Source organism: Arvicanthis niloticus, chromosome 3 (genome assembly GCF_011762505.2).
Source record: "Arvicanthis niloticus isolate mArvNil1 chromosome 3, mArvNil1.pat.X, whole genome shotgun sequence".
Classification (NCBI taxonomy): Eukaryota; Metazoa; Chordata; class Mammalia; order Rodentia; family Muridae; genus Arvicanthis; species Arvicanthis niloticus.
This window is the reverse complement of record NC_047660.1, coordinates 107,388,387-107,460,475: the sequence shown is the minus strand read 5'-3', so window position 1 is coordinate 107,460,475 and position 72,089 is coordinate 107,388,387.

The window sequence follows — 72,089 nt, the reverse complement described above, 5'->3', positions numbered from 1 at the left end:
AGATGTTGGTCAAGGAAGAGAGAATAGAGAATCTCTTTCAATGGAGGAAATGTACACAATACTGGATAAATTTCTAATAGGGAAAATTGACCAAGTGGTTCAGATAAGGAAGTATATGCTGAGGAATAATGGCAGGACGGGAAACCAGGAAAGGTAGAGAGGAGAGATGAAAGAAGAATAAACAGAAAAAAAGGAATAGGAAAGTTGGAGCTTTATAGACAACAAAGTTAAACCAAAATGCTTGAACTTCTCAGATGAAAACAAACTATATTCTATAACTTTCTAGTAAATTCTAGTCATGTAGTTTTTATGTTTTCTATATTGTTCATAGATTACAAGCACTTAACAAGATAATCTTTATTACCTGATTGAAATGTTCAAACTCTGTGTACTATTATATATATATATATATATATATATATATATATATATATATATAAAATTATGTCATAACTTGATCATCACCCGCATAACTGAATGAGGAGATGGTGACTAGGAGTTAGAAAATGGACTTCTCCTAAATGTCTACAATGCATGAGAGAGAGAGAGAGAGAGAGAGAGAGAGAGAGAGAGAGAGAGAGAGTCAAAAAAAGTGCTAATGCTTAAAAACATTGTAACTCAACGGCTAAAATGTGTTTGGTAAAACTTGACCCCAGTGGATGTCCATAGGCTGGACATTCATGTTGTGCAGAAAATAGATAATCATATTTGCTTTGGTGGCGGTTATGAGGTTGTCATAAAACATAAAGATTGTTATATATTACCTTTCTAAAATCCTAAAAGTTTCATTCTGAAATTATCTACAGCCTGGAATTTCAGAGAATGTATCTTTTCCTTTTGTTCTTAAGGGTTTTTTTTTTTTTTTTTTCATTTTTTCTTCTGTATATCTTATATGCACTTATCCATGTTTGTGTTTGGGCGAAAGAATAGTCTAGTCACTGCTGTGAACCAGATACTGCCTAACAGTATCTGGGATTTGATCCTATTGGAGAAAGCTTGACTCTTCATGATGTATTTGTAAATAGACTTCCCACTCTATTCTTTAGATGTGGGTTATTGGGAGAGATGTTTGATTGCTTTTGTTCCTCTTTAAAAGAATTTCATTTTGAATTGGTATGTAATATTTGTATATATGAGGTAAAATGTGATGGGTTTGATTGGTGCATATACTAGGTTATATCAATACAAAATAGTTAATTACATTTTTCACTTTAGACTGTTATCATTTTCTTATTGTCAGAACCTCAATAAACCTCTAACTGTTTGTAGATACACAATGCATTGTGGCTAATTATAGTCTCCCTACTGTGTCACAAAACACCGAAACCTACCCCACCTTACTAACAATAATGGGGACCAGCTCTCTGTGTCCTAAGTCCCTCTCTGCCCCATTTCTGATATCCACTATACTGCTCTCAACTTCTTTGAAATCTTACATGTGAATGGGATTGTGTATTGCTTTCCTTTCTGGATATGAATTACTTCAGTCTGCATAATGACTTTCAAGTGTTTGCATTTTGTTGCAAATCACAAAATTTCGTTCTATTTATAGCTGAATAATATTTTATAGCATATTCACCCATTATACTTTTTTCTACCTATTTATGCACTGTGAACATTTAGGATAATTCCATTTTCTGGATATTTTTGTATACAAAATAAGACTAGAAGTACAGACATCTTGATATGCTGAGTTCATTTTCTTTTATATATTCCCAGTGATAGAATTGTTGGTTCATGTGATAGCTTTGATCTTATGTGTTTGTTTGCTTGTTTGAGAAAGTTTGCTTTGGAATAGCTGTAGAGGGCTCTTCTCCAAGAGTCAAAGACCACTTAAAACAAGCACCAACACCAGACATGAGAAGCCATATATTTGGGAAAGGGATAGGAAGGATATATGGAAGGTTTTGGAGGGTGGGAAGGAAAGGGAGAAACACTGTAATTATAATATAGTCTAAAAAATAAACTTAATAGAAGAGAAAATTTGAGTTCCTTTTTTTTTTTTTTCCTTTTTACAGACTTACCATGGAATGCTCCTCAGTTAGTTACTTAATTGGTATATGTATGCTATGCATGTAAGTGTGTATGGTACGTGTGCTGTGTGTATGGTATGTGTGGGCATGTGAGTGTGTATGCATACAGAGGCTCAAGGTCATGTGAAGTGTTGTCCTCAAGCTCTCTCCTACCTCTCTGAATCTGGGGCTTCTGACTTAGTTGGAGTGCCTAGCTAGTGAGTCCAGGGACTGTCCTATTGTTACCTCCTGAGTAGTTGAACAGCTGCATCCGACTTTAAATTTTTTCTTCAAAAATTTCAATTTAATGTACTTTTATTGTACTTTTATTTATTTAGTGCTTTTTGTTGTTACATCTGGCTTCTTAAGTGCTTTCTGGGGTTTTGAATTCTTGTCCTTGTGGTTGTGTGTCAAGCATTTTACTGATGAAGCAACCTCTCAAGGACCTACTCCCCCCTTTCTATCATAGCCATCTTAACTAGACTGAGATAGAAGCTCATCATAATTTTTATCTTCATTTTTATATTATTCAAAATGATGTTGAGCATTTTTTAAATTTATATCTGTTGTTATTTGACCTCTTTTAAAAAATGTTTATTCAGACCTTTTGGCTGTTTTTAAGTAGGACAATTTGGGGAGTTTACTATGTTAAATTTAAGTTCCTTATAGAATATATATATATATATATATATATATATATATTATATAATGTATATATGTATATATAATGTTTTATATATATATCGTGTGTGCTCATGCCATAGTATGGGTATGGAGGTTGAAAGACAAACTGCATCAGTCAATTCTCTCTTCCACCTTGTTGATCCCAGGAATTGAACTCAGGTCTTTAGTGTGAAGACAAGCACCTATCTCATCGCAGCTAATTCTTCAACACTGATCCCCTTGTCATAAGGATAGTATTGTGATAGTTTCCTTCACGTGAAGTCTGTTGCCTTCACTCTGTTTATATTTCCATTGCTGTATAGAAGTGTTTTGGTGTTACAGAATTCTAATTGTTAACTTTTGTGTTTGTTCCAGTGCTTTGGGGCTCATATAAAAATCAGTCTGAAGTACTTCTTTCATGTTTCCTTACAGGAGTTTCACAGTTTGGTCCTTAGTAAACTTTGAGTTGGTGTTTGGAACTGGTGGAGCACTGAGGTCTAATTCTAAGTTAGTGTCCTAAAAAGACAGTCTTCTTCCTCCTGTGTAGTCTCTGCCTTTTGATAAAAAAATATATAGTCATCTCTAAATAAATGTGGTTTGGGGATTTGTAATGTGTTTCACAAGTCTCTCACCTTCTGTGAGTGTGTGTGCATGTGTGTGTGCATGTTGTGTGAGTGTCTGTGTAGGTGATGATGCCAATATTGAGCTGCTTTATCCACTACAGCTTTGTCATGTATTTGGAATTCAGAGACAGCCATTTTGAGCTTTGCTTTTTTTGTTGTTGTTCAGATTTTCTTTCGTTATTTGAAATCTTTTGCAGTTACTTTAAATTTTAAGATTGAATTTTAAAATTCTGTGAAGTATAACACTGAACCTTTTTTTTTCTGGAGATTGCATTGAACAAGTATGTTCATTTGGGCCATACAGTTTTTTTTTTTTTTTTTTTTTTTTTTTTTTTTTTTTTTTTTTAGAAATATCAATTTTTCTCATCTATAAATAGAGACTATCTTTCCATTTACTTGTATCCTCATTGGTTTCTCTTATCAGTATGTGAAGTTATCATTGTAAATATTTTTGCTTCCACAGTTAAGTGTATTCCTATATATTTTATTTATTTATATATTATATTGGGAAACTAGTAATTTTTTTTTCCAAGACTTTCACTATATGTATATAGAGATACTACTGACTTGTGAGTTGATTTTGTAGACTGTGGTTTTACTGAAGATTTTATTACTTCTGAGAGAGTTTTGTTGGAACCTTTAGGGTTTTGCCTATATCAGATCATATCCTATTGTGCATAAACAAACTTAAGCCAAACTTATAACAATAAAGACAAAAGCTTATAGTAGAAATAAACAAAATAGCAGTTTAAAATACAATAATGGCACAATAGTTGTGAGAATAACCAAGCATTTTACAATTGGATCTAAGGCTCACTCCATGAGATAGAACCCATACCTGGTTAGAGGTCAATGCTGGATTTTTTTTCCACAGGAGCTTTTAACCTTATTTTATGAGACAGAATCTCTCACTGAACCCAAAGCTCAGATTCAACTGGACTAATGTATCCCTGGAACTTGCTCTTCAGAGCTGGGATTGTGGCCCACAGTCAGCTTTTCTGTATGTATTCCAGATCAAACTCCAGAAGCTTGTACTCCAGAGCTTGTACAAAAAGCTCTTTAACGGTTTAGTCATTTTTCAGCCCCTCCTTGATCAAATTTTATATTATATCACTCGAGTTTCCAAGGGATGTGTAGTATCTGATATTCTATAATGATAACCTGGATTCGTACTTCTTCTATGGTCACCAAGATGAATGGAGATTATAAAGGTTACTGAGAAACAAACATGGTGCTCTTAAGAGGGTCAGTAATACAGAAACTCAGACACTCAGCACTGCAAGTACAACTTCGTAAGAAAGACCTCCCCATGCTGGAAGTAGGATGGAATAGATATCTGAGGGAAAGATTTACAGCCTAGAGACTAGGCCTAATTTCCTATAGACTATGCAAGTGATTTCCTTGGTTGTAATTTATAATTTCCAATAAGGAACCACATGTCAGTATAGAACCCTCTTGAAGACCAGAAGGGATCTTCATGTTCATCAGTTCATGGACATCTTCCTCAATATCAGGGATTCCTTTGAAAATCCGAACAAAATATTGATTTCTATGACAACAGTACGATACGACTACTATACACATGCCATGTTAAAAGAACGAGACAGCTGAAAAATAAAAAAGAAAAGAAATAAAAAGGAAAAGGAAAAAAAGGAGTTCTTAGACACAAGAAAGGACCTGGCTATAGTCTACTCTATGTGCTCAATTTTACATTAGGGAATATCAAGACCTCTTCAAGTGACAATATATCTTCAAGACTACTTTGTTGGTCAGCCTTATGTCAATATAAGGTAGAGTTATCTAAAAGAAGGGAATCTCAACTGAGAAAATGGCCCCCAATAAGATCCAGCTGTAGGGCATTTTCTTAATTAGTGACCAATGAGAATGGGCCCAGTCCATTGTGGGTAGTGCTATTCCTAGGATGGTGGTTTGGGGTTCTATATAAAAGCAGGCTGAAAAAGATCTGGAAATCAAGACAATAAGCAGCATCCCCTCCATGGCCTCTGCATCAGCTCCTGCTTCCAGGTTTTGCCTCTGTTTGAGGTCCTGTCCTGATTTCCTCTGATGATGAACAGCAATATGAAAGTGTAAGCCAAATAAACCCTTTCCTTCCCAATATGCTTTTGTTTTGTTTTGTTTTTTGAAGCAGGGTTTCTCTGTGTAGCTTTGGCTGTCCTAAAACTCACTCTGTAGATCAGGCTAACCTTGAACTTATAGAGATATGCTCCTGCCTCAGAAGTGCTGGGATTAAAGGCATGTACCACCACCACCTGGCCCCAATATGATTTTTGGTTGTGGTGTTTTATCACAGCAATAGAAATCCTAATTAAGGCAAATAACTTACAAGTTTACATTAGACCTTGGCTTGCATGATCCAGACTGAATCCCTTATGCCTCAGTGCTCTTGGGATGATGGGTACCCATTGCCTTCATATATTTATGGGGAAATGGTAGGGAAAGAAAAGCCTTAGTATCCCTTAGCATTTTTAAATCTTCGGAAGGTATTGGACAGGAAAGCCCAGAGGTATGGATCGCCCCCTAATTTTCATTGATCCAGTTCATCTTTATCTCTCAGATTCTATTTTAGTTTCTTCTAAAATCGCTCCAGGCAACCTTTCTTTTCTCATGCCCAGCGCTTGCCTAAGATATGACATTCACTGCATGCTGTCCCTTTTCCAGTCAGTACTTCACACTGTTGAATCTCTCCATTGAACCCAAGAGCCTTGATCAGCTTGGGAAGGAACACTTGGAGCAAGTGTCCTTTGTTCTTCTCTTGGCTCCTGGCTCTGCCCATGTGTTCTAGGCAGGACTTCCAATTAGGATGCCTGAAAGGAAAGAGCAGATTGGAGCTGCTATGTCTTCCTTTGGTGCCAGCAGGTCTGGGGGTGGCATTATGAGCTTCCCAAAAATTCACTGGGAAAGACTTGCTTCCAAAGCAAGAAAATAAGGCTTATTAGCTTAGAGGTACAGAATAGCAAAGGCAATATGGCAAGACCTGAGGTGGGTTTCCAACTAGATTGATCCATGCCTATTCTGATAGAGATTAGCCCACCCTAAAGCAGAACAAGATCCTCTCTTCTCTTTACTGCATGCATTCAGGTTCTGTCTCTCTAAGTAAGATGTCAGGAGCTTATGCCCGATTTTGCTGTTGGTATACTCAGCATCCATATTACAGCTTTCATATGTGTGTCTATTGGCCAAAGTGGAAGTGTCATGGATGTAGGATCTGAGTTTCAATGTATTGCTATAGTCTCTATCTCAGAGAGGAACTCAGTATGCATCACAATGGCTTTAAGAGTATTTGACTATCTGTGTCATTTATCTTTTATACAACTGCAGACTTTCCTTGTGATGCTGGGAGAAAATAATAAATATAAAATATCTGATAATAGCTTTTATAGAAGTCTTCACCCCATCCATGGAAAAGAGCATGAGCTTTGGGCCTGGCCAGATCTCAGCTCATGCTCTTTGTCCTTGCTGTGTGATCCAGGACAGAACAAACAGATGTAAGTTGCTGTTTTTATGCACGGAATAGCTCCTGTCTTACGGGACCATGTGGTGCAAGATCTATGCTGATATATAGAATGGGCTTTGTCTATGTCTCAGCACATGATAGACCCATAGTCACTGGCAATTTATTGCTGCTTTTGGGGTAATTTCCCATTTTAATTTGAAAGCTGTGAAGTTGGTGCTTTTCTGTCTAAGATCGCTGTGTCTAGATTAGAAACATGTCACTTAGGAGAGGCACTATTCTGATGGGCAGCAGCCGTGAGACAACACACTGAGAAAGGACTTCAGAGTTAGGAAAAGGAATCAATTCTTAGAACATGTAAGGAACTAGTTTGAAGACTGGAATTTCTGTCCTGAGTTTAAAGCATGTGGAATAGATATCATCTACATGGAGTAAGTTGAAGCTGGAGGGAAATACCCACCTCTTAATGCACATTTACATAGACACATAGTACTCAGCTTAGACAAGTAGTTGGTAAAGCAAGACTTGATTTGTGTGTCATAGCTCTCTTAAAACTAAAATAACTGACAAATGCATGCATATACACTTAGACTTCTGTTCTGAATGTATACCTGGGGAGGGGATGGGAATAGGAGAAGGAAGGGTAGGAAGAAGGGGTGAGGGAGAGAGAGGGAGAGAGAGAGAGCAAGAGAGCAAGGACAAGTGCATGACAAAGGAGGTTTTACACTCATGGCCTTCTGTCTGCCGTTTGTCACATCACTTAGTTAGCATCCTAGGAAATCAAAGTGATATTCCAAGAGCAATTCTCAGAGACTAAAAGTAGAACCCATGAGAAGAGCAGACCTTCAGGAGTTGCCTTGAGGGTGTGAACTTGAAGTTGAAAATTTAAAGGTGTCTGGTATGAGGGAAGAGAAAGGAAAGACCTTGGCTACCCTCTGTTTCCTGCCTATTCCCATGTTACTTCTTACACCTCAGATCCAACTGTATACAAACCATGGCAGGAGGACAAAAAGAGATATGGTGTCTGTGTAATTCTCCCAGATTTTACTGTTTTCCACTTACATACAGTCAAGCTAATGAACAAAACTAAATTATAAAATTGTGAACATCTCTTAGCAAAGATTAATGCTAAGATATAGGCAAGAATGTTGTGCTGATTACAGCAACTTGTCATAGTTAATATAACTTTTTAAAGTTGTGTCTGTAAGAGTAAATTAATATCAATGGCTGACAATGTTCAGGTGTGGTAAATTTAGTTTTGTATTTAACCTTTCTCTGGCAAGCACCTGCTTTTAATCTATTCCTAAGGCATTATTATTATTAAAATATAAGAAGCATTTGTGGAAATGGATACTGGGTTTGGGTGTTCTCATAGGCTTCCTTTTTACATTTTTGTCTTCTGAAAAAATACTGGATAATAATTAATCTTTAGTACCAATGAGAATAAAATTCTTAGAAAGGGCTTATACACACTTGTGTTAGCATTCAGTATTCTTATAGGCATAAACTAATTGGGGAAAATATGGTTGTACCCTAAAAAAACTAAAGTAAATTCTAAATTTTGTTTTACCAGACTTTTTTTTTTTTTTTTTTTGGTACAAATAGACCTGGATCTCAATAGTACTGATTCGTAGCTAAGCCCAATAGCTACCAAATTTCTTTAAAGCCTCTTTCTTTGTCCATGATGGTTTGGGCTTCTCCCCCAAACTGACATGTGTCATTTTTTAGGCAGTCTACTTCTATGATTATGACTAGAGCCCTGTCCCCCACAGATGAATTATTCCTTCCCTCCAAATAAACTTGCTCTGGAGGAATATGGGATGGCAAATCACAGATCTTGACTTCAAGTTTCCTGTCTGCCACTTGGCAGCTCTGTTGCCATTATAATCTATTTGTTTTGAACCTAGACCTCTCACATTAATGCACTACTTACTGTACCTGTTCATAATATACATGCATTGTAATAATCGGATCAGAGGATTATTATGGGTAAAAATTGAGATGACATCAAAACTCTAGAGCCTTACATAATTTAAATTCTGATTATGATTTGGTAAAGATTAGCCATTTGCATAGATTGAACTGTTAACGTGATCAATGATGTAGCTAATTGAATTAATGCAGATAGCAAATCATATAATAAAGTCCTTAAGGGATTTCTCAGAATAGGGTAATTCAAATTCTTCCTGGGTAAAACACATTTTACTTTTCTAGATCCCAGATTTTCACATTTGAGGAAGACTTGGTGTCTGAAGTCATGAAGATTGGGTGCTGTAAGGACAAAGATTATTATTTTTAAGTTATGCTCTAAATTTAAGATACTTTTCGTATCTTTCACAGCTTTATTCTCCTCATTTAGACCTTTGTGCAATTGAATCTGCTACTGAGGTCTGTTAGGTTGGCGTCACAGCTTCCAAAGATTCTCAGTAAAGATAAACAGAGAAGGAAAATAGAAAGCTCAGGTCATCCTGGGGAAGCTGACATATAACACAGTGCCAAACAGTCTCATCTTGCATGCTAGAATGGAGGTTCAGAAGCAGTTGGCTTCACTCTGCTTGTTGGGAGACTGGTACACATCCCAGTTTCCTAACATGGGCCCCCCTGTCTTTGGGGGCTCAATGCCTACCCCTGAATTGGCAAGCCAGCTTCATCAGCTCTGGAGTATAATTGGATTCCCAATCTCCAAAATAACTTCATGTATAACAGGGTCTCACTAGGTAACTTAGATTTTCCCTCTGCTATAAAAGGGTAATGCAAGGTGGGCCTGTACCAGGTCAGGAAAATATGTCCAATGAATGCTTCTACAGATGGACTGGGGCTCGGAGCAATCTGTCTCCACAGATATCCTGATAAAATGGCACAATCAGGAGAGAAGACAAAACTGCGCCATAAAATAGTGAGCTGCAGTGTTAGTAAGACACACTGAACACTCTCTTGCCTCCCACATGGTCCATTTGATGCCATCTTCTTAACATGAGCTTGGCACCATGCTCTCCATTTTCATCAATGCATGATGCAGTTGAGCAAGACTGATGTTAAATTACTTGCCCACAACTTTTGAACATCAGGAAATTTTTCTCTAGCTACAGATGCAAAAAACAAAGGGTGAGTTGGCTGAGCAGTGTGAAGAGGATTCTCACCAGTGGCACTGCACCTGTGTGGGTCATAAGTAAGTTTGATATCACCAAGCCTCTGCCCGGAGGAGATCTAGCTCCACAGCAGACAGCCAGTATTCTAGATTTCACATGTTTACATTTACGTATTTTCTTTTTCAGGCAGCAAAATATATAAGAGTGACCATTTCAAGTTAGAGTCATACTGAAGAGGAAGGAGGGTAAAGGCTAATAGTTGTGGTGGTTGAGTTCAAATGAAGTAAACAAATATTGATTATAACATACTTTGACAATCCAAGCAATTTATGTGAGAGATACAGAGGGAGAGAGAGAGAGAGGGAGAGAGAAGAAGAAGAAGAAGAAGAAGAAGAAGAAGAAGAAGAAGAAGAAGAAGAAGAAGAAGAAGAAGAAGAAGAGGAGGAGGAGGAGGAGGAGGAGGAGGAGGAGGAGGAGGAGGAGGAGGAGGAGGAGGAGGAGGAGGAGGAGGAGGAGGAGGAAGTGGTGGTGGTCATGGTTGTGGTAGAGGAAGAGGAGCAGAAGGAAGAGTAGGAGATTTGGTATAGGTATTAGCATGTTCCAAGGACTATGAGGTTATTTAAGGAGAAAGTCTACTCAAAGGGGGAAAAAAAGAAGACCCGGTTGAAAAAATAGCTTTCCTAGAATGTCTCAGAATTTCCCAGTTATATTCAGATAGCTATTTATTGCAGAAAAGTGGGGCAGCCTGGCATTATGTTCTACACTTCTATGTAAAGTAGGAGCTGACTGACACTAAGACTTCATCCTAGCAGTTATTTTATGCTGTGGAAAATGATGTCAATGTGGCTTAAAGCAGATATGGCTGAGTGCGATTCCATCCTCAAGGCAGCGACAGTTGAGACGTGGCTCGAGTGGCAAGTTAAACAAGTTGAATATAGAACATATTTCAACTCTAGTATTATTTCAAGCTTTACCTAAAAATAAAAGATTCATGAGAAGTCCCTTTAAGTATATTCATGCCAAAGTCATTTTCATCTTGGTAGGAATTAGATTCTTATGTTTAGAATAGAAAAACTCACCAGAAACCCTCTAATGTCAATACCAAAGGTGGATTCTCTCTGTAATTGAGAACTGTCATCACTCGACAGTAGGGGGCGCCTCACACATGGAGTATATCTACCACTGCAGAGTGTGGCAGCTTGGGCAAGGTAGGGAGTAGAGGCTGGTTGAAAAACCATAGCAAGATGGAACACCACCATGATTATATTTAAAATGTTTTAAAGATGGCATTGGATCTTCTGGAACTGGAGTTACAATCAGTCTGTTATGAGGTGCCATGTGGGTACTTGGGATCAAACCCTAGTCTCTGTAAGAACAATAAGCGCTTTTAACCTCTGACCTAGCTCTGACACCCCATGATGGTGTTTCAAATTAAACATATATTAGAAAATTCTACCAGTGGAATTGTGGCCACAATGTAGAAGTTACTAGAAACTGCTCTACAATGGAAATTATAGACATGATTCAATGTCAGTATTTTGGGTAAATTTGTCTTGGATTTATCTTCTTATATTAATAGTTTTATTTAAGCAATTATTATGTAATTGTCATCAAATTATTACAGCCCACAAATGACTCTGTACACATGTAGTGAAATATTTTGTACTCAATATTTTCTACTTAATTTCTACTTAATATTTTCTACTCAAATAAAATCATGTCAAACTCTAGTCATTTAACACCAGAGGAAGTGAGGTCCAAAAGCTTGGGCAACGTGGTTGTGGTTAGGTCCACTTCTGTGGTGGTTTGAATAAGAATGGCCATTATAAATGCATATATTTGAAGGCCTGGTCCTTGTGGAGTGGGACTATTTGAGAAGGATTAGAAGGATTAGGAGGTATGGCCTTGCTGGAGGAAGTGTGTCACTGTGGCTGGCTTTGAGGTTTCAAAAGCTCACAACAGTCCGGTGTCTCTCTCTCTTTCTTTCAGCCTGTGGATTATGATGTATCTCTCAGTTACTGTCCCAGCAATATGAGTAACACCATGCTCCCCACCATGGTGATACTGGAGTAAACCCCACCGTAACAGTAAACAAGCCCTCAGTTGAATGCTTTCTTTTATAAGAGTTATTTTGGTCATGATGTGTCTTCCCAGCAATACAACAGTGACTAAGACAACTCATGCAGCATCAAGCAGGGTTTGAATTGCTTCTCCACTAAGATTTCTGTCTGCCATCTCTCACCCTGGGCAATGATTGTCCCTCTTTATCAATCTTTCATATTCTGATGACTCCTATAGTAGGTAGAATAATGGGCAAACAAATTTATTCGGCCCTAATCCTGGGACTCTGATGCCTAACTTAGAAGTCTCAATAGATGTAGTTAAATAAGGATGTTGAGATGGCCTGGAAGCATTTTCAAAGTGAGCTTATAGTGAGAGATAGACGAAGATTTAATACACACGTATTCCTGGAGGTGAGGAGGAGAGGGAACCAAAGACTGCAGTGAAGGGATCCACAGCCAAGAATTGCCAAGCAATGGTGAAGAGCCAGAAGCCAAAAGAGGCAGCGGATGAATTCTATGCAGAGCCTTTTGACAGAGGGTAGTTGTGCTGACAATTTGATTTCTAGATATTATTGAGTTTCTGTAGCAGTACAAGAGTACATTTTTATGGTTATAGATTACCCAGCTAGTGCTAACTTGTTTTGGCTGTCCCAGAAAGCAATGCCAGTTCTCAAATGTATTTTCTTGACACCCATCTCCCCTATCTGTCTTACCCCTTTCCCTCGAGATGCTTCTTAGTTCACTTACTATGTTCACTTTGCATTACCTTCTCCTCTGATCCTCAGGATCTGAATAGTTACAGATTATGGTTGTGTTGACATGCTTTGAATCATCAACTGTTTTCCTTTGTAGAGACTACTATCCTAGGCTGGGTTTTTCTCATCCATGTCTTCACTGAGCTGCCTGCAGAGCCCTGCACTCCCATTGTCTAATTTTTACTTTTATCCTCCAAACAAACTTACTTTTCTAAAATGACAAAGTTAAGCTGTAGCTATGAACTTGGAGATTCTTGCAGAGTCAAGTGCAATATCCTGAAGCAGTGAGAGGATGAAAGCCTGGAGGTGTGATTGTCTGGGTCCACTCAGTGTCCTGCTGGTTACTAGCTATGCCTCTCTAGGCAAGCTACTCGTCCATGCCTCAATCCTGTTTCTGCAATTTGAGGATAACAGTAGCACCTGCTGTGTAAAGGGGCATCAGGATAAATTAACTGCATTCAGGTTCAAGTCTTAGAACTCAAGAAATAAGCGGGAAACAGATAGCTTCTTCATCACAACCATCATAATGTTGGAAGAGATGTTGTTCTTAATATTTGGAAATGACCTTCAGGATCTACTGACTGGTCCTGTCTGCTGTTATATAACCATCTCTTAAGCCAACCTGTCTGTGTTAGTCGGGATGGTCCCACAGTTATAGAACAATAACACTATGTAAACACACAAAGAATAACTATGAAGAACTGGCTCTCAGAAGAGTGGAACCTGTCAAGGTCTAAGATCTGCCTCTGGCAAGCTTTAGGCCCAGTATAAAGATTAACAACCAATACCTCATCTCAAAAGCAATCAGGCGTGATCAGTAGAGGTGATCCCTGCTACTGGAGAGGACAGCTAGCTCTTTTTCTTTACTGCATCTTTAACTTTGGAAGAGGCCTGTATATATCATGAGGACAATTTAACTTTCTCAGCCTACCAAATCAAATGGAATCTTATTTAAAACACCTTCACAGACACACTTAACATAAATGGGCACCCTATAGCTCATCAGATTTTTCCCTATTCCTTCTATAGCAGTTCGATAAAGTCTTAGAATTTTCCAGAACAGGGTTAGATTTATCACATATTCCTGTCATAGCTCAGATGTTTGTCATTGGGTTTGGATTTTTAAATAAAGGGGTGTCTTTTATTTATTCATCAACAATTCTATACATGTATCTTGGTCATACCCAGCCCCAATTACAACCTGTCACTTCCTCTAGGACCCCCAACAGGTCTCCCACCCATTGATATTCTCTCATTTGGGGGGGGGGTTCAAGTGCCACTTGCTTCTCTATGTGGCAACTCAGGTATCTCTTTCCATCCACATAATTTTGCCTTTGGTACCTGCTAACATTCCATTCATAGATATAACCATGCTGTGCTAAAACTGGATATATAACCATCGGCTCAAACTCCAACTCCACAGAGGACTAGACACAGCCGCAGATCCTGTTTTTCATAGCATTTCTCAAGGCTGGCCTAATGCCTGGACCATCATAGGTGCTCAGTAAATATTTGTTGAATAACTCTTGCAGCTTTAGGGAAGCAGATGAAAAAAGCATTTCTAGTGAACAAACTGGGGTTCTATCCACAAGCAATTCTGCCATTCCCTAAGTGTAGAGTTCCCAGAAGGCATCATGCTTGCCATTCATCCCCTAGAGAGGGAATTTGAGGAGAACCAGCAGGAATGCTGTGGTGAAGTTGAATCACTGTGGATGGTGCCTAGAGAGACAGGCAATCTTTGAGGCACCCAGGCGGTAACCTTTATTTAATTGGCAAGATGGAAATCAATGGCACATATGGTACTAACAATTTTAGATTTTGGATTAGAGTTTGGATTAGTTTGCAATGATATCTGCTGATCAAAATAAAAAATATTCAATTAATTTTCAAACCATTTGTGTGTGTGTGTGTGTGTGTGTGTGTGTGTGTGTGTGTGTGTGTGTGTGTCTAGGAAAATGTCAACACATTTGTTATACTCTAAAAAGAAAATCAGATGTTGAAATTTGTGTGAAGGAGAAAAACAGAAGACCTCTAAAGTGGCATATACAGTTATCTAAAAGGACATGTACATTCAATAAAATCTCTAAGCTGAAAAGCTGATATTGTGTGTACTACCCCTGATTTGGTGCCAAGAAGAGGTGAGTACTGGTTAAGAGATTTGTCCATTATTATTTCTGTTTGCTTTTAGCTTTTTTTTTTTTTTTGGATATTTTATTTACATTTCAGATGCAATCCTTTTTTCCTATTTCCCCTCCCTAGAAAACCCCTATCCCATGCCCCCTTTCCCTTTTTGCTTTCATACAATTTTTTAAATGTTAATTAAAGGCTTTGTAAGATTGGTAATGCTCAATCAGAAGTGTAACCTAATACCCAACCTAGATATATCAACTATCTTTGACTGGTGGAGACACGTGAACATCTGCCTCCATGTCCCCACTTCTCTTTCTCTTTCTTATCACCTAGCTTCTCCTTTCCTTCATCTCCTTCCCTCCTTACTCCTTCTCTTCCTCTCAGTACTCATCTCACCTTAGCTCCTCCTACATATCACCCTTCCTGTTAAAATAAAACTTTTCTCTCAAAATACAATTAGAGCATAATTATACCGATTTGTACCAGTGAAGTATAAGATAGTCCTAATACCCAGTCCATCATTTTGTTGACTAACTAGAACCTCTGTCATCTCCCCTAACTAAAATACTTAGTTCTGAACATGGCTTTTTTCTTGGCTTTAGAATGAATGTCAGCTGAAAACCATCTACTCAAATCTTTTCTCTCAAAGTAAATAGCCAGGATTGGCTATGAGACTATAAGTTTTCAACCCCGTCAGAAATCCAGAATGACTGAGTTAACTGAAATTATGGGAAGCACAAAGCATAGCTTCTAAAACTTAGCCAATTTATAGATACTGCTGGACATCTGGACAGTCCCTATACTACAGAATGTTGGAGCATCTGATCTTCAGCCTTCTGGCCCAGGATCATCTGACAGACCTAGTGATGCAGAATTATTAAGGGCTGATTACTCTGTCTAGGCAGGTATAATCAGTCAACTATTCTGTAAGTGTGTCCTTTTCTGGACAGTAATTTGTATTTCTCTGCTTCATTTTTGCAGCATAGAATGTGAGCTCTTGGCATCCATTTCTCCTTCCATGCTTGGCACATGCTATCACAGCTACTGACTATGATGGACTCTTATCCTTCTGTACCCATAAGCCCAAATAAACCTTTCCTTCTGTATGTTGCCTTGTCCATGGTATTTTATCACAGCAACAGAAAGGTAACTAATACACAGAAAGGCAACTAATACACACAGGCAAATCAGGATGTTGATAGAATTTTCTTCTCAGTGGAATAAAATAAGTGTCTTAATAATTACCTACTTCATTTGAAGATTGGTACTAGGAAAAAACACATTATTTTAGGTATTTTGAACAGAAAAACACTTATTCCAAGGCATAAGGGGCTTAGAAAAATGTTGGGAATGCTAGAGATATGAATGTCAAGAGACAGCAGTAGGATATGGGGAAAGCAGCCTAGTGACCAAAGGCATAATGTTATCACAAAGGCTTCAACGGTCAGCACCCCACTCCTGATACTAGAAGCTGGTGATGCAATATGAGAATGTGTCCCTGGTCATTCACACCAATATGACTTCACCAAACAGTAGCACTGCAGCCTGATGAAAAGCTTATATGATGCCCCCACATGGCAGATCCAACCTAACCTACAGCCTTTGTGTATTTTGTAATTCTAACTAAAGTTTTAATTTACTGCTGATGCAAAGAAAACTGCCTTCCATTTTTATATCTTTATTGGTGTTCTTTTTGTATCAATTTTTATTTTTTTTCTATACTGTAGACTTTTAATTTTTTTCTTCAGTTATAATTAGACCCTGGATCAGTTTACCAAGGATGCCATAACACAATATGACAGGCCTCAAGATCAGACTTTCAACATCTTATCTTGATAAAGTAGTAGTTCTCAACCTGTGGGCCATGACCCCTTTGTGGGCTTAAACAACCCTTTCATAGAAGTTTCCTAAGACCATCAGAAAACAGATATTTACATTATGATTCATAATAGTAGCAAAATTAGTTATAATGTAGCAACAAAAATAATTTTATGTTGATCACTGCAACATGAGGGTCTGTATTAAATGGTTGTAGCTTTAGGAAGGTTAAGAAGCACTGTGTTAGAGGCTAAAATTTGGAGACCAAGAGATCATTGGTGTTGGTTTCACTGTGGACTGTGGGGAAAGCTCTAGTCTAAGCCTCTCTCTGAATTTTTAATGGAAGCCTTGAGCATTCTCTGGTGTATGGAAACATTATTTCATTTTGTCTACATGACATTCTTCCGACCTGTGCTTATGCTAAATTTTCTTTTCTTTCTTTTTTCTTTTTTTTTTCTTTCTAAAATGAAGCACAGCTGTATTGGAGGAATTTGTCTGACCACATAGAACCTAACCTTTATGTATTCACACACAGTGCCCCCCGCCTTTCCACATTAAATCACCATCTATAGGGCTTGAATTAGGAGTTATATGTAAATTTTGAGGATGACACAAGTGAGCCATGATAAACTCTTACACTCACCTTTTAGCCAACATGTGAGCTACAGGTTTATAATAGACTTATTTATTTAAAGTTTGATTGACAATTCCTTGCATGGAAACATTCTTAAACTTATGTAGATCTTTTCATTAAAAAGCAAGTTCCACTAAGATTTTCTTCACCCTCAGAATGAGGTAGTTGCTAATTAGATTCCATTCATTTTCAGGCAACAGGCATCATTTCATGAAACAGCATTTACAGTTGTACCAAAGCCCTGAGATAAACGGTAGGCAGATAACAGTTCTCAGGGTCTTTTGGAGAGAATTTCTCCCTGATTTATCAGATCCCCCACGTAGTCACTGTGACATGACCACCCATATTGATATCATACACACTGGGTCATCCCAATGTAAATAAGATGTCTTTTTATTTCCCAAAGAGTTCCTACATCTTTCTGATTCTGTGATTCATTGTCCATGGCTGGACCATATTTATCCTGAGGCAGTCGCTCCAGTTGTCATATTAACAGTACTCTAGGACTACAGCGTACAGTGAGGGTACATTTTACCTGTAGGAAAAGTAAATGCTTTTTTTTAAACAGGAAAATAATAGATCCCAAGAAGACAAAACAAACAGCTCACCATATGTTGTCTATAGCTGCTGCTTATACTTCTTTTATATTTTGATTGGCACATTCAATAAATGAAAATATGTGCATCTGTACAAATATTGAGTATCGTCATATCTGCGGCAACTGTGGTGACTGTCTAGAACATGCAGTGGCAATAATTTTTCAGATATCAATTCAGAGAGTTTTCAGAAAATGTGTCTCCATGGAGAAGTGTTACAGGCTTTTGTCTTGCAGGAATAATGTGTAAACTATCCTACATATTACATATAAAACTATAATGTGAGTGCATCTTTTAATTATGCTTCTGCAAACGCTACCCATGCCCACAGCCAATGAGGAATAACATCAGGTGTCAGAAATAAAATTTGACATGCTAGACTAAAACCAATCATGTTGGGACCAATCATGTTGGAGATAGAAGAATGAGGAAGATTCTTTTCTCTTGGATACAAAACCAAATCTAAATAGGAGTTGAACCGACTAAAATATAAATCACGTCCACTTTCTTCTCTAGTTTCTTTATTTATTACAAAAATGACCTTTAAACCACCTTGAGAGATAGCAGCTGACTAGAAAATTATAGTTATTAGCAGGATAACCAGAGATTAAAGTATTTAGAATATTGTAAAAAAAATACTAAGAGACAGATGTTAACAATTTGCAACCTCAAAAGACAGCTACAATAAAACCCTATATTGTAGTGTTTCTGAAGGATGATTGGGGGATTTGGAATAATGCAGCATACCTAGAAATCTGAATGTGAATAGGTAAAATTACCTTTTTGAGAAACTGTTCATGGAAGTTTGATTTCCTTAAATCATGGCAAATGACTAATTATATTTATCAAGCATTCACCTCTGCCCCCAAGGTTTTTAAGTGTAATGCTTTTCTTTCTTCCAAATAACTAAAATGTACATTTACACATTTGAAAGACGTCTTTAATGTAACAGCTATATAATGGTTATAGTCTGTTCAGTGCTAACCCTTCAGGAAAGAAGGCAAGGGAACTACTGGCTAAAATCCTAACACTAGTGTTAGAGATTATGGGGTAGAAGAATCAGTATTAACTTCCATTTCATCCTGGACAGACCATTCATCATTTAATTGTCATTTTGCTTCTTGCATGGGGTGGGGAGTCCCAGAGTCAGATGACAAAGATGCTTGGGAACACAGCTCCACCCTGCTGCCATCTGAGTCCTGCCTCTTGCCTTTGCTCTTATTTGACCTCAGTCTAGTTACTTAAATTTGTATTCCAAAGTCTCCTCACACCTCTCATAGAGCAACTGATTGCTATTGGAGTGATGGGAAATAACAGTTTCAAGGTTTTAAAGGATCTGAAGACTTGTCTGGGTAGGATTTGCTGCTACCTGCTCTCTGAAGGCCCTTAGGTGTTGAAAGCTCATGTTATCCTTTAAGTAAAATAGAGTTGAGAATAATAGAGTGGCTTAGTTTATGAAATATTTAAGCAATTACTGACCATAGCCACCCAGTGTATGGTGGGTGATTTCTAAATGATGAAACTTTTACATGGTGAGGAAGCAGGGCAACAGCATAATTATGTCCTCTGACGATAGCTTCCAATCTTAAGGATGCCCCTAGAATATTCTAGAACGTGTCTTTACTGCAGTCCCCATATACCTTTGATGTTTGTTATGGGTGTATGCAATTTAGAAACCATTTGTTAACTGTGTGCAATTCTGATGGGCGCTGGACCTGAAGACAAATTCAAATATCAAAACATTAACTTGATATTTCTCCTTTGAATTTTTTTGTTCTGCCTATCTATATAACTTTCATATATATGTCCACTGCATAAGCCAAGCTCAAGACTGTCCACTGGGCTCTTCTTTGCCTTTCATGTGCAGCCAACAGTCAAGTTTAGTTGAGCCTCTTTGTAGGCATTCTACTGCTTCTGTCTCAGGCTTGGACTGTCTCATTTCTTGCTCTAACACAAATACATCTAATATATCCAACATCCCCCTCTACTGTACCCTTTCACTGGGGTACATATAATTGGCAGGACTCTGGCTATCTCAGAATAACACTGATTTCTAAGCTACGATTTCAACATTCTTTACATCTATTCATGGATTTCTTGACTCAACTAAGTTGGCACTCTTCCTCCTGTTTATCTGTTTATCTCATTGAGGGAATTCTACCATACATACAGTTCCCATCCATCCTTACGAGACAGTTTCAAAACTTGTGCTGTAATGTAATATCCTCTTTCCCCCACTCCCTAGGCTTAAGCCCTTGTGCCACCCTGACTGAGAGAACTATCTTTGTCTTTGTCATTTTAGAACTTCCTAAACATTTCATCTTTACCTCTATAACATTATTTATACTTGCTCTGAATTATATTTATTTTCCTGGATGAATTTTGTTCCCTTTACTCTAATTTTTCACAGAATAAAATAGAGCTGTATCTACTTTTATGTCTCTATAATGCTGAGCATGGTTAATATGGACTATTAAAAATACTCATTTAATGATTGATGGAGTAAAGGAGGAAAGTGATGATGTTTATCTTCCATCAGCATCTAGTAGAGATTCTACACACACACACACACATGTGCACACACACACACACACATACACACACATGTGCGTGCACACATACACACAAGAAAGAGAGAGGGAGACAGAGAGACAGAAAGAGAGGCAGAGATTGAGAGAGAGAATATCATGTGAATATAATCTGAAAAGACAGAAAAATGTATACAAATATCTTAAGCAAATACAAGAAAATGACTAATGGGAGAATCTGATGGTGCAGGGCTCTAAGGAAGGATAAAACGTAGAATTTTAGCTGAATATTGTAAACAAAAAGTTTGAGGTTGAGGTAAAACATTCAGCCAAGACCTAGACATGTAGGAGGCTATTGCTATATTCAGGACACAGCATCCAGATAGATTCTATTACCTGCGTGACTTGTGAATTTATATAGGTTTCCTTAACTACAAAATATCCTGGGTAGATTTCCATATTGAAAGTTTTTCTCAACAGTATAGTTTAACCTGACTCAAGTGATAAAACCATTTCCTTAAAATCATGGGGGGGGGGGGCAACTCTGCATTAGATAATAGTTATTTTGTGAAGTGCAACCCTCTCCCCTTACTAAATGTAATTGATGGTTAGTAAAAATCATGGGAAGAGAAGTGTTCATTTCCACATTTTTATAACTCGACATTTTGTTTTATGATTGCAGAGAATGCTGCAGATCAAATTTAATATGCTGTAAGTGTGTTTTTCAGTGGTATACCAAGTTTAAAAAGAGTTGACTCATTTAAGTGTTGTGATGAAGCATGAAGATTGGCAAGCATGAAAATTTGAGTGGTGTAATGTCTTGTACATAAAAAAGTGATTAATAAATATTGGCTGAAATAGACTGGTATAGTAGCCACCCATTAAGTTTTCTGTGGAGTATTCTACCCTGAGCCATCTATACAACAGCACCAAGACCTGCTGTGCTAAGTCTCTGTCTCTCTTTCTCTGTGTGTCTCTCTCCTTCTTTCTCTGTCTCTCTGTCCTTTATATACAATTTATCTCGAAGTCCATAAAACAATCCATTATCTTTAAAAGTTAATTGCCTATTTCCTATGTTTGAGTTCATTTTTTTCAATAGCGCTTTTATCTTTACTCAAATAAACAGAGCAAATAAAATTATCACAGCTTCTTCTTTATATATTATCATTTTTATTTTTAAAACATTTTCATATATCTTTAAAAAGTATAAATTAAGGGCTGGGGAGAGGGTTTAATTGGTAAAGTGCTTGCAAGGCAAATACTAGGACCTTAGTTTTACCCCCAGAATCCAAATTAAGAAAAGCTGGGCATGGTCATGTATGAGTTCAATCTCATAACTTGAAGAGGCAGAAACAGATGGATCCTGGGGGCTTACTGGCCAGCCAGCCTAACCTAGTCAGGGAATTCAAAGCCAGTGAAAGATCTTGATTTAAAAGAAGAGAATACAACAGAAAAGAAAAGAAGAAAAAGTAAATAAAAAGACAGTAAATAGTGTTTGCAAAATCAACACCTAAGGTTGTTCTCTTTCCTCCAGGTACTTGCATTCACTCCTGTATGCATATGTACATGTAAATTAAGTGTACCCTCCATGCACATCTACACACACACACACACACACACACACACACATTCACAAAGCTGTATTTTTTCAGTTTGAATGTATTATGTTTATGATTCTCTTTAAATATGAATAGAAATTTCCAACTCATTGACCTTTTGGTCATGTCTGTAAAATCATGTCTTTTATGCTCTTAAGTAAAACACAAACACCCAAATCTGAATTTAAAAATTTACTTATAATAATTTTCAAGTTGTGATAGGCATCACAGAATCCATATATGCCATGTATAAAGTGAAAGTTAACAGCAAGCATGGTAGTCCATGCATGTAACTGTCTACTTGGGAGGCTGAGGCAAGAAGATTGCTAATGAACCTGACACTTGCCTGGGCCACATTGTGAGTCCATTTCTCAAAGACAACAAACCCTATAAAAGTTTTAAAGTATCCTTTTATGAACCTCATGTTAGGAGGTGGAGACTGGAAGAAATTTTCAGCTGGTTATGTGCCCCCCCCCATATGATTATAATTAGATTCCTTAGAATTCTTAGTAGGAATAAATTACAAACATCAATGTTCTAATGCTACTGTGGGAAGAAAAAGTACACATGGTAATTGTTTTCAAAGGTCCTTTCCCCATGGAAATGCATCCTTCCCATACAATTGAAACCTAAAGTTGATATGAAATCTAGCCACATTGGTATATCATTTCACAAAGAGATTTGTTCATTTTTGTCGTTATTATTTATTTATATAGGATCTCACGGTGCCATCTAAGTTGATTCGGAACTCATGAGCTCAATAATATTTCCAACTCAGCTTCTCAAGTGTCTGGGATTTCTGATGCCTGACATGACATTTTTTGGCTTTGTGAGGATTTCTGAACTTGGATCTGCAGAGTTGAAATATGTCTTGTTTAGTGGTTAGACCCTTAAAAATAAAGCTTAGGTGTTATGTCTGCCACAGTCCCCACACAATACCAAAAGGTGGGGAGAATGGGACCATGGCCTTTAGAATAGAAAATTGTACAATGGGAAGAGATAGAGTTCAAATACCATGGTGGCTGTTGATCCCGTGTCCTTATACAGTTCGTTTCCTTTAGTGTTTTGATATTCTAGTTTCCATCCTAGTAGGTAATGCATTTTCCTTTTTGTTTGAACTTGTTAAAAGTAAGCATTTCTCATCAATAGCCAAACTCTGCTACAGTCTCTGACTTTTTCTATGCAGAGGAAGCTAAAGTAAGATTGCCATTTGGTACGGATGCTTACAATGTAGGTCTAGTGGAGCAACGGGCAGACATGGCCAACACCTAAGCTCGAGCTCAGGAAAGGCAAAATAAAACCCAACTACCTGACTCGAAGTAAAAGGTAATAAATGGAATTGTCTATGTGACCCAGAGGGCACAGAGGAGGAAAGAACTCTGTGGGAGTGGGAGACAGTCTATTTTCAAATAACTATAGAACTTATTTGTGGGTGAAGGGGTGGTGTTTACAGATTTTGAGCTAGGCATAATGCAGGGTTTTCCTTACAGGGGTGTACAAATAGCACAAATAAGAAGCTAAATTTAGGGTTTTCCTTGAGAATAAATGCAATAGAAAACAACAATGGCTCCTTTCCTTCTTCCAGAAGCATCTTAGCCTGTTTGGGCTGCAGTGACAAACAATCCTGACTATGCAGGTTACCAACAACAACATACCTTATTTTTCATATCCTTTACCTGGGAAGTCAAACACTGAAGCATGATAGGTTTGATTTTTTGTGTAGGTTCACTTCCTGGCCCACAGAGAACAACTCTGTCATTGTGTCCTCCTCTTGCAGAAGGCAAAAGTGAGCTTTCATGGGGAGAGGTGTCTCCTTTAGAAGGTCACACATTCCTTCATAAGGCTCCATCTTCATGATCTAATCACCTCCCAGAGACCTACCTTGGGGATTTGATTTCTGCATATGAGTTTTGGAAAACACAACCTTGCTGTCTGTGGCACCTGGGAAATGAATCACCACCATGCACTCTCATTAGATTCCATATGGCCCTGAACGTAATGAGCAAATGCATAGCTGAAAGACAGCCAAGTACTCTCTGTGCCATTCTAGTGATAGAATTGGTTCTTCCTTAAATAGTTGCTTCATCAGAATGTATTGAGATGAAAGAAAGGACAGAGACAGTGATGTGTTAGACAGAATATTAGAATCACATAATCTTTTATGCTTGGCTCAAGTTCTTCTCTGATAAGTCCAAACACAGTTATTTGAGGTCCTGGGGTCCATCTGAACACTTGGTTCTGAATGCCTCTGCAAAGCAAGACAGACAGGACAGAGGGCAGAGCTAGGTGCTTTATGTGCTTCATGGAAGTAAAAGTTTCTCAATCGCACTGTTGATGGATACAGAATTATGAAACACCTTCTGATTTAGTTCACTGGGGATGCCAGAAATCTCTTTCTGAATCTCCTTAACTTTGGAGATGAGACAACACAGCTTTTCAAGACGAAGAGCCTTAACTCTCTAAATTAGTTTACCACAAGTCTATAAATCAAGGTCATTTTTCATTCTTCACTCTGGTGGTCATCCCTCTGCTTGGCTACATCCTGAGGTGGAAGACCTTTCCCCTTCCCCAGATGTGTTTGGAATGTGGCCACACTCCCACCTTCCCTTTATCGCTAATTGCCTCCTCTCTAAAGCAGGCAAGTGCAAGCTGAGTGCATGGGAGGAAGCATGTATGGGACCTTATTAAATCAAGGGCAGTCAGGTTAGAAGCTGCAGCATAACTTATGGCCACTCCTCTGACAGTCAATGTACTCATCCGGATTCCTGACCCTGAACTTGCTTTGTGGCCCATCGCATTAATTATGATGATATGAAAATTACAAACAAAAACAAGAAACCCCCTTTGTCTTTTGGAGCGGAGGAAGTGTTTGAGGATTGTGCTGGGTTTCCTGAGTGTGGTGAGCTCTCTCTGGTGATGCACATATTGTGTTTATTCTTTCCTGCCACACTATTGCTCATTTAGGGAGAAACATCACTGCTCCACAGCCCTTAACTCTGCCCTCTTGTTATATGCTGAGGTTAAGAACATGTGAATTTAACATAAGTGGCCACTTAAATTATTTAACATTTATGTATGATCAGGACACAAAACTCTATACACACAGATCTCACAAGCGCGTAGGGTGGTAAGAATGAACTTGTCAAGGTAAACCAGCTTGCTTTGTCATGGTGGCCTAGACAGGAATTATTGGGGCCATATCTATCTTAAATTCTCTTCTAGAGGGGAATGTGGTAGGGCTTTAAACATGTTTAAATAAATGTGAAGTGAGTTTGAAACCCATAAGCCTTGTTTCTAAACAGGGGGCTCTATACATCGTAGGCAATGGGATTATATTTCTGCTTTTATTAATCACAAAGGAAGTGCATGCTCAACCAGCCAAAACTGGTTTTATTAGTGAATGGACTTTCCTTGCACCTTCGTTTATAGTCTGCATTCTGAGAGGGCTTTATAGTCTTCCTTCTGCTTATTGCTATTCAGAGTAATTGAGCTCAGACTTAATCCTTGTGAATTCACCAAATAACTCAGCTCACTGGAGAGGAGAGCAATGCTAGCCTTTCTGTCTGGGTCTTTAAGATACCACATGCTTCCTGGCAAGGAGCAAAAGTCCAAGAGGACATGCTTTGTGAGATGCTTGAGGTTTGTAGGTTTTCACTCTTCAGCTCGGTGTTCTGGCTTGCCCCACTGGTGTGCAAAGTTGCAGAGCTATATTTGTGAAGCTGGAAACTGCTCACGCTTCCCCAGGACTCACTGCAGGGACACATGATGAATGATTGGATCTCTGGCCTGTCATCAATCTCAGTGAATGAAGAGGGAGCAACCAAGCTGACACATCACCTCTGAGGACTGGGTTACGGGTTCCTAACTGATTTATCTGCCCATTTCTCCTCATTATGAAGAAAGGAAATGGTTTAGTGCAAATATTTTATAGAGACGTTTGGTTAAGGCGAACAAATCAGGGAAAACAGATTTTCACCCTAGCATTATTATTGCTCTCCAAAAGCCACTGTTCTTGAATCTATATACAGCTATAAGGCCTTCAAAACAGATTTTTCCTCCTGAGCAATGAAAGGTTAAGCCTGGAACTTGCTGAGTCCTTCTCTATTTAGGAGATAATAGATTAAGAATAACTTAGGATCTGTGAAGCCCATGGGTTCTTTATTCCAAGTGATGGTTACAGAGAACAATATGAAGAATCAGAAAGATAGATTCCACAATCATGACAGCTCTGTGACTCCATGCATTGGGTCCTCTTGTCCTCTTGATAAAATAGAGTCCACATAGCCATGATCTCATAGCAGCTATGATTACTTTCTCTGGACCTGCACAGTATATATCCTCTCAACAGTCATGGATAAGGCAAGGTTCATGGGACCCTCTCACTTACAGCTGAGTTACGGGCTACTAATGAATGCTGGGAAAAGGGGAGCCACTGTCTCCAGGTGAACCTAGTCTCAGGCTTTCATGCATTCATCACAGTGCCTTTAGGGTTAAGTGAGTTAATACTTGACTTACATAAGTGCTAGATAAATCTACAAGTATCTTCACTCCCATCAGCCCATGGCACAAACACCCACAGGAGGAAGTAACTAGCAGTGAATGTGAAGAAGACAGTTCAATGCTATAAGGTTTATGGAGCCTGAGTTTCAGGACCTGGGAGTCTAGAGATTGTGTGCCTTATTTGACCTCTGTGTGCTTAATCTTGCATTAACTCTCTCTCTCTTTCTCTGTGCACATCTGGAAAGACTTCCTGTCCCCTCAGCCTCATGTACTCATGAACCCTTTCCTGTGACCCAACTTCTGTCTCTTTCTTTATCCATAACACACTTCCTGTCTGAAATTTTATTCATTAAAATGGAAAACAGTCTGCAGGCTCCAGCCCAGTCTCACTTTCATGGCTTTTTATGTACTGTTCTTTGTCACAAACATGATTTCAAGTCACCTTTAATGAATCCTTATTTCCCTTTGAGAAAATCTGATGTATTAGTTTAGACATGCCATCATCCCCAATTCTCAAGTTGATGTAAGTGACACCCCGGTGCACTTTTTCCAACAATCTGTAATTTCTCTCAATATTTGGCTCAGATGTGGACTCTACCCCCAGCAACTCATTTATATTACTGCTTCTAAGACTCACACAACACTGAGAAAATGAAGGGGGAAAATGTAAGAGTTGATAGAGAGGAGGGCATCCAAAATGTATCCTCTTGCTATCATAGAGTCAGTATAGTCAAGGACTCATAGCAGCTAGGATGACTTGCTCTGGACCTGCACAGGATACCCTCTAAACAGTCCTGGATGATGGAAAGGGTCTCACAAGCCTCTCTATGCAGAGTTTGTCATTTCAAAACCTAGACAGAGAGTTTCTTTAACTGTGATCTTAGGGTACCATAAACTTAGTATGGAAGGCCTTATAAAGTTTCATCTCTTTCTTTATATAGATAAAGGAGAAGCAAATGAATAATATAGGTACAGATGGCTATGAAGAAGTATATACATATATATGTATATATACACAGAGAAATCAATATACAAGCCTATATCTCTTTGAGCAATTACCCTAGAAGGCACACAGAAAGTATGACCAAGTATTGATGAACATAGACAGTATTAAGGTGTTCATCTCTAACATCCTTCTCCAATCAAAGAATTCAGGCCTCTTTTAGAAAATGGCCTTGTATGAAGCAAGAAACACAGAAGCTTCTCTTGGAGCAGTCTTAGTGCTAGAAGCTAAGAAAATGCTAACAAACACACACACCTAACCAACACAGGATGGGAGTATGTCAAAGCAAAAGAAGAACCAACCAAGTGAGTGACCAATGGTCAAAACTAGAAACAATGACAATATAGAAAAAATATTGGGTTATAACTCTAAATATAAAGTTTGTGGATATGTATGATACAAATAATTGTTAAGTAAATTAATGAAGAGAGCCACAAATGTCCTGAGCATGATAATTTAAGGAGATACTCTGAACTAAAGGGAAAGGCAGCAATAACAACTGTCAGTCTTTAATGCTGGGATGCGTATGGGGACCCACTTCCAGAGCAGGTTGTGTAAAGGACAAACACAAGACATTTCCATTAGGGCATGATTCTCAACCTTCCTAATGCTACAATCATTTAACTCAGATCCTCATGTTGTGGTGACTCCCCTAAGCATAAATTTGTTTTTGTTGCTACTTTATAACTGTAATTTTGTTACTGTTACAGGTTATAATGTAAACGATTTTGGAGATTGAGGTTTGCCAAAGGGGTCACAATCCAGAGGTTGAGAACCACTGCTTCAGCCAGATCATTAGAGTTAGCTTCAGCTGGGATGTACTTCGCTGGATGTGGTGGAATAGCTCTGTCCTTCCTCCTCCAAACTTATAATTCCATTTTAATGATGGAAAAAAAAATCTCAGTTGAGGGGTTTCCAAAATATGCCTGATCAGTTGTCCTCAAAACTGCCAAGGTCACCACAAAGAAAAAAGTCCCATTAACTGTTGTAGACAAAAGACACTTAAGAAGACAAGATACCCTGTGTAGTACTGTGAATGAGATCCTGGAATAGAAAAAGGAGGTTCACAAAAAAAAAAGTAGAAAAAGGCATGACTTTCAATAGTAGTGGATCTATAGAGAACCTCATCCAATAACAATTGGCACCATGAAAGCTAAGATGGGAATGACAGTGACAGCCATGGCCAGGGAGACTATGAGAATGCTGAGCTAACTCTTCCAGTTTTCTATAATCTGACGTGAATCTAAAATAGAAACTCCGACAAAAAATGATTAAGGAAAAAAAAGGCAAACAGGAACATTAAAAACACGAGTTTATAATAACATCAAGGAGATAGTCTGTCTCAATAGAGATGCACTTTTTCTTGCGCTATCTGGGTAGCTCAGGCAAATGAGTTTATGTCACAAATTAACTCAAGAATTGCCTTGATTTTCTGCTCCATTATGTGCCTGTAACAGAAAGGGAGGGAAAACACTGCACACACAGTGGTAGTGTGCTCTGCCTACAGTTAGAAATTTACTGGTAATATCAATGGTTTCATGCCTTAACTATACATCTGTCTAGGTTAGTGTTTGCTTAAGTCTGGCTGGTTTTCTGGTCTTATGAAAGGAACGTTCCAGTTATCTCTAAGGTTGAGTTCATAGTGACTGGATTTCTTTTCTTGTTAGGATGCTATGTGATTTCTCCCTTTGATGTTTTGGCAAATGAAGGTGAGTCAAAGAGAAAGAATGGTGGGTTCAGTCAGACAGAGTTTTTGGTCTTCTCATGCTGTCAAGGAGATGTATGGATGCTATGACCCAGAACCTGCAGCATGGCCAGACTGCCCTGTTGCTGAGTCCACCTGCTAGAGATTTCTTTCTAAGACAATAGACATTTTAGTTAAAGTAGGAACCGATGGGGTTAGCATTCTATACTGGCTAGATTTATGTCAACTTGGTACAAACTATAATCATCTGAAAGGAGGAAACCTTGATTGAGAAAATACCTCCATAAGATTGGGCTGTGGCTATTTTCTTAATTAGTGATTGATGGGGGAGTGGCTAGCCCATTGAGGGCAGATGATCATGGGTTCTATAAAAAAGTAGGCTGAGTAAGCCATAATGAGGATAGAAGAGAATGGGAAAGAGTGGGGTCTGAGCAGCCCCAGGTATATAAACTCTGAGACCTTGTACAAATTGAAAAGAGGGGCTTTTAATTGTAAACTTTTCTAAATCATTTCAAGACCATAAAAGCAGAGCATTGATTTAGGAAAGCTCCTGGGACTGTCTAAGCCACAAGCCCATGGAGCCAGCCCTGGCCTTGGAACACAAAACAAAACAAAACAAAACAAAACAAAACAAAACATTAATCAAAGTGGAATTAAATCCTGTTTCTGCCTTTTACCAATCACGTAATTTTGGGAGACTTTCTCACCTTCTTGGATTCAAGTGTCTTTGCTTACAGTATGAATACCCCAGTTTAGAACATTAAATATGATGATTAATGTAGCTAGATAGTAAGCACTTGATAAATTAACAAGTGTCATCATATTAATAACAATAGTCTGGACAGGAATTAGAGGTGACATCAAGCAACTTCTGCCCCAGCTTTCCAGATACAGTTTGGCTAGGAGAATCTCCTATCTCATCTCTTCTGGTTGTCAGTTGGTTCCCATCAGTGGCTCTCAGAAAAGGCTACCTATAGCCCTGTTTGACACTGCTCTCAGTCGAGACTGGAAAGAGAGGCCAGGAGACTGCTTTTCAGTGGTCACCTCCTTGACAAGGGCACATGTTTCCATTTACTATAGATGTTGCCTTCCAGAATTCCAGTCCCTCACTGGGGTCTGAAATTTCCTGGGGCTCTATGCTTGACCTCTACACCTGGGGCTGCTGAGTTGGCTTCCTGCTGGTACTGCCTGCCTATCCACCCACTTGTTGACCTCCTGCAAGCCAGATCACATAGCGTGTGTGCCCTGTGGCCTTCTAGTCTCTATACTCTCTTTGACCCAACACCATGACGTCTGTATTTGCCCTTGGGCTGCCTGCTGATTCTGTTTGTAGCCCTTTGCAGCAGTTGATTGTCCTCCTCTGAATTTGGCTTTTTGCCCAGAACTAGTGACCCTGAAGCTGCCTGAGCCTTGTGCTCCAATGCCCCATAACACACTGGTAAAATAAAGTCTCTGTCTACCCTTGAATTCTCCATGGTTTCCTAAGCTAACACAGAAACAATGTCTAGAAACTTCTCCACTTGCACTGAGTTGGGTGTTACCCAACTATGTGATGCATTTTTTTTTTTTTTCTACCCGTGAACTGTATTAGTCACTCGGTTTTAATTAGCACCACTGGGGTGGGCTGCTCTCCTCCACATACTCCCCTCCCTTTACTGATTCTAAAAGGGCAGAAAGATTGGGCGCTCTTTCCTTTGAGGTCAGCAAGAGTTCTCCATGAACACGCCTCTTTGTTCTTTATGACTTGATTATATTCATTAAAATTTTTCAAGTAGACCCAGTGCAGAATTACCCCTTTGGGATTATATATACTAGTTGACAATCCTTAATCCTAAGCCATTTGTTTTTCACTTGGTAGGTATTGTGGCAGCTAGCCAAATTGCACTGCAAAGATTAATAGCTAATCTGCTCCTGCGCTCCTGAGCTTAACATGGTGCAGTGTAAGTTGCCTTACCTCACCACCAGGTTCCTGCAGTCTATCCGAGGAGGCACTCTGGGCTTCAAAATGAGTGAGTCTAGACAAGGGTTTCTCTCTTGGATGGGCAGTTCTCAAAGGGAGTTTTGTTGCTCAATTGAGTCCCTAAAATAGGTGACTTTGAAAACCACTTCTCTTAGCCTATGAGCAGCCTTTATAAGGTCACCCTCTCCTTGGACCACTGCCATTACTCCCCCTGGACATTTCTTTCTGGATTCTCCATGTGATACACAGGTGCCTCGTCTTTTGTTTCTTTAAAGTTTCCCATCACATCTACACCTCTAAAGCTACAATTATCCTCAGGTTTGTACTGGGAAAAAACCATTTCCTTTGTCCTAGTCTACTTCTCTCCCCCCTTACCTGTTTACTGACTAGTTTGTGCCCTGGGAGGGAAGCTGAGTGGATTGTATCACAGACTCAGTGATTGCTATGGGTTGATGTGTGCTCTCCCAGCATTTGTGCGCTGAAGTGCTAATTCCAGTTCCACTTCAACAATAAAGCCTTATTGGGTTATTGTAGATGCACTTAGCTAACACAGCGTCACACCCAGGTGAGGCGGACTCCAACCAAAACTGGAGAATGTCTATGGACATGTATCTATCATGGGAATATGAAGGAAGATGATGATACATTTATAATCTGGGGGTCCCAGCATTGTTCCCATTTTTCTCATATACCCAATGTCTCTTGTGGCTGCCTTCCCATACCATGGACATTCTTTACAAATAACTTTACTTTTTATAATTTATTTTAATTAAACTCACCTGCATCCTTGGTTGAATTAACTAATCAGAGCCCTCTCCTTTAAAGATGATTTATTTTATGCCTATTAGTGTTTTACCTTCATATATGACTGTGCATCTTATATGGGCAATGCCCACAGAGATCAGAAGAGGGCACTGGATTCTATAACCTGGGACTGGAGTTACAGAGGGTTGTGAACTACCACTTGGGAACTGGCAGTCAAATCCCAGTTGGGGGTTGAGCAGCCACTGTTCTTACGACTGAGCATCAGTTAATTTTTTTCTTATACTTACTTATTTTTTGGACATCTCTTCAAGATTCAAAAACTATCTCTAAATATTGTCTGTTCTAGACTTCTCCATTCAGTTTCAGACTCTCCTGCTTACATGTTTATTATTTCCGATGAGTTATTTAATAGGCATTGTTATTTCTCTTACAGACAACATTCACCTTCTGACATGCTGGTTCCCACCATAGTCTAGCTACATCACCTCATTCTTCCAAATAGCCCAATCTGAAAACCTTGGTGTAGCATAGCTTTTTGCTATCCCAAAGCTGTGTCTCTAAAATCTCAGTTCAACTCTTCAACAATTCCTGTTGAACCCACATTAAAAGAAGAGAAAGAGGATGTCTCATTTACTGCAGACAGGGGTGGGTGTAAAATGATAGGGCTACTATAGAAAACAATTTACTCTTTTCTCAAAAGTTAAGCACAGACCTGGGATGAGGCTCATCAATTTGACACAGGTATAAATCTGAACGATCTGAAAGTAAAGACAGGATCAGATGTTTGTGTACCAGTGTTCACAGCAGTGTTCTCAACAAAGCTCAAGTGCCCGTCAACAAATAACTGGATAAGCAAATATGGCATTTATTCCCAGTGGAATATAATTCAGCCATGAAAAGAAATTAAACTTTTATGCATGCTGCTTCATGGATGGGTCTTGAAAACATTTTGCTTAGTGAAATAAACCAGATACAGGAGAACAAGAGAGGTTTCACTTGTAAGAAGTATCTAGAGTATACAAATTCATTGAGACAGAAAGCAAATGGTGATGACCAGGAAGGAGCAAGGGGGAGAGAGAGAATTGCCTTTTATTAGATCTAGAGTGTGTATTAGCAATTATGATGGTTGCTTTTCTTGTTGCTATGATAAAATACCTACTTAAAGCAATACGGGGAAGAAAAGATTTATTATGGATGACAGCTTAAGGAAATATAGTCCATGACAGCTTAAGGAAATATAGTCCATGTAGCAGCAGATTGTGTGTGTGTGTGTTATTACATTTTCCCAAAGATTAATAAAAAACAGAAGGTTGAATGCAAGACCAACTCTAAACCTCAAGACCTGCCTCTTCCTCTTGGGAACCTACTTTCCCTAGCTAGGCTACACCTCCAAAAGGTTCTGCATCCTTCCTGAACAGCACTACCAGCTTGGAAACAAATGCTCAAACGCATGACCCTGTAGGGGAAATCTCACATTCTAACCATAACAAGGGTGATGAAAAAAAGTGGGAGTGAATGGTTGTCATGGTTACACAACACTCATTATATTGAATGCTACTCTGTTGTAGATGTATGAATGATTAAAGTGATACATATCATAGAATATATATCTTACTACTACCTCAAAAATAGACACATATACATCTTAGCACTTTCTTCAACCCCATCAGTGTCTCTGCTAGCATTATGTCTCATGTAGACAACTACAACAGGTCTCCCAGCTTAAAAGGACTTTATGTTCCTATACCATTTATCCTTCACATCAGCAACATGGTCCTATCAGCCACAATACATCAAAAATAGTATCGCTGCGTTTGATGCTCTGTAGGAGTGTCCGTGTATTTTGGAGTAAGGTGCAAATCTTTTTTCTAGCCTACAAAGCCATAAATATTGGAGCTTAGTTACCTTAGGCCTAGTCTCTTTAACTTTTCTTTAGGGTTTTTGTTTGTTTATTTTATTTTATTTTGTTTTTCAAGACAGGGTTTCTCTGTGTGTCTCTGGCTGTACTGGAACTTACTCTGTAGACCAGGCTGGCCTTGAACTCAGAAATCCACCTGCCTCTGCCTCCCAAGTGCTGGGATTAAAGGCGTGCGCCACCACTGCCCGGCTTCTTTAGCTTTTCTTAGCCTCATTATTGTTTGAAAACACCCAATATATATATATATATTGCAAGGAGACTGTGCTTGTTAGGCCTCAAAGGATTTCTTACTTCCTTCTGTCCCTCTATAGCTCTTTTCCCACCAGTAATGATGTCCTGATACTGTTTAAGAAATGTTTAGCAATACTCATTCCCAAACTTTATCTGTTGCCTTGTTTTTCTCTGCAGAAGTTCTCTCCACCTGGCATATCAAACACAGTACTGTTTATTTGGTTATTTTCTAGATTTCTCTCCCAACCACAAGCCTTAGAAACAGAGATTTTTGTCCCCTGATATCTCCCATAAGAACCTAAGAAACTGCTTGGCTCACAATATACATTTGATAAAGATTTGTTGAACAAGTGTTCAAAGATAATGTCAGTAAATCTCCTGCTGACCCAAATGAATAATTAATTAAATTAATAAAACTCTAGACAATTCCTCATTGTGATCTGTTTCTGACATTTAGCATATCATTTTGATGATATTTTACATTTTAGGTTTTGTGTTTTTCTTTTCTTGGAAAGAAAAAATATATGCAAGATGTGAACCATAGAACTTTGAGGCAACTTGCATATAATTCTATCCATTCTGCTCTGCTTTGGTCTACAGGATCATTCACTAACTTTCTAGTGCTGTGCATCTGAATTTCTTCCAGTTCCTTGACTCTGACCCTTCATGTAATATGTTAGGAATTTTCAGAAAAAAAGAACCACAAACCTGTTGAGGAGATACATAATATATATGTATGTATATTTATTACATGTATATGAATATTTACTACATGTACATGCATGTATATATGTGTATAGATGAATGTGTATATGTATCTCTATGTGTAAATACATATGTATGACATAGATTGTAAAGGATCTATTTTTTGCAAAGAGTTGGCACGTGTAATCATGGAGGCTGAGGAGCCCAGGGAGCCACTGTATGAAAGATCTAGGAGAGTCCATAGTATAGTGCATATGTGACAGCAAACTCTGTCATTGCTATACATTTTAGTCTGAAAGCTAGGAAAGCCCTGAGAAGAGCTGATGTTTCTACCTGAGTTTCAAAGCAAGAGATCGGTGTTCTAGCTCAAGCAGAATTGCTCCCCTCTATCTCTGACTCACAAAACAGACAGATAGACAGACAGACAGACCCTTTTTTCTACTCAGGCTGTTTGAATGAAGTATACCCATATTAAGGAGGGTTTATAATTTATTCAGTCCAATGATTCAATTGTGAGTTCCACCCCCAACCACACTATACACATGCCTAAATATTGTTTGAATGCATATTTGGGTACCCAGAAACCAGTCGAGTTGTCATGGAAACCTAACCACCATTCTTTCCTTCCAGGTGTCAGCTTGGATGCTTTTGGGGGGGGGGGGGGGGATGGACTACAATACTGTGTCAGGTTTCTCTTGGAGAAAACTCTGTCTTTTATTATGTTTCTCCACTTTCAGAGGACAGTTTGTTTTGGTCCATAGGGCAGCTCTTTCTGACTTTGACTGTATCCTAGGGTCCAGCACAAAATCTGTAACAGAGGTTGACTTTCAGTTCTTTCTTTCAATGCTGCAAATGAACATTTGTCCATAGAGGGCCTGACATACCGATTCGCTGCTTGCAGGAAACGTGGGCAAAGGAGGCTAAAGAATGAGTGAACGGGAAGATGATGACAGTGGGGGCAACACAGTGCATTGTGGCACCCTGGGATTAAACAGAAAGTTTTAAAAGGAATGCCTTTATTGTCTTCACAGTTTGGAGTGGTTGAAAAACCACAAGCCACCTAGTCTGTGATGTTATAGATGTCCAGGCCCCTTGTACTGAAGTTCTGTCTCCACATGTCTGTTGTGGATGAAGGCCAGGAGAAAACAATAGGACATTAGATGCACTGAAATTAAATCTGCAGGGGTGTGTGTGTGTGTGTGTGTGTGTGTGTGTGTGTGTGTGTGTCTGTGTGTGTGTGTCTGTGTGTGTGTGTGTGTGTCAGTGTCTGTGTGTGTGTGTGTCTGTGAAGAACCCAGGTAATTGGAGAAACTCAGCTCTGCCACTTGCTGGTTGAAGCCTGCATACATTGGGAAAAGTTTAGACTAAAATCTCCTCTGATGCCAGTGAAACCCAAGGTTGCACTAACTCAGTGACATCATTCCTCCCTGCATCTTTCCTTTGGGAGGTCCTGGGAATAGAAGCTCATAGGTTTTAATTTTCCTTTTATTATGGAAGCTACAGTTGAACAGTAGTAGGCAGAATGACTGGCTTATATTAATATCAGACTGACATATTTAGGCCTCTATGTTTGCTTTTGTTATATTTCCAGCAAATTTTATGCATATGTTATACTTACATAGAATCATATAGTTTGCACATATCAGTCATAGAGTTTGTTGCTTTTTGATTTATTTTTCTTCTGGGTATCTGTTTGTTTCTGGATTCCACTTTGGAAGTCTTCTTTGACATCTATTAATATTCAGCAAGTACAAATTATATGCCAAGCCCTTATCTATGTGCAGTTGTAGGCTCAGAAGATAAAGAAGGCCGAGGTTCATTCTAGACCAAAGCCATGGTCTATCATAAGGTCATCAACAAGCTTGAAATATCGCAGAAGTTGAGAGGCAGTAGCCAAAGGTGCCAAGAAACTTAGAGAATAGCAGTACTCTTCTTATAACTTATTTTATTTTCTCTGGTAGCTCTTGTCTGAATATATTTGTAATTATTGAAATAAATATTTAATAGAAGATATCGAGGCTCGCCCTACAGAATTAATGTTCGCTTTTTACCGTGCTCTTGTCTTGAGCAAGATGAACTCTCATCTATATTTTTAAAATTGGAATTAATATGGTCTTTCTGAACAGTTCAATTTAATTACTACTTTAAAATTCAAAGAGAAACATCATTAAATATTAACAAGGCAATCTGCGAAAACAAATTTCACTGGAACTTTGGCTTAGGTAAATGAGGATTTGAGAAAGTATGGCGGAGCTTAAACAATAATGGAAGCAAGGAACAGTGCCTACTTTCTAAGCTTTCTTTTTCGTTACTTATTAAAGTTGGTTTTAGAACTACGTTCATGCTTATGTTCAAAGAGGCACGAGAATAATGGAGATGAGAGAAGAGACCCTTTATGCTCTGCAAAAGAGAGTGATAGGACTGGACCAAAAGAAGACACATCACCAAGGTCTAGCCAGCATATCCAGAACTGTCTTCTAGGAGGGGCCATAAATCTATATTTCAATGTGATATATCTGAATTTTACTTTTGATATTTAAACATCAGTTCTGTGTGAAGTACATAATACAAGCTCTACAGAGTATGCTTTATCATAAATCAAGCAACCCAGCTTCATGCTTGAAATTCTCACCTAATAGGTTCCATAGGTACCCAGTCACCAATCATAGTTTAAGCACTGGAAACAAACCTGCAAATAGCAATTCTCAGGCTAGCCAGAACCCTGGTAGGACTCTCTTACAATAAGCAGGGCCGCCCAAGAGCAGAAATTCAGATACAGTTGCTTTTTTGTTCTATTTTGAGTTGGGTCTTGGCATGAATAGCTTTCAAAAACCAAAATTCATGCTAATATGGAGGTAGTCTTGAGAATTGTTGCCTGAAACATATGTGTCTACCCCAACCCTGGATGTCATACCTCCCTTAGCTTTTCTGACTCTGGAGGACCCCAGGACAACCCCAAACCTTTCTCCAGCAGCCTTTGTCATTATGACAGAACCTCTTGGTGAGCAAGGACAAAGATGTCACTAGATATTCCTTTCAGCAGAATATTGTGATCTGTGCTCATGTGTGATTCATGGCACTAGCATGTCGCCCTTCATTGTTTCCAGTTCCTGCCTTTCTATGTGCTGCAGACTAGGAAGGAAATAACCAGGACAGATACCACCTTGCTATTTTTCAATTTTATGCTGCCTAAGCAATATTCATAACAAGCACTGTGGTAAATCTCTCATAGGCTGTCACGGTTTTTCTGCTGTTTGGGTGTATTTTTATATTTTTGCTCCCTCTAAGTATTGAAAACAAATTAAATCCAGCAAAATAGAAGAACCAGGGAAATACAGCAAATAATTATTCCTGCCAAGCGTGAGTATTTAACACCTGCGTGCTTGGGAAACATTCAAATTGGTTTGCTTTGTATATTCTGTGAAAGTGCTCCCGGGAGCTGAGGGAAAAATCTTCTGGGCTTGTTATTTATGTATTTATTTTAGTTTTGAGAATGTTGGTAATCGGCAAGTTAGGTTGAGTTGCAAAATCTCAGGATACAGCCATGAGATTCTGGAATATTGGCTCTGGTCTGGATATCATATTAGAGTCAGGTTTGGGTTATTAATCTGTGAACTTGGGGCCGGATGGATTCCATTAAAGTAAGACTTTGTACACTCCCATATAACTCAAGTTTGTCACACCGCTTATATTTCTCAGTGGCTAAAGGTTCACAAATGGGTCATAAATAATTTCATGAATGAAGGCTTGGGGATGAGAGTTTGTCATAGCCAAAATGAATGAGGGGCAGGAGGGAAAAGGAAAGGAAAGTGAGTTCTAGAGTTTTTGTTGCACACCTCCCACCCCAGTATCTTGAGGGAACTGGGATTTAGAGACCTGTGTAGTTTCCCCTTAATTACCTTAGAGATGGTTTGGAAAACACAACTCAAAATGGAGCTTGTTCTGATTTATGGCAGTATTTTATGAGATGGAATTAAACATTCAAGCCAGGGTAACTGTGGAGACAAGGAGCTACCCATTAAGTGGCAGCAAAGGCTGCCTTTCATTTGACTGCACCTGTTTGGGAGGAACACGCTAGTACTTGCCCCTGGGTGCAACTCTGACAAGATGTTCCCAGATCGGACACAGGGAAGCTCTTTGTGTAGAATTGAGCCAATTTTCCAAAATTCTGAAATGAGATCAGTTTGTCGCCTATACCATGTTGCTTATTTCAGAGATTCAGTGCCGTTTAGCAACCAAAGACATGGCAAAACTTCCTTACACTAGTTTGTCTTATTTCTCTACATGCGTGAATGCACATGTGTGTGCAAGGTCATGTGCACGCATGCTTTGTAGAGGCTGGAACTGACATCTCCCTTGATTTCTCTCCACCTTTGTGAGACATGGGGTCTCACACTGACTTTGGAGCCTGCTGATTTCTTTGACTGAATGCCAGCAAGCTCCAGATCTTCCTATGTCAGCCTCTCCAGCTCTGGAATCCTTGCTAGTTTTGACATGGGTACTGGTATCCTAACTCAGTTGTTCACGCATGTCTGGCAAGCACTTTATAGACTGAGCCATCTCTCCAACCTCTCAGCTTTCTTTCTTTATTAAACAGGATTTCTAACATCCATTTTGTAAATACCAACTATAGTCCACATGTGGAGAAACTTCTGGTGAACCTTACAATGAAAATGAATGTGAGTTATAGTATCATAATCTAAACTCTTTAAGGAAGTTACTTCAAAGTTTTCCCACGGATCACTCCTATAAATCAGAACAGTTAGTTTCCATTTGCATGGTCTACCAAGGAATTATACTAAGGTTCCAAATACCTTATATTATAAAACAATTAATTTGTCCATTAGTATCTGTTCAAGTTCCATGTGATTCTGGCTGTGTGCACTGAGTATTGTGTTGGTTCAGTATACATGATCTATGTAGGTGGGCAAAGAAGATATATGCCCTCCATCTTGTCAGTATCTAATTATGGTCACCTTTTCTGTTCAGTAGACTTCCTTTGAAACTTGGACTGACCTAGATTTTGCTACTCTCACTGAATCTTAGCATTTCATTTCCATTCGAGGCACAGCTCTGATGTGGAGGGGTCGTTCTCTTCTCATTATCTCTCTGATATGGTTCTCAAGTTAAGTGCTTTGAAGTCATCCTTCAAGGACTGCCAAAACATTCTGCCTCTTTCTCCTACCACCTCAAACAACAATGAAAAAAATAGGTCTAGAAATTAAAACAGTGGCCATCCTTCTGACGACCAGGCTGTGTTGAGCACTGTCTTTGATATCACTGTTTCTTCTTATGTATTTCTCACCAAGATGAGCCAAGAGGATCTATTTTAGAATCTGTTTTAGAGTTCTTTGCTCTTAACTTTTTGAGGCATTTATCTAAAAATACTTCTTGATCTTCAAGTCAAAGACTGGAAAGAGGAGACTGGGCACCTCCTAACTCAGCCATTGACAGTGACAGTTCTAAAGAACTGCAAATAACTGAGTGAACTTTGTTCCGTGGCACATGCCTCTTCTCTAGCTGATAAGCACCTGGCCTGGTTATTGTGAGGAAATATACCTGTTAGTTACACAGTGAGACACACATTGAAAGCTGAGTCCAGTGGCGTCCTTTGTTTGTGTGTGTATCTCTGTCTCTCTCTGTCTCTCTGCTCTCTCTCTCTGTCTCTCTTTGTGTCTCTCTCTCTGTCTTTGTCTCTGTCTCTCTGTCTCTGTCTCTGTCTCTGTCTCTCTCTCTCTCTCTCTCTCTCTCTCTCTCTCTCTCTCTCTCTCTCTCTCTCTGTATTAAATAAGAGGCTATACACATATCTGTGTGTGGCAGCATGTGCTAATGCACAGAGGGACCAGAGGAAGGCATCTGGAACCTTCCCTATCTCACCCTATCTTGTTCCTTAGAGGCAGAGTGTCTTGCTAAACCTGGAGTTTAGGTTTTCAGCTAGGGCTGACAGTCATCAAATTCCAGAAATTCCCTTTCTTCACCAATCTTGTTACAGTCCTGTAGGATGTTACACACCCAGCCTTCATATAAGTGCTGGGATCTGAATCCAAACTTTATGTTTGAGAGCAAGAGCTTTTAGCAGCAGAGCCATCTTTCTATCTCTGTTTTCTTAAATCTTGATGTGTAAAGTCGTTTTAATATTTAGATGATTATTTCTCAACACATTTTTGGCTTCATTGCTTATTATCTTACTTTGAAATCTTATTTTGAGATCAAGAAGCATAAGCTATCTTGTTCTCTTCTAATTATAACAATTCAAACAGTACCTGCCCTATCATACCCTACATAGCAGATTTCATTACAGAAGAAAGTCTGCATTCTGTGGTCCTGGTGTGTGTGTGTGTGTGTGTGTGTGTATACAAGCACACAAATGAATAATAAGAAAATACAATTACTATGTGAGGTGCTCATGTATTGTACAGAGGGCAAAACACAACGAATTTGCAAATGAGAATATGGGCTTGGTTGTAAAATTGGCATTTGGACAAGACTTGTTGGGAGCATGAAAGCAAACCATGGCCAGGTTGATTTATCTAAGACAGTGATTTTTATCCTGTGGGTCATAACCCCATGGGGTTACATATGAGATATCCTTCATATTGGATATTTACCTTATAATTTACAACAGTAGCAAAATTATAGTTATGAAGTAGCAACTAAATAATTTTAAGGCTGGGGATCATTACAACACAAGGAACTATATTAAAGGGTCATAGCATTAGAAAGGCAGAGAACAACTGATCTATGAAAAACTTACACTACTTAGAGTTTGAGATATGGCTGGGGAGATGGCTCAGTTGGTAAATTTTGGCCTTCAAGCATGAGAACCTGACTCTGATCCACAATACCCACATTAAAATGTCAGGTATGATGGCATGCAGTTGTAATCCCAGCTGTGCAGAGGCAGAGAAAGGCAGACTATTGGTCCACACTGGTCATTAGTCTAGCCTAGTTTATTAGGAGATCTCCAGGTTTGATTGGAGAACCTGAAGCAGAAGGCAGGAGAGAGAGAGAGAGAGAGAGAGAGAGAGAGAGAGAGAGAGAGAGAGAGAGAGAGAGAGAGAAATTGTACCTGAATGCAACATGTTAAGGTAATTCTGACCACTACACAAGTGTACCCATGTGAGTGTGCACCTCCCCACACTATCATGATCACACACACACATACAAAATTATCAATAGAAAACAATGTTTTCAAAACATTGTTAATATCTATATCTTATTGACTCTAAAAGATGGTGGGTAGTTTGAGGCTTACTTGTCCATATTGAATATCATTAACAGATTATGCTGCTTAAATGCATCAAAGGTCAGGTCACATCTATGCAAAGAAGTTTGTGGAGAATCTCCGTTACTGTATGACAGAACCATTTAGTCAAATATAATAAGATCTAGGGAAACAAAGATCCAGTTCCTTCTTTCAAGAGCTCTTAATCAATTAGGGACAATGAATTTTATTATGAATATATAATAAAATCAGTGGTAGACATATGCCTGGGAACTTTTAAAATCACAAAGGAGGCATCTTATATATCCAAAAGGGAGATACAAGTTAGGAGAGGTCTCCATAGAGAAAAAGATACTTTCATAAAACTTATCAGAAAGGATAGAAGCAGCTGGAGTAACAGGCAGGTGGGGCAAGCTGTTGAACTACATGTAACTCATAGCTCTCTCTGTCTCTCTGTCTCTCTGTCTCTCTGTCTGTCTGTCTGTCTGTCTGTCTCTCTCTCTCTCTCTCTCTCTCTCTCTCTCTCTCTCTTTGTGTGTGTGTGTGTGTGTGTTTCTGTGTGTGTTTTAAGAAGTGGGGAATGATGATAAAGAGAGGTCATCTTAAGTAGTTTCCCATGAGATGCATCTTTCTCACCAGGCACTTCCCAGCAGAGAAAATCACTGTTTAGACTGAACTGTGTGTCAGGAATGTCTCCTTTCTCTTGCTCATTTCTTCAGAGGATTCCTCTCTTGAGTTTTGATTACAGCCTGCCACATCAGGCTCCTTCATAATAGTTGCCCAGTATAATCTCAGGGACGTTTCCCATAGGCTGCACTCACGTTAGCTCAGTCACTGCTGACTGCTGTCAGTTCAAGGTTTCAAGGGCATGTGTCTATTTTTCTTTCACAGATCATAAATTTGAGAACACAAACTACCTTTTCTCCATCAATCAACACATGGTTCCTAATATAAGAGCTGCCTAATATGTACTTGTCTCAAAAGACAGTGATTTTTTCTCCTTCTCCTTCTCCTTCTCCTTCTCCTTCTCCTTCTCCTTCTCCTTCTCCTTCTCCTTCTCCTTCTCCTTCTCCTTCTCCTTCTCCTTCTTCTTCTTCTTCCTCCTCCTCCTCTCCTCCTCCTCCTCTCCTCCTCCTCCTCTCCTCCTCCTCCTCTTCCTCCTCCTCCTCCTCCTCCTCCTCCTCCTCCTCCTCCTCCTCCTCCTCCTCCTCCTCCTCCTCCTCCTCTTCTTCTTCTTCTTCTTCTTCTTCTTCTTCTTCTTCTTCTTCTTCTTCTTCTTCTTCTTCTTCTTCTTCTTCTTCTCCTTCATTATTTATTATATTCATTATCTCCTCTCCCTCCTCCTCCTTCTCTTTCTTCATTTTTTAATAAAATTCTTTATAGAAACTTTATTTTCATATTCACAATCATCCAGTGGTGGCAACTGCACAATTGAGCCTTTTCTCCAAACATGAAAATCATGTGTTGTTTTGTTTCTTCTAGACTTTTAAAAGAAATAAAGGAAGAAAATAAGGTACAAAGGATAAACAGAAGGAGAGGCTGGAGGCAAGAAAGGGACATATTACAGTTTCTTTAATTGTTTAGAGAAATTTGATACAGAACTCACTCCCATTTTCCATTAAATATTTAGTAGAATTTACTAGAAAAACCAATTAGTTATGAACTTTTCTTTGTGGGATGGATTTTAACTATAAATTCATTTTCTTTGACAGTATACTCGTTCAGTCTGTGCATTGTTCTCTGTAAATTACAGAATTTCCATTTCACCTAGACTGTTAATTGGCTGTTAGTTTCATAAGATTTCGTTCTAATGCATTTAGTAGCTAGAGGAACTGTAATTCATATTAGGCTTCTTCTCCCATATCTAATGTTGGCAATGTTTATCCCTTCTGTTTTTGATCAATCTGAACCTATTTCTGGCTATATTATTACATTCCTTCTTAGCTTGAGTTTTATTTTTTCTATTTTTCTTTCAAGGTAAGAGCTGATTTTTGTCCTTCCACCATGTTTAGTGATGTCATTTTCTCCTAAGCACTGTCTTTGCCTCATCCCACTAATTTTGTATGATATATTATTTATTAAGTTTTAATCAGCTACAAATTAAATCCTGCTTTCTTTTCTTCTTTTGAAAAAATTTTGTGCTTTGGTTTCCCATTATCCAAGGTCTTACTATGTCTCTTAGTCTCCTAGGCTGCCCTTAAACTTCTGAGCCTCCTGCTTCCACCATCCCAGTGTTAAGATTATAGGCTATTTCATTACTTCAAGACCACATTTTTCAATATGGTAGTCATTGTCTACCAGCAGATATTTATATTGAAGTGAATTAAAATGACATCAGATGAAAATTCATCGTCTCCATGTTATTTCCCATATTCAGGGGCCCACATGTAACTAATAGCTACTATGGTGAGCAATATAAAAAAGGCTTCCCCATTAAAAAGAGTTAAATTGACTGTCACTCGGTTATAATATTTATAAAAGAAATTTTCAGATGAGAAGTGCTTCAGGCCACTTGGGAATTGTACCTATAAACTGTCAAAAGAGCACCACTCAATTCTATTGCACACGATGCTAAAGTTATTGATGAAACATTATAATTTGATTCCAAGTAATTTATTTTTACAAGCTTGGCAACACATAAGTAGATATTTATTGAAAGGATAAAAATAATAGCATTTTATTGATGTCTTCTCTGTGCCAGGTATTGTGCTAATAATATACTAAAAAATATTTCATGTCATATATATTTTAATTTAATCTTTAGAATGACCCCTAAAAATATAAATTATTGAAGAAGAGGGAACTTAGATTATAAGGGTGAAATAATTTGCCTGGGAGATACAGCCATAAAATAATGAGCACTGACCCAACCCAGAACTGTGGACTACAGTCTGCCCATGGAGTACATTATATAAATGCAGATACGTGTATACGCATAACTTGTCACTATCTGCTGGCCACAAGGAAGAATAATGAAATGATCGTGTTTTCTTTGCCTGCTTCTTTTTACAAAATAAGGGTTTTTAGATTTGGAGACATCTTTAAGTCTTCACATACTCAATTCTACCTCTATTGTCTGAAGTTAGTATAGACTTCCTGTCTATACTGGTATCAGTATTTCCCCAAACAACATATTATATTATTTTGAATATATTTTATTTACAACAGAGCTCAGTACCTTATATTTTCCGCTTACTATTATTTTTCTGGCATTTATTCCTATTGGTACATGGAGCTGTGGTTCGTTCAGCTCAAGTGTTTTGCATTATCCTTCACATAAATATAGTAGCTTCTCCATCCTACTGATAGATATTTGCATTGCTCTGAGACCATGGAGGAGCTCTGAATTCATGCTTTCTCGAGCCCTTCTCAAGAATAGTCATCTTTAAAGATCACAGGGGACTTTCACATCCATGTCCGCATTTCTAGGCAGCAGGAAATTCCTCTAAAAGTCTTCAGAATTTGCCCTTTTCACATTTCTATAGTGTCTGGAATCTTCAGACTTCACAGTTACCCATATCAACGAGAATGAAAATATTTTCGTCCTAATCCTCATTTTCTAGGTGAAGTTGAGTGTCTTTTCTAATGCTTCAGACACACACAGGTGTCTTCTGCTGAGCCTTCATCAACCCTCTCTTTCTTTTCTTTTCTTTTCTTTCTTTCTTTTTTATTCTTTAATCTATTTTTACAGTCCAGACTTTATTCTCCTCTTGGTCTACCCTTTGAGTGTTCCACATCCCACACCTCCTCCCTCCTGTCTCGAAGAGGATGCCCCCACCCCTACCCTACCAGACCTCCCCACTCCCTGGGGCCCCAAGGCTCTCAAGAGTCGGGTGCATCTTCTCAGAATGAGTCCAGATGTGTATGAGTCCTCTGATGTATATGTGTTTGGTGCCTCATATCAGCTGGCATATGCTGCCTGGTTGCTGGTTCAGTGTCTGAGATATGATAATTTGGTCAGGGAAGAAATAAAGAAAGAAATTAAAGGCTTCCTGGAATTCAATGAAAATGAGGACACAGCATACCCAAACTTATGAGACACAATGAAAGCAGTGCTAAGAGGAAAATTCAATCACTAAATTCCCTGGTAAAGAAATTGGAGAGATCCTACACTAGCAACTTAACAGCACACCTGAAAACTCTAGGACAAAAATGAGCAAACACACCCAAGAGGAGTAGACCTCAGGAAATAGTCAGGCCCAGGGCAGAAATCCACCAAATAGAAACAAAGAGAACTATACAAAGAATCAACAAAACCAAAATCTGGTTCTTTGAGAGAATTAACAAGATAGATAAATCCCTAGCAAAACTAACTAGAGGTTCAGAGACAGTATCCAAATTAACAAAATCAGAAATGAAAAGGGAGACATAACAACAGAAACTGAGGAAATTAAAAAAAATCATCAGATCCTACTACAAAAACCTATATTCAACAAAACTTGATCAAGTTTCTTTACTGCCCACGTGTCTACCACCAGGGTGTAGCTTTTCATTGATTTATGGAAATTATCTATGTTCTGATTATGCCTCTTGAAAATCACTTTTTAACTTCTTTCTTTTCCCTTTTCAATTTTCTTCTTAGACATTTTAAGTTAAAATATCCTCTAATGTTCCCTTTCTCTTTCCAGGATTTGATTTTGTGCACCTTTCGTAACATCTGATGTAAACCGGTCTTCCTCGTGTATTCATGATGTTCACATGACAATCTCGTGCTTTCTTCTAACAGCTTTGAAACTTTGCTTTTTACATTAAGTATCATGATTATTTGGGGTTTTATTTCCATGTGTGATGTAAAGCAGGTATTCAGTTTCATTTTTACATAGATTAGATAACTAAATCGACTATTTTTTTTTATCAGCTTCCTCCTCATTCTATAAAAAGAATTTCTGTCAATCACTGTGTCCTCATATTTGTGGGGAACAGAGCCCCAGGTGCTTCTCTGCTCCTGAGCTCTGTATTCATCTCACTATATAATGTTATAATTTCTGAAATATGATCATGCTCTTATTTGTCCTTGTGAATGTTTTCTCAAATTGCCTTGGGTGGTCTTAGGGTTTTTTTTTCCTTCTCTCTCTTTCCTGCTTTGTTTTCAGAACAACTTGACAATTTTAAGTCTGTTCTGTCTGTCACTTCTAGAAACCGCCTGTTTATTGGAGCAGCTTCTATTGTGCTTTGCCTCCACACTGCAATGAAGGGGTCCCTTCCTTGGCTGCTTCTGAGATTTGGGGTAATGTTCAAGTCAAGGATGAAATGGCCATTGGTATTCTTTTATCCCTAGCACAGAATGGGCAGGAAGAGAGCATAATTCCAGGGCACATGGAGAGCCACTTATTCAACCCAACTTGTCAAAGACATAACCCACCACTTTCAAAGTGAGTGTGGCCAAGTTGTGGTTAGGACTAAGCGTTCCTGGCTTGGGTCCAAGAGCTACATTGCTTCTCTTCTTGGCTCTAGCAGGAAGAGAAGAGAAAGTGTTCCTTTCTAGTCCAAGTTGCTACAATCACTCATAAGCTCCTGGCCGTGGCTCCTTGATTTTGCATACCACATCTTCACACTCTCTTCCCAGACTCTGAGATCTGGGCAGAGGAGTGTAGGGCAGGAATGATCAGTGTTCTAGCCACTTTACTGTTTGCAAGTTAGGGTTGCCAGGAGGGACTACAGAGAAGGGGCAGGGATTTGAATGACTTTACTCTTGAAAAAGTTAAACATAATTACAAATAAAATTTCAATCTTACGGCTGTGGTTATTCACCCAAATACAATCTTCATCGCCTGTGAACCTGACTTCCTATTCATTAGTGGCTCTCCCCCGGTCAGTGGATATGTTCTAATCATAAATGAATTCTTAATAGCTTTAAACCAAAGGAATTACAGTACAAAGGTCACTATTTATTTTTTAAGTGGCTTTTTGTAACCTTATATACCAAAGATTCGTGATAAGAAAATTCAGCCCTTCTGGAACTGGTTGGAAGATGAAAGGGCCAGGTTGACAGTGTCACATTAAAGACATGGAAGTAAAGAGGGACCCCAGGAGTAGCCCCACACAGGATGCATGTAATCACAGGCTTTTGTTTAAACAAAATTGGAGCTTAGCCTCTGACGTAGGCCGACATTAGTTAGGATATGAGATTAGATGCCCTTAAGAAAAACCAAATTAACAATAACTTAAGTAAGATAAAAGTTTGTTTCTGTCTCAACGTTTAGGCTGCTTTGGAGGTGTGTAGTAACATGGAGTGCTTAGCAGAACTGTCCTTACATAGTTTCTCAGGACTGTGTGGTCTGTCAGCATACAAATGGATCCATCCCACTCCTACATGGAGGACACGTACCTTGTTTGTAGAACATTCCAGAACTGTTTCTTCTCAAATGGCTTTGGTCAGAATGTGGTCATATGATACATACTCTGTAAGAGAAGCTGGGAATCTTGCCCCTTGTTCTGGGCAGCCATATATGTCAACAAAAAAGCCAAGGTAAAAGAGATAAGTGAGGCCAAGAGGTAGGTGAGGTGCATTCTGTTTGTATAGGGCCAAATGGCTTTGATTCCAGTATATTATAGTGCCCAGGAGAGGTTCATATGCTTCAACCATCCCTGAGTAACTAGTTATCCTTTTGTATCCCAAATTGTTTTCCTGATAATTGGTTATTTAGACAGTGATCCTAGCTTAGATTTTTTTTTACTCTGTGTATGTTGTAGAAGAGATAATACAAGAAGACAGACAAATGTATGTGCCAGACAAAGATTCTGAACAAGTGACAGGAAGTTCAAGAAGTAAAGGTTGGACTTTCCATATAAATGGTACTTCATACCTGATACATTCACTTGTCACCTCTTATCCATGTGCAAATCTAGATATTATTCTTGTCTTTAAATGATCATTGAAGACAGCAGCCAAAAAGAGGATGACCCACATTATGCACACAAATGCATGCCCTTTCACTTAAGAAACAACCCAGTCACCAAAGGCTTAGAAATTGCAAATGAGATGGAGAGAAAAAAATGGCAGAGAAGTCTGAGCCCTACAAAAGATGATACTCTGGTTTCTTGTCGATTCTTGTTAACTTTGGATAAGCACAGAGAAGTCAACTTATGAGGGATGCATGGATCTGCAAGACAATCGAACATTCACACAAAGTCTACAGGGCCAGAATGAACTATGCTGAAATGTGGTGCCCAGGAAACTGTCATCTCTCCTCTCTCCCTTTCATAGAGATAGACCTAGGCATGAACAGTGAGAAATTGCACATATATTGTGTTCTATTATGCAGCAACACTTACATGCCAGTTCCCCATGACAGAATATTTATAGGCAGGAATCTGAATTTAATTGGAGCTTGGTCATAGTTTCTACTTGGTTTCTTTTTCCCTCCTCCATTTTATCTTCTTTATTATCAATATACATCAAAGTATTAATAAAGACCTCATGATGTCGGGGATGAAGAGATGACTGGGAAGTTATGAGCATTTACTGCTCTTCCAGAGGACCTGAATTTGATTTCCAGCACTAATGTCAGGTTGCCACAACTGCCTATAACTCCAGCCTTGGGGCTAATCCAATATCTCTGGCTTCTGTAGGCACCTGAACTCATGTGTATATATACCCACACAGACACACAAATATACACCTAATTAAGAATAACAGGATATTTTTTAAAAGGCCTCACAAGGTAATAGGCTAGGAATCAAGCATCTAGGTTCACTAGCTATAGTCACTGTTGAGATTGAGAACCAAGTCTAGTTCATATCTAGCTCAGATCTTTGACATATTTGGCTTTGACATATCTAGGATTCTAAGTAGGTCTGAGCAAAGGGAATCACCAAAGACCTGCGTGTCAGTTGCCTAGCTTCGTTTCCAAGATCACATGAGAAAGAAGGTGAAGAGATGCTCAAAGAATATATGTTTAACCCTGGGATACTTTTCCAATTGTAGAGCAAGAAGTGTTAGTTCCAGTTTTACCTGAATCAAAATAGAACAGTGACAGGAAGGGAGAAATGAGTTAGACAGACACTTGGGTGATTTTGTTTTGTTTGTGTGTTTTTAGGAATGTGTTTTGATCCATACTATTTTGTAAAAAGCAGTTTTCTTATGTAAAATTATGACTGCAGGGGCATCTTAGAAAGAAAATAATGGAGCTGCCTCACCTCTTTGGGTCAAGTTAAATTCTATCAAGAACTTAAAAGTAGTAAAAAAGTATTAAAATTAGTTATCAAATATTTGTTTTTAAAAACCCTCCAGTTTTCTGAATAGTCATGAAACAAATCAATACACAGACTCTAGATACAAACTGAAGGGCGCTACAAAATATGGGCACTCATAATGCTGGATTAATTTTGACCTTGAAACTCTCTGCTAGACTTCGGAGCTTTTGAGAATTTACCTTTGATTACTGCAGAGTATTGGAGTACATGACTATAAGAAATAAATTTAACATCAACCAAAATGGTTGAAATTTACAAGAAATCTCTGACTAACAATTCTCCCTCCCACAGAGGTTACCTACTGCCAATTGCTCCAGAATTTGGGCTTGGGCTTGATGAGCTCCTCTCCATCAACAGTGGAGATTTGACTGGCTTGACTTTGTGTAGAACTTGTGCAGGTAACCAAAGTTGCTATCAGTTCTTGAGTGTAATGGCCATGTCACTCCAGGTCAGAGGAGAGCCTTTAACAGTGTTCCTTCCCATTATCTAGTTCTTGCATTCTGTATGCTTCCTCTTCCATGATGTCCCCTGAGCGCTGGAGAAGAGAGAAGGTCACATAGATTTTGTATCTATGGCTGAGCACTCACAGTCCTACACCATGCACATATGGGCAGCACTAAATAGACTTGGCGTGTGTGTGTGTGTGTGTTTATCCCAATTTATATGTACATTTATGCATATATGCATACACACATGTATACATACATACATATGTATATGCATATATGTATATGTGTGTCTCTGTGTGTCCCAATTTATATAGACATATATACATACACACATATATGAATATATATTTATATACGTGTGTGTGTGTGTGTGTGTGTGTGTGTGTGAGAGAAATTAAAAAATAGATGATCCAGAAGACATGGGAAAAGTTAGAGAGGTGAATGAGAGGTTTTATGTGATCATATTTCATGGAATATTTCATAGATAATAAAAATAATATATGAGTAAGAGTAAAATATTAAATGTAAAAATTAAGTTTGTCTTTCTTAAACTTCTCTGTTGTAAGAAAACAATGCAATCAGGATTTTATAATCAAGATCTAGTATTCATTCATTAAAATTAAAATTCATTTTACTTAGTGATATTAAAATTTACTTTCATCACTTGATTTTCTTTTTTTCCTGTCAAGACATGACATAAATAGACTCCAACTTCCTCCAGGGAAATCCAATTGCAATTTGAGATTCAAGATATTCCTACTGAAAATTTCACAAGGAAAATGTGCTTTTTTATTCAATAACAAAATGTGTACACACACACATACATTCCTACACACACATCTTTATCCATGAGAGCCAACAAAACCAACTGACTTCATTTGGAAGTCTGTACTTAAGCTTGTAAAAATTTAATAAATATCAAATACAAAAATTGAAACAAATGCTTTTACTATACTTAAAACAGAGCTTGAAATCTTGACTTAAAAGTATTCGACCATAAGAAAATGAAGACGCATCCTTTAGTAGGAATCAGTTAGGACTTCTAGAAATAAAAATTGCAGCACCAGCCCTGGAAGCCTTTATGGGTGGGCTGGATAATAATTGGATCAAAGAAAAAAAACTACTGAGCTGAAAGAGGTCTAAGTCAGGTGTCCAAAACATAGCCCAGGAATACGTGTCAAACAAATGTGGAATGGCTATTAAGAGAAATGATAGTGAGAAAACTTACTATTTACCTAACTGAAAATTCTGGAAGATTATATAGACTGGAACAAGGAACTATTCCAGTGTGTAATGAGTTGATAATGTTACAGCAATTCTGGAGAACACTTATGTAAGATGGAGGAAGCTTATGGTGTGCCAAGAAGAAAAACTAAAAGAAGCCCACATTCAAAGACTGCAAACTCAAAACAAGTGCAAAAGGTAAAGGACAGAAAAGAGCAGCTGACCAGAGAGATCAAGTGACACAGAAGGGTTAAATGGACAGCCAACATCTCTATGGCTGAAGAATATAGCTGGAGTCCTTCACAGCCCATAACCCTATATCCAGTGAAGCCATCCTTACAAATACTAGCGTAAAATGACATGCTAAATAAACCTCAAAGAGCAAGCGTCATTACAAAGAAGTGCTAGATGGCACATACTACAAATGGGGGATAAAATGAATTGCGATAGAGAGTGTGAAATACAAACAGGGAAATGGACAAAGGTATTGGGAAAAAAGTGGTGCAATTAGTCTGTGCAGTTTGCTAAAGCAGCAGATCACACAGCATATTTTTTTTCTGGATAAAACAACTTTAGAACAAAATTATTGGAATATAATCATAGGTAAGTCAAAAGCAACAAAATAACATAATTTCAGTAAAAGGATACAATTATCTGCTGTATGTGGATTTGTGTCCTTTTTTAAAGTGTGTGTGTGTGTGTGTGTGTGTGTGTGTGTGTGAAAGAGAGAGAATGTGTGTATAACACACATATTCAGGGCAGTTTTTTTAGTTTTCAAGGTGATCTGATTGCAAAAGCCTTAGAGATGTCAAATCTGCACATAATATGATTGATTCCTTTTGTGCACGTGACCGGCACACATCCCACTGCACATCTGATACCATGGAGATGGCTTGTAGTATGCAATACAATGTAAATGCTGCCTGAATAGCTGTTCAACTGCATCAATCAAGAAATGTTAGGAAGAAGGTATCTTTACATGCTCAGTGTAGACTCAATATTCTCAATATTTCCTTAAGACTTTTATCCATGGTTGGTTGCAACCTCAGGTATAGAGCTATTAGACACCAAGAGCTGACTCTACATATGAGTGCACACATGTGCACACACATGCATGCATGCGAATATAGTCAAAGCTGGACAATATATCATTTGATTCATCTATGTGTCACCAGTGAGTCTAAAACTCAGGACAGGAGTTTCCATTGTCACGTGGAAAATGTGCTCAATGAATGTTAGTAATCTAGGTGGTAAGCTCATGGATGCAGACTTTATTATTGCCATTTAAACTATACATTTAAACTACAGGCATTGTCTATCCACTCTTCCATGTTGTGATTCTTGTAGGCTCTCTGTCTCACAATTTACTTCTGTAAGCATGCCAATCTTTGGTGAGTCATTTTCATCATCTTAAAGTGACAAGTTCCCAATCAGTAATAATGCTTGAAGGCTTCACTTCCCTCTGTGTTCATTATTTTTGTACAGTCTTGATCATGTTTTCACAGGAGTCTTCAAGAGTCCCTGAACATTGGGCTGACATTGCTGTAAGTAGAGCATGAAGCCTTCTCTCTTCTCTGTAGCTTTAGAATCCAATACTTTGTACAGTAAGGAACAGACAAAAAAAATAGAAGCATGCTCTAGGTAGACATTTCAGGAACCATGGGTATGTCAGCACAAGATTCCAAGTAGATACAGTTAAAAGTAAAAGTGATTTGTTTGCTCTGTGAAGAATAGAATGTTTGTATTTGTTCATAAAATTTGTGTGACTTACAAACAGTAGTTCAGGGGGAAAAAAGTAACATTTGTCATGAGTGAAGGGAACAAACAAACAGAACATTTGAGGAAAATAAAGACAATTAATAAAGTCTGCCATTTTTCATTTGCTTTTGGCTGTGCAGTTAAACACAACAACGTGAGTACTGTAAATACCCCACATATGTAAACACTACCACCGCGTCTCCATTAATCACACAGCACAACAATTGATATTCTCAATTAAAACCCTTAATTTGCCTGCTACAGTGCCTGCAGTCCCTGGATAATTACTCTCTTATTTTCCTGGATAACTTATTTAGGGGGAAATAAAATAATGAAATGATCTTAAAATGAAAAGGCCTGAAAATAGCGTTCTCATTTAAATTACAATGCTTCACACTCATCCGAGGTTCTTCGCCTCTGCAGTAATGCAGCTGTTTTCCTGAGGGTGTTCTTGTAAGTTCGTGAGGAAAAAAAAATTGTTATGAGCCTCCCTAAACCCCAAGGAAAGCAGCTGTGTTTTTGATAAACTGGCCTAGAGTTTCAACACTTCAAGCTATAGGGAAATTTACACGGGAATTTTCTGCATTATATATCCATGAGCAATATATTTTCAACTGTAACAACATACACTGTCTTTAGTTTACACGGTAGAGCAGCCAGGCAGGACGCTGTGGAATTACAAACCTGACCTTAGGCAGAAGATGTTGACCCCCAAGCTTTGGACTGCCATTCCCTCTGACCCATTCAAACACACAAGGGAAATCAGCAAGCAGTGAAAAGAAGCTTCACATGAAGTGATCATCAGATGTTCCTTGTCCTCCATGGCTAAGCTATGTCATAAAATGGTGTGCGTGACCAAACCTGCCAGTGAGAAGTTGGCCAGCCCTTGCAGGATGGAAGAGCTCGATGCTGGTATTCTGAAATGCTCTTGGTTTACAGGCTGTGCAACCGTCCTGCCCCCTCACGTTTCCTCTCAGAAGCTGTGTGCTCCTGACTTTGTCAAGTCAAAAAACCTTAGCACCTAAAATGTATGTCAAAGTTTCCTTTTACATTCTCGAGAAGTGATCTGGGTTTTATCTACCAAATTGAACTTTAAAAAAACATGCAGGGGCAAACTACACGTTAATGACTCCTCACCGTGCTCTATAATGGAGTGCCCTTGCTTTTTCTGGGTGGACTCCGTCCTTGGACCTGGAGTTCCATCTGCAGATGCTGCTGTCTCCTGGGCTGCTTTTTAGGTGGAGTCATTGATCTTTGTCAGATTTGCTCTCCATCAAGACAAAGCACATCCAATCAAGGCTTGTTTTTCCTTTTGTGCACCAACTAACCTGGTGGTTTTTCCTAATTCCCATTGCTTCTGTGCTATGCTCAGAGCCACATGCAGTCAACTTTCTCCATCTTTAGTGAGCAGCATCTATTGTAAGAGCTGCTAGTGTGATGGTTACGATTCGGAATGTATGCTTGTTTTATAGGGAAGGGTGACGTCATTAGCGTAAATACTCTGCAATCAAATTTATTTGAGCACCATCATTTGGGAGTACTGCTACATACAGATACAGGTCAAGCGTCAGTGTTCTCTAATAAAGAGGAAAGACAGACTGTTGAGGAAACAGGTGGCTGATCATCATAGAATGAGCCAATGAAGCTTGAGTCTCTCTCTCTCTCTCTCTCTCTCTCTCTCTCTCTCTCTCTCTCTCTCTCTGTGTGTGTGTGTGCGTATGATCTGTATATCTGTGTGGAGAAAAACTGGCAGTTTATTGCTCAAGGGGTATCTCGGCAGAGTCAAATGGCCTGTGTTAGCCATTGCTGCCTGTGTTAGCTTGCTCTCATAGGTGAGTGCTAATGTCCCCAAATCCATCACCTTAGTCAATGACAGAGGCAGGATTCTGTTTCTAAAGCATTTTATCTCCACATGCCTTGTAGACAATCTTCCTTTCTTCTTTATCAGCCCAATTTTCTACTTGTGTTACATACAGAATCCCAGAACCAACATGAAAATTCATGTTTGTCTCTGTATGAAGATGAATGGTCACCTATCATTATGATGAAAACAGATTAAGTTGACTTGATTAGCTTTCCTCATTCAATTATCTTCATGACTTCCCTGCTCACCAGGGCTACAGATGTTACAGAGTCATACTCAAGGGCATCCTACTCTGTCTTATCATGGTATCCCCAAGCAAACTCATCCTCTGCTCTGTTGTTACAAAGTATGGCCAGGGGGCTACCTATGTCTGGTACTCTAGGCAGTTCTCCTGCACTGCAGTCAATGGAGCTTTCAATATGAAAGCTTCAACTGTATCTTCCCAAATTCACATTTTGAAGTGCTAAGCCCTCACACCTTCAAATACTACTTAAGTTGCAGATACAGCCTTTCAGTAGGGATTGAATTTAGATTGTGTTATTTGGGTAAAGCTTTTCCATTATGAACAATTTCCCTTTAAGTGGGAAATTCAGAGATCTATGACTGGGAGAAAATGATTATTGTGAGATTGGAGACAGAGACCAGCAGGTCAGTCATAGAAAACATGGCCACATCAGTTGAAACTATCAGAGAAAAAGATATACAGTCTGTCTCAGGGCTTCCAGAAGAAACCAAGCTCATGTACTGGCACCTTAATCTAGACTCCTAGCTTCTAGGATGTTGAGACTATAAGTTGCTGCTATTAGTATTGCATGTTGTGTGGTATTTTGTCAAGTTGTCCTGCCAAAGTAATAGAGCAGCTAGAGAATGTAGGAAAACAAAAACGAATGAAAAGATAACCCTAACCTAACCCTGAGAATTAAATGTGAAGGGGGGGTGGAGAAGAGGGAGGGAGAAGAAGAAAAACAAAAAGCAAACAAAGGAATCAGCTATCTTTCTTCTGCGGCTGTAATGCTATTTGTGGTAGAACATATAACTGTTCTAGACCATGTCACTCTTCAAAATCAGTTTTCTCATTATTATCAGTATATCTTTCCACATGGCAGAATCCATTAGCAGTTGATCAAGATGACATCCACTGAACATACTCTTCTGGCTTGGCAAAGTTAAGGTTACATGCAGCAAACCTCAGCTGCACCTACATCTCACCCTTTTGCATTTTGTAGCTGGGAATAGTGAAATCCCCTTTTGGCCAATAGTCCTCAACTCCTGTCTCAAATGTGCCACCAAGAAAGAGTTTCTCTTTGTAGGACATCTGTAGTGGTCCTGATAGAAGAGAGGCACAATGAATGAATGAATGAATGAATGCCTTTTCAGAGCCAAATCCCAGAGACACTTATGTAGCTCATGTATACATTTAGGATTGTGAAAATTGAACTACCATTGACACCATTTTTAAGTGAATGGACAAGTAAATAGACAAATGGAAAATGGATATTATGGTACCTGAGATGTGATCAAGGGTATTGATGTGACACAGAATTAGATTAATAAAGATAATGTCCCAGGAGCCCAACAGAGTATTATTACATTCTCAAGATCTCCTGGATTCTTTCCTCACATTTATGTGAGAACTGAAGCTTGTTTTCCACAGAGCATCCTGATTTAACTTTCATGGTCCTGTTGTTAGCATTCGTCATGCTTAGGCAAAAAGGACCATAGGTATGCCATTGAGTAAGTCTCACTTCAGATGCAAAATCTTCTTGTTCAAGAAAGACGGCACTATGTAAAAAGTAACCTTTGCAAATTACAATCTCTTAATCAATTACCATCTTGTAAAGGATGAGTGCAATGGCAGAAAACAAGTATCACACACTGCCCTAGAATCCAGGGTATACGGAGGTCTATGTACACCCAATTGTGGCTTTTCAGGTGCACAGTATAGGCATTGCTTCGACATCTTCAGATCACCTGCAATAAGTGTTAAGCTATTTCATTCCTTGTGCTTCTAAAAATGCCAGATGACCAACCTCCCCTGAAGGTACACGCAGCAGTTGTGATACTTTGGACAAAATTTTGTAGCTTACAGAATTCCAATGGTGTTTCGTTTTCTGGTTGATGAAAGATATGACTCAGAATGTAAAATTCAAGAAATTCTCTATGCATTCCCCTACATCAGAGTGTGATTTCTTCTAAGTCTATAAGTTCCCCAAGATAACTCAAGACAGGGAATCCTTTCATCATTCTGAGAATAGCATAGATTTAACATCACGTCCAACCATGGCCGTGCTCCTTGTGAACCTACATTTGCTAACTTAACTGCACATAGACCTCTTCCTTTGCCAGTATTAAATGCTGTAAAGCTTTGTATAAGGATCTTTATGCTTAGCAGACTTCATTTAAATTCCCTTCTTATCTGGTCTAACTTTTTTTCTAAGTTTCTGAAATTTTTTAATATTACGATGGTAAAAAATCTTTGAGATGATCATGATTTCTAAATGGCAGACTCTTCTTAGCATAGGGAAACATGGCTGTCAAAAGGAATGTTGGCAGTGCTGAGGTTGCCTTATTTGAATCTCAACTTCAGGGAAAAAAAGAGTTGTAAATAATTTAAAGTTTGTGTGTATGCATTTATGTATGTAAATGTGTTCTTTCCTGAAGTTACTGCTAAAGGTGATACCTATTTTCTAAAAATAGAGATGTGTGACTATGCTAGCCAGCTGCACCCTCTCCAAGAGGGCAATGTCCTTGGTCCTTGTGTAAAAGAGGTGCAGACTGAACTCCCTTGGAAGATGAGCTGACAATATGGAAGAAGTGTCATACCTGTGCATGACAACTCTTCCTGCTCTGTGACAAATGTGCCACCTGGAGCCCCACCTGGACATCCACTGAGAAGCACAGTGCTGAGATAGGAAGTGGGAATCTTGAGTTTACAAGCAGCTATTTTTCTCTATGCAACTTTCTTCTCTTAATGTTATCTATCATCATGTCATGGGAGAAAGTGATAATAGAAAAAAATATTATAAAAGGATTGCAATGTTCTTATTGTCAGGTAATTCAGAACTCAGTGAATAGCTTGACAAGAATAAGGATTTACATAGAAGGAAAACAAGCTTAGAGATTCTCTCCCATTCCTGTGCTGCTCTCTGAGCTTAGCAAAGTACAGTGTTTTTGACAAAGCTACAGCATGTGGTGGAGTGAATTTAAATGAGCTATGTGACAAACCAAACACAGTATTTGTGCTTCACACTAGAAGTGGCACATTGCTGAAAGACATCAGGTACATAGTTTGTCAAACCTGACTGTGAGGATGCTATCCTGGCTGAAACACGGTGGCTGCCACTGGAAACAGGAGACTATTTAATGATGCTACAGATGTAGGTAAGGTACCAACAGCATTTCCTTCTGCTTTAGGACATTCTCAGAATGGAAATTGTCAAGCCCAAAGACACAAATGTAGCAAACTCGTCCATTCTTAGATTAAATAAATGAAGTCATTGGCAATATCAAATATGATTCAATAAAAAGTTTTCATTCAACATTTAAAAGCTTCCAGATGGCTTGATATTTCTTCAAAAATAAATATCCCTATACTTTTATTAAATAAAAATAGCTAATTATTTTCTAGGATTAGAAGCAAACACTGATAAAATATTGCATTTAGATTTATCAATTATATTTATCTTGAATCATAGATATTATATAAAGTAATCTTTTACTTAAATATTTTTTACTCTATTCTTTAATATAGTTTTGACAATCTTACCTACATACACATAGAAACTTAATAGGTTTCTCATACTACAAAGACCTTAGATCCTAGATGCCCAAGGGTTACAGGGTCGGTTAATGGTCTGGGCATGTGTTCTCTTCTCCTCCTCTACAGTATATAAACTGGGATACTCAGTGTTCTTCTCCAGCCTCAACTTCTTCTTTTAGTCTGCCTCTAATAAGTTCTCTATTTATAATATATCTTAGAATTCAAAGTAAACTATATGAGGTGCTTTGAAATGGACAGAAAAGATACTTCTTTTCTGCAGCAGTCCTAGTAATGAGACTGGAAACCAAGATAGACCCTGATAAAGCTTAATTAGAGAAGGAGGGAGGTAAGAAGAAAAGGGGGAACATAAAAGAGAGGGGGGGGTGAGAGGGAAGAGGTGAGATGGGAAGACAGGGGCAGAGATGCAGAGATTATTTGATACATTTTCTGAAATCATAATGGAATTCAAATAGAAATCAGTGTCACAAGAATATCTGGAACATTCTAACTGAATATACAGATATAAACTTTCCCCAACTTGGAACCCATAGCTGGCTCTGCTTGGATGACTGGGAACCAGAGACTAGATAGCCCAGGGACCTAGGGCAAAACCAAATAACACTGGTCTTAAAAACAAAAAAAAACAAAAAAAAGAAAACAAAAAACAAAAAAAGCAAGAAACAAACAAAAACCATAGTGATAAATGATTTCTAATGATCTTCTGCTGTACTCCTAGATCATTGTCTTATGCAGCCAGCATCAGAGAAGATTCCTCTGGCAATAGATGGAAAGATATACAGAGGGAGACCAACAGACAGACATCTTACACACACACACACACACACACACACACACACACACACACACACACACAAATAGAGAGACAGACATACAGACATACAGATAGACACATACACGGAGGAGAGGGAGAGACAGAAAGAGAGAGAATGAGTGAGAGAGAATGTGTGTGTGCGTGTGTGTGTGTGTGTGTGTGTGTGTGTGTGTGAGAGAGAGAGAGAGAGAGAGAGAGAGAGAGAGAGAGAGAGAGAGAGACCCAGAGAATACCCAGCCCTGAACTCAGCCCTAAATTGGATGCCTCCTTCAAATTCCTCCCCTCAGAACTCAGGGAACCCCAAGTTAGAGGAGATAGAAAGAGTATAAGAGCCAGAGGGAATGAAATACACAAAGGAAACAAGGCCCTCTAAATCAACATGAGCAAAGATCCTATAAGCTCACAGAGACTGAAGCAGCAAGCATAGGGCCTGCACAGGTCGGCACCAGGTCCTCTGCATATGCATTCAAGCTTTCAGCTTAATGCTTTTATGAGACTCTTGAGTGTACAAACAAGTGGGTTTCTGATTCTTATGGCTTTTTTAGGAGTTCTTTTTCCTCTGTAGTTTGTCTTGTTCAACTTTGATGAGATAGTTTTTGCTTTATCTTACTATAATTTATTTTTATTATCTCTTAGAAGCCTACTTTTTTCTAATGAGAGACAGAAAGGGAGTGGATCAGGATGGGAGGGGATGTAGGGAGGAATTAAGAGGAAGAAGGAGGGGAACCCGAAATATACTGTGTGAAACAAGAATCTATTTTCAATAAAAGGGAAAAAATTGAAAAAAAATAAGAGTAGGGCATAACCCAATTTTAAGAGTCAGGCCCTAAGTTTTTAATATTTTTTTGTAAAACAACAGTTGTTCTTGCAATAATGAAAGTGAGTAGATAGTATGTTGTGTTTTACTTAGAATACTGAAGAAGTTTCCCTAAGAATTAGGTTTTTATTGTATTATCCTTACCACTCTCTATGTAAAATTTTGTTTCTATAAATATTTTTTGTATCCTGTAATGATTTAATATTATAAGAATGGATTGTTTTTCTTGGGCCTTTATGAGTTTCTAGACTTAACATATGTGATGGTTTGTTGTCTGCCAAGTTGGCTAAGGTTTATACTGTCCAATCAAATAGTAAGCTAGGGAATGCTCTCAAGGTATTTTTAAAGTGTTGACTACCATCAGTTGATTAAGTAAAGAACATTGCCCTTGGCAATGTGGATGGACCTGATCCAATTTGGTGAAGTCCTAAATGGTAAAACCTGATTTTTCTAAAGAACTTCAGCCTCACATCAGCAGCAATCTCCAGCATGTCCGTTTGTCTTGTGGACTACAGATGGAAGACTGATAGACTGACTCTTACCTTTGCTTCTATTCTTCTGTTCTACTCTACATGGTATAGTTTCGACTTGTTAGCTCTATGGGTTAGTGCTGTCAAGACGTACACAACCAATAGGGTTAAGAGGGAGACAAATGGCAGTGAAGATCGGATACACTGATCATGAGGGAATGGCTGGGATGATCAGAGAAGATCAAGAAGGTTCATGAGCTGCATCCTGTAAGCTGAAACCCTGGGGAACAGATGGGAGCAGTTCCAGCACAAATTCAAAGGCCTGAGAACCAGGGAAGTAAAATGTTTACACGCAAGGCCCAATGACCAAGAGTGCTAGTCCGTGAGCAGATATATCCCATCTGAAGCGGAGAACATATCTGCCTCCTTTGTATCTTTTTTTAAGTTTGATTAAGGTCCTCAGTAAATACAATGCCAATCTCAAGAAAAGAAAAGGAAAGGAAAAGAAAAGAAAAGGGAAAGAGAAAAAGAAGAGAAAAGAAATCAAAGAAAAAAAAATCTTCCAGGTTCAAGCGGTTTTGATTTGAGATTCTACCCAGCATTTAATGAAACATTTGGACTTTTCCTATAAAATGTTTTCCAAACAATTGTAGAAAGAATGTATCATAATATCATAATAGCCATGTATTTGAATTCCACGCATTGCCTCATCATAGATCAAAAAAGATTCTAATTCAATTTAAATGCATCAACATACTAAAAATGCACAGTAAGTAGAGTTCATTCCAGGACACAGTCAACATTTGATGCAAGAAAACATAATGTATACTTAACCCCAAACTGCTGAACTTAGACAGTTTTACCTAATCCAAAGATAATGAGATAAAGTGATGAAAGTAATACACTGAAGTCAATGGGACAGATAAGTCGGTTAGTAATAGACCCATTCAATGTACTGGGTTGTCAGAATGGTGAGGCGCTGGTCCCAGGTGTGGGGCTGTAGCTCGTGTGTGGGTGTGGGTCCTGTTGGGCTGAGTTGTAGATCCCACGTTTCTACCACAGCTCAGGCGGTTCAAGGGGACAGAAACATGGGAATTTGACTAAGTTTACTCCAGTGCCAGGCTAGGGGAAGCCACTGAGTTGCACTCGGGTGTGGAAAGATCTCAGTCTGAATCCTGTGTAAGCCTATATGTGATACATGTGCTTGGAGCTAAAAAGATGAAGAGGGTTAGGCCATGCCCTAGAGCTATAGATAATTTGAGATGTAAACTAAGTTGTGAAGTACCTATGAAGCAGAGTTAAATATAATAAATTGTTGTGTTGTGGCATAAACTGGGTGCTTTGAGAGATGAGCAAAGAAGCTTGGTTTTGATTAGAGAAACAGAAAAACTGGATAGAGGGAAGACATAGCCAGTATATTCTTTAGTGCACTATCCAGCCGAAGTAGCCCTCTTGACTAATGCACAACCAGCAAGAGATCCTGGCCACCCTCCCTCCCTCACCACAAAATAAATAAAACAAAGTAGATGGTGTCTGGGTGTCTAAGGAACAGGTTAACCTGATTCCCAGAACCTGTGTAAAGGTGGAGAATCAACTCCACAAAATTGACATTCATAGGTATGTAGTGTGATATAACTGCCCCCATCCATAACAGACACACACACACACACACACACACACACACCACCACCACCACCACCACCACCACCACCACCACCACCACCAAATAAGTAAAATAAAGCTTTAAAGATGATACACTGTCAAGAAAAGGGAAAACATTTCTTTCTCTGAAAATATAATAATACGTTGGTACTGAAGACAAACACTTCAGTGTCCCTATGAGACTGTGAGCTGCACTTCTTAGAGCATCTCTTTGACAAAGTGGTTGAAAATTCCTTTTTTTACCTACAGCACAGTAGAAGTAGTATTGTTTTGTAGTAAAGAATGGATATTTTGTGCTCCAGCTGAAATGTGCAGTCTCTAGTTGTTCAAAATTTTTGCCTCTGTTTGCCAGTCATTTAAATTTTATCTTTTTTCATCATTATGCTAAAAAGTCACGCTTTATGTGCTTGTTGTCTATTTGTACATCTTAGATGGCGAGGTGTCTACTTAAACTTTTGAATTACTTTGGGAGCTTATTTATTATTGAATGGAAGTTTTACATAATTCCTGACATTAGTCTTTTATTATATATATATCACATGTATATGCATATGTATCACACACATATGCATGCATATATATCCATACATATACATGTATATGTATGTATACACAAATATACATACATATATACACACATATATGTACATATACATATATATGTGTATATATATGTATATGATACATATATGATATGTATATATATACATATATGATAGGCATTTTTTTAGGTTTATTTTGCTCTCAGGGGTTGTTTGTTTATTTTGAGATAGTGTCTTACTCTGCAGCCCAGGCTGGCCTCAGTCTCTCCTGCCTCCCTAGTGCTGGGATTACAGGTTTGAGTCACTATGACTTTATGTTTTCTTTTATTATTTCAGATAATATATTGTGGCATAGTAGTTACTTTTAAGTAACTATTATTTAGTATAAAAATGAACACTTCAGATGGCAAGTGCTCCAGCTTTCCCTGGAGAAAGCACATTTTTTCTAGGGACTGTTCTGGCATCTTTGTTTAAAATGTCTCTAATTCTGGACTCTGTTTGTCTTGATGCCCACATTCAGTTTCTTTCACTTCTATAGATGTATATGCATGATTTATATCAGGTAACTCAAGCCCTTTGTCCATATTTTCATTCTTTACACTTCAATCTTTACAGTTTATCACTTAAAACCAAAGTTTGTTCTGTAACTATCAATTTTTCTTATTCTGAGAATTTTATGTATATATACCATGTTTTATGATCATATTTGTCCTTGTTACAGTCTCACCCTCTGCCCCTTGTGCTTGCCTGTATCTTCTTCCTATCTTTCCCCTTTCTCCCTTCAGATCGTTTAGTGGGTGCCCATCTTGTACCAGTAGCCCCAGTTGCTGTGTGTTGGTGACTGCAGCTGCCGTGTTTTATCCAGTAGGCAATACTGCACAATGCTCCTCTCTAGTCCAGCTCTTACATCATCTTCCCCATCTGATATGTTTCCTAATATCAGAAGGTGACTGATGGCCCACTTAACACTGGGCACTGAATTGCCAACACTTATCCTCAATCTTTAGATCAATGTGAAGAAAATGGCCTTTTAACAATGTTGCACCTCATACTCCACAAATATAACTGGACTTATCAAGTGTTTAATTTTTGTGTGTCTATATGGTAATATTCTCCTGCATAAGTATTCTATATATTTTACCAAATTTATGCCTAAAAGCTTTTTACTTTAAATTTGTTCCCAATAATATCATTTTAATTTTTTTTTATTGCTAGAAGCTGGGGTTCAGGTTGAAGTTGGTTTTTTTTTTTATTCAACTTATATTCTTCGATCAATGTAAAAACTACTGATTAGTTAAACACATTTTTAAAGATTGTTAAGGATTTTTATATGATTGTTAAGATGTCTGTGGTAATAATTTCAATGCTCGTGAAGAAAAGCAGAATTCCTTCTTTCCTTTCAAGTTTTGCATTTATGTTTTATTCTTTCTTTAAAATTTGCCTTAATCTATATTTTTGTTTTATGTGTATGGACTCTTGCCTGTATGTATAGTTGTATACCATAGGATGCCAGAATAAGGCAGTGAATCTCCTAAAACTGGAGTTATAAACAGTTGTGAGCCACCATGTGGGTGCTTGGAGTTGAACTCAGGTCCCCTGGAAGAACAGCAGTGTTCTTAACTACGGAGCCATCTCTACAACCCTCGTTTCTTTTCTTTTTCTTGTTTCTTTTTTCTTTTCCTTTTAGTGGATATTTTCTTTATTTACAATTCAAATATTATCCCTTTTCTAGGTCTCCCCTCCAGAAACCCCCGTATCCCTTTCCCCTTCCCAGTACTTCTATGAGGGCGCTTCCCACCCATCCACCTACTCCTGCCTTGCCACCCTGGCATTCCCCTACACTGGGGCATCAAAGGCCCTCAGGCCCAAGGGCCACTCCTCCCACTGATGTCCAACAAGGCCATCCTCTGCCACATATGTGGGCGGAGCCATGGGCCCCTCCATGTGTACTCTTTAGTTGGTGGTTTAGTCCCCGGGAGCTCCAGGGGTCTGGCCTTTTGACACTGTTACTCCCACCATGGGGCTGCAAAACCCTTTTGCTCCTTCAGTCCCTTCTCCAACTCCTCCATACAGGACCTTGTGCTCAGTCCAGTGATCGTCTGCGAGCATCTGCCTCTGTCATTTGTCATTTGTCAGGCTCTGGCAGATCCTGTGCTACAGCTCTCCATACCCAAATACCCAGCCCTCATTTCTTAAGTCCTTTAATATAGTGTTCACCATGAATGGTAAGTGCCTTACCATTTTGTCATATTTAGAACAAAGTGCTTGATTAATTTATTTTCGTTTTGAACCCTGGTTGCATGCCTCAGTTGCTAGCTGAGTTTGGTTCAACCTCCCTCTTAGGGATTATTTTTGTTTATTCAGAATCTAGTTTAGGGCTATGTGTGCAATGCTAGAGTAAATGGTGGTGTTTTATTATGTTCTGGAAGTCATTGTTTCTGTTGGTAAGTTGGTCACATTTTATATCATTCCTTCCCTGTATGTAATATATTTTCTGCTTTTCAATATTTTTCTATTTAATATGTTTGTTTTCTGAACTTTCCCCCAGCTTTGGATTTTGCACATTTACTATGGCACACAAGTTTCTTCTGTATTTCTTCTGATCAGTGTTTGTTGAATTTCTAGCATTGTGGCTTGGATTTTTTTTTTCCACTTGGAATATGTTGGCTAGAATAATAAAAATAAACAATCTTTTCAGTGGCAGTTAAGTATTGTCCCTGGCACAGCCAAATAATCACAAAATTTATAGACCTCAGATGCTCATATACATATGAATATACACACACACAACTAAACATACCTCTTCACATATGGATAGAGCATTTTCAATGGATGATTGGTGTTTTGTAATGAGGAATCACAATTTTATGCTTCTTTATATGCTTTTGTTCATTAACTGCTGGACCCTCTTAAAATATGTAAGATATTTTATGATAATTATGAATGTGGTTTCTTCTGAATGTGAAATTTCATTTCCTCAGTCTGATAAATTTGTCATTTGATAAACTTGATTCCCCCAAGAATGGGATTTATTTGAGCTTTCCAGAACTCTGGGCACTTTCAGGTAGTGCATGTGACAGCGTGCCAGTCCTTAAAGAACAGAAAGAAATGATGACTTGGGTTTAATATTAGTAGTGTGGCACTTCCCAAACCTTTATTTGAATTAAGGCATAGTTTTTCTTCTTAAAGTTTCCTTTTCTGGCTTTTTGGCTGACTGAGCGTTGTCTTGATGAGACCTCTTCACTGTGCCTAGCAGAATTACGATGTTTTGCAATACGGTGTGTGCTTTAAAAATGGCCATTCTGCTCTCTGCCCCGGTCGGTCTAGCAGAGTCTCACATACTTCGTGCCTCACTTAGCATTTGGCCGACAGTGAAAGGGTAGCTTTACTTGGCTACTTGGGGCATGTTCTTCATACAACTCTTTCTTCCCTTAACCCGCCCCATAAATTTTAACTGCTTCAGTGGCCTTGAAGGTCTCTTCTTGGCTTTGTGTGAGTGGTGCCACAGCTGCTACCTGCTTGGCTCTACTGTACAGTATATAGAATTGGATGTGATCCCAGGAAGAAGGCTCAGATGAATGTGGTGTGAACCTTCTGCATACACTTTTTCTATGGGATCCTGGAATGTAGCTCCATGTTTGCTACATGGACAGACTTAGTTCAAGTGATATCAAGCCTCTGTCTAAACCAGGATCAGAAATATGCTGGGATTATACTTTTTAAAGGATCCATACATGCATGTGCATGTATATGTGCGCATGCGCACACACACACACATACACACACAAACACCACAGACACACAGACACAGATATACACACATGAAACACAAACACATGCACATACACACACCGACACATACACAGATACAGATACACACAGATGCAAACATACACCCTCATACACACACACACACACACACACACACACACACACAAACACACACACCACTTATCTTCAGAGAGAAGAAACAAGAAGGAATTTCTTATCATTTTCTATTATTCATTTGGATTGCTTTGGGGTTATCTTTCAGTGTAGTGCCACTTCATGTGACATCTCTGAATTTTATTCTTTTTAATTTCAGATCTTCACATAATGTAATACAAAACACTGCCCTACCTGATGAGTGTCTCTGTGAACTTGCCTTGTCGTACTCTTCAGGGTTCTGAGACCTCAATTGTTCACTCTCTTGTGATGAGCACATGAGGGCCAGAATGGAGAGCTCATTAAGACTTTAATGCTTTCAAAAAAGAATCTTGCCAATAAAAATGTAGAGAGAAAAGTGCTATAACAAACTATATTTTACAATTTCTAGTTTTATGAAGCTCTAACAGGATTTATTGAAAACTCTCTAAGAATGTGATTAATTCTACTCCGTGAATTACCAATAATCACTTCAAGATAGATTTACTTGATTTCTTGGTAGTTAATTGCATCAGTGTGGGATCTGTTTGAGTAAATTGTGAATACACCATCAAACAATATGACTACATTCCTGATTAAGCAAATAAGTTTGATTATATGTGAATAAGACCCCAGGCACAGATCAGTAAATTCACAAGTAGTTGCTCTGAGATTTGTGACCATCTTAACACTAAATTTGAGTCACTGTCTTATAAACACTATTGAATGATGATGGCTAAGTAAACTTCCATGAGCTAAGACCCTACAGAGAGTTTGAAATCAGAAATTGAAAAAAAAAAAAAAAACACAAGAAAATACCAAGGTCAAGGTCACGTCTAGTGTTATTGTATTAGTCTGCCAGGATGGCCGCAACAACACACATGGTGTACACATACAACACAGATTTATGTTGCATAGCTCTGAAACTTCAAATGTCAAGGATCAAGGTACTGGAAGCTTTGATTTCTATCGTGCTCTCTCCGCTTCTCTTGTGGTGCCTTATATGGTCCTTCTTCTCTGTGTATCATAGTCTGCAACCTCACAATCTCCTTACTTAGTGTCTTAGTGATAGTGGATCAGATTCTAATTCTTCTTAGCATTTAGCTTTAATGACCACACCCAAGATGTTATTTCAATATACAATCACATTGGAGATTATGTTTTCAAGGCAAAATTTTTTAAAAGAAACAGCTCAGTCTATAGCAAGCCTTGCATTACAGTGTATTTATGTATAAGAATATAATAAAATATAAAGAAAGAAGGAATGGAGGCTGTTAGGGTCTGAAATGTTTCTTAAAGACTCATTTGTTAATGGATAGGGAACCATCTTTGGGTAAATCGTTAGAGTATAATGGCTCTGAGTTCATCACTGACTTGATCTATTGATAGTTTATTTGTTGGCATTATTAGACAGTGATGGAAATGTTACTATGGCACACCTTTAAAGGGTTCTCAGTCCCTTCTGGTCTCTGCTTCTTGGACACCATGAGCTGAGGTAATCTCTTCTTCTGTGTTCTTCTGTCATGATTGACTGCTTCACAAAAGACCCAGGATCTCTGAACCCAGTAACCATGGACTGAATTTAGACTTTGAGTTGTTCTTTACACATTTTTCTAACCACCATGGAAATACACATATATAAAAAACCTGACATGTTCTGGCTTAGTGAGCAGCAGCATCAGGCCACGGTTACCATGACTTTCACCATTGCACAAATGGTCTTCAAAGTCAAGAGTAGTGTTTCCCAGAGCACAAGCTTTCTCTAGCTTATCACTGTTCCAGTCCCAGAATTCTTCATTTCAAAGATAGAGAAGCAGCTTACTGGACATGTGTAGGGTTTTTTTTTCTTTCTGGTTTTCCCTTTAAGGGCAGACTGAATGTTGAATATTCATAAACAGAACTAGTTATTTGGAGAGTGAAGTATGGGAGTATGGGAGTATGCTCTTGGGAATCCACTCATGTAGATGCTGCTTAGGTAATGTATTGGTTAAAAAAATGGTACACAGGGGACCAGGAATTTCCTGCTTAAGTCTCCATGTACACACAAAAGTCTGGGCTGCAGAGAATCCTTATCTTTTTGCAACTTAAGAGCCTCTCTTCATGTGGCTTCTTGATGGGTGCATTGAGAACACTGTTTCTCTTTTGTGCACACTCCTTCCCTTGATTCATTCTTCATTGCTTCTTCTCTTAACTAATCAAGTCTGAGATTCAATGTCACCTCTTCCCTTGAGGCTTTCTTCCATGCTCACTTTTATTTTTTCACCGATTTGTTTTGTCACCTTTTCATTTTATCCAGGTTTTTTTTCTTTTTGACTGTTTGTTGTAAAACAGTTCTTTAAAGTAATAAAGTCCGGACAGACATATGATTGATTTTAGTTCACACCTTCAAAGGATCACAGCTCATTGTAGTGACAAGAGAAACATAGACCGAGTTGCCTATGGTATCAGGAGCATGTGACAGCAGATAGCTCCCATGATGAAGGCCAGGAAGTAGGAGGTGCAGCAAGAAGAAGCCATGGATAGCATGGCCCCAAGAACTTACTACCATTGACCAACCTGTTCTAACATAGCTCCACACAGCATCAACAGATGCTGAGCAAGTATCCCAGCATGGAAGCCTATGAGGGACATTTCAGATTCAAATCATAACACCCATGTTTTTATGTTTTTTTAAACAGGGTTACAACATACATGTAGAAAGTTTTAAGTGCATAATCCCTTTCCATCTAATTTGTGATGCTTTTGATATATCTATTGACATGTGCACATGCAGAGAGAAATGACAGAAAACCATGAAGATTTTCTTCCTCAGATCTGGCTCACTGATCGCTTTGTTTCTGCTGAAGACCAGTACACATTATACAGCCAGTCTCTCTGGGTAAGAATGGAAAAACTGTACATTTTTGCTGGAGTGTACTTCCCCAAGTCTTCTAACAAGAGGCATCTCTCTTTCCCACGGTTGGATTGGTACCCTTGTATTTCATGCCATTGTGGAGAAGGTGTATAACACATCACTCATAGATAGCGTCTTCCAGACTGACTTCTCAACTATAATCTCCCAGTTCTCTTGTTTTTCTTCTGCCTGTCACATCCCAGATTCCAATTACCTATTCCTCCGGTTATGTAAACAATCCAGGCATGTGCAAGAAAATGTGCAAAAAAAAATCATTAAAATGCCTTCATATTTCTTTATATTGTGCCCAAACAGAATTAATCAACACAGGCACAGTTCATCATATTAAGATATTTATTTATATTTCTTTAAAAAGTGAAAGTGTAATTTCTTTATTTTTAAGTTATTATAAGCCTTTGAGCCCAGAAATAAAGAAAGGAGAGTCCTTCTGTAACTCTCTGTTTCATTGAAAAAGTGATAGGCTTGACATGACATGCTGCCTCAGAGATCTAAGCAGCAGCCAGGGCTTGTTTCTTGTCATATTACTGGTGGATGTGCTGAAAAGCAGTCAGTAGACCACAGTCCTACCTTTACACTAAATGAGACTTGGAAACACCCCCACCATGAGCACACAGTCATTAGCTGTTTAAAGAGAGCCCATCCCTTATAATATTCTTGAAACACTTGCAGATTGGAGACAGCAGAGAATTTTCCATTCTATAGATAGACAAGGGAGCTGGGAGGAGAGTGATTTATCTCTCTTGAGCCTCCCTGTATGCTAGGTATAATGGAGCTGCTTTGCCTGAGACAGCTCATTTCATCTGATTCCTGACCACCCATGAGATGTGTCTGTTTGCTAGAGAACAGCAGAAAAGCCATTTTTATAATCTGGGTCATGGAAAAAAGAAAGGTATCCTGGTGGAGCTTAAACATTTATGGCATCCATGCTAGGGACATTGTTTGAAGTCTTGTCTTCAAATGATAGGTTGACCAAGAGTTTCTATTATTACTTAAATGACTTTCTCATGAAATTGTCATATCATAAAGACAAATGTTTATCATTTCATTGATGTACTTATTTCTATTAATAATAATAAATTTAGAATCAGTGAGATAGCTCAGTAGACAAAGGTACTTACTGCCAAGTCTGATATCCTGAGTTCAATCCTGGGACCCACATGATGGAAGGAGAAGATTAACTCCTGCAAGTAGATCTCTGCCCTCTGCATAAATGCTATGGCATGAGTGCCAAACCCACACACAGAAAATAAACAAGTTTTTTTTCTTTTTGTTTTTTTGAGACAGGGTTTCTCTGTGTAGCCTTGGCTGTCCTGGAACTCACTCTGTAGACCAGGCTGGCCTCAAACTCAGAAATCTGCTTGCCTCTGCCTCCCAAGTGCTGGGATTAAAGGCATGTGCCACCACTGCCCAGCAACAAGTTTTTAAGTAATCAACAAGTTTACGTATGAGTTTAGAATATTTGAAATGTAATAAATATCGGGATTCATTGTACTACCAAGAAATAACTGCTATGTATAATGATTATATTTATTTCTAGTTTATTTTTGTGTGATATCTAATTACACATAATTAGATAATAGATGTATTACCTATTATCTACAATAGATAGTATATGTTATTGACAGTACATCTATTTTAATTTTATAAAGCAAGCTTTTTTTTTTAAGAAAACAAGCTTTTCCTATGGAATGTTTTAGTGCTTTTG